At 53.6% G+C, this 69,869-nt stretch overlaps 1 protein-coding gene across 4 annotated transcripts; it reads right to left on the bottom strand.

Moving 5' to 3' along the window:
- Positions 1-14,491: 14,491 nt before the first annotated feature.
- On the bottom strand, positions 14,492-65,882 carry FOXP4 (forkhead box P4). 4 transcript variants are annotated; one of them, XM_074332902.1, is made up of 17 exons: positions 65,362-65,882; positions 48,009-48,237; positions 35,421-35,516; positions 29,233-29,355; positions 28,655-28,741; positions 26,942-27,089; positions 26,585-26,798; positions 26,222-26,326; positions 25,356-25,443; positions 24,232-24,315; positions 23,913-24,084; positions 23,757-23,833; positions 22,899-23,000; positions 19,261-19,382; positions 17,672-17,738; positions 16,926-17,095; positions 14,492-16,415 (listed from the first exon to the last, which is right to left on the bottom strand). In XM_074332902.1, exons 2-17 carry the CDS (start codon positions 48,219-48,221, stop codon positions 16,268-16,270), a joined length of 2,016 nt encoding a protein of 671 aa, XP_074189003.1. In that variant the 5' UTR covers positions 48,222-48,237; positions 65,362-65,882; the 3' UTR covers positions 14,492-16,267. The 4 variants fall into 4 exon arrangements, with proteins under 4 accessions (XP_074189003.1, XP_074189002.1, XP_074189004.1 ...); XM_074332901.1 differs by having other exon boundaries at positions 23,913-24,120; positions 26,585-26,795; XM_074332903.1 differs by having other exon boundaries at positions 26,585-26,795.
- Between the last annotated feature and the right edge of the window lie 3,987 nt (positions 65,883-69,869).

Here is a 69,869-nt window from a genome sequence, read left to right as displayed (position 1 = left end):
AAATTGTATACTTTGAACAGAATTACATTTTATTTTTAATCTTTCACATCATTACTGTCAATAAAACAATTACATGGGAATCTTGATTATAAAAACATAATTGGTGATTTTAATGAAACAAGAACAAGAAACAGAAATGTTATAGAATAAATAGATAATAATTCATGAATTATGGGTAATTTTATTGATTATTCATCCAAATATTGACAGCCCCTCATCAGAACCCACGTACATGTACAATATGAATTAAATTCAGTGATTTTTATATTTTTCTTATGTGGTTTTTCATCATAGAAAAACCATCGCTCTGTGTGCATACTCATGCATACACACACATACACAAACACATAGTTTTTGGTTATAAGGAATATATATTTGTCAGCCTAGGAAGCTGGAACTTACTTTATTTGTAATTTTGTTAGCTTTATTTGTAATTTTTAACTATCGAGATACGGAATTTGGGGCCTTCTTTGCTTTCTTGTCCTGGGACACAAACAGGCTGGGGCTGTGTCTGGTAGGTGATAGAACCAAGACCTCACCCAGGTGGTCTGACCCCAGGCCACAAGTGCTCCGCCCTGCACCACATGGCCTGTCGTAGAGAATCGGGAGAATGTTTGGGAAGAGTAAAGCACAGAGAAGTTTCTGGAAGAGGCCTATGAAGACACTAAGGAATCCCTGCGGGGAGTGGAACGTAATGTTGAGGAGGAAAGTTTGATGGGTAAGGAGGTAAGGAGTACAGGTTAGGGGTGGTGGGGGTGCTGTGGTCACTGGCTTTTCCTCTGGGGATAGCAGACTCACTGAGAGCAGGGTTATCAGGAAAGAGCTTGTAGCCTGGAGCTAGGAAGTCCCTGGGTTCTGCCCTCTCTGATGAGCTGGCTGTCTACTCAACTAACACCCTATGCCCCCCCAGGAATGGAAAGCCAATATCAATTGGCAATCATAAAAATAAATGCAGGGAAAACAAGTCAACATCCTACATTCCAGCTAGATACAGTAAGTTCTCACGTAACGCCATCGATAGGTTTTTGGAAACTGCGACTTTAAGTGAAGTGACATATAAGCAAACCAATTTTACCATAGGCTAATTGCTATAAATATGAGTAAAGTTCCTACAGCATATTTCTGGTCACGAAAACATCACCAAACTTCTAAATAAAGACCCACAACACTTCTAATATTAAACATTGAAATAAATGTGAGCTATACATATATTTAAAGAAAACTAATAAAAACAAGTAAGATGATTATTTTCCAAACTGCTTATTATTATAGTTCAGGGTACAGGTGGCCAGAGCCTGTCCTGGCAGCCCAGGGCCAAGGTGGGGACCCATCCACACCCACACTCAGCCTGGGACACACCAATTCACCTCACATGCACTTCTTTGGGACGTGGGAGGAAATCGGAGTCCCCAGAAAAAACCCACGCAGATGCGTGAAGAACATGCAAACTCCACACAGACAGTGGCCCCTGCTGGGAATTGATTTTTTTTTCTCATCAACGTTATAAAGAAGTGACCTTAGCTAAAACGATGACATTTGAGCACCTGCTGTACTGTTGCCTGCCAGATACTGCTAGATGCCAAGCCAGAGATAGCTAGTGTTAGAGAAGTGCTGGAGACAGGCTAGCACTAAGCTGACAGCTTCCCATTTGATGGTATCAAAGGATTGAAAAGAATTGAAAAAAAACATGGTGAAGTTACTTTTTGCCATGCCCGAGGTCCACCAATTGTTCCTGGGACACCAGTGATACAGCTTCCATCGTCTGAGAAACTGCTGCGGGCCGGACTCCAGGACGGTGCTAATCCGATTGGCTCAGCCAAACTCCCCCTATTCTCCATTTACCACTGATCTAACGTTATGTGGTTATGGGCTGGGTACACTGTTTCCAGAGACAGCCCCCAATAATTTCTCCCATCCCTGGGCCGTGGCGGCGCTACTCCTACCAGGACACACTGTTTTCCCTCCCCTTGATTCCGGGCTGGCCTTGGGACTTGCTTGGATCAATAGAATGTACCAGAAGTGATGCTGTGCCAGTTCCAGGCTAGGCATGAGCTGACCACTTCTGCCTGAACTCCCTCGGAACCCTGGGCTACCATGCAAGAAGCACCCCCTGCTGGAGAAAGAGATCCAGCCGGTACACACCTGCTCCTGCCACCCCAGCTGAATGCAGCCAAATGAGTGACCCAGCTGCCACCTCAAGGAGCAGAGGATACCCAGCTAAACCCCGAGAATCACGAGACATAATAAGTATCTGTTGTTTTAAGTCACTATGTTTTGGAGCGGTTTTTACACACCAATAGACAACTGAGACATGTGCCCAGCACGGCTAAGAGCCTTACACATGTTATTTATTTAATCCTCACAATATCCCTGGGGGAAGGTTATCTTTAGCTCCATTTGTCAGATGAGAAAACCCAGGTTCAGAAGGGTGACAGCACCTTGCCCATCGTCTCACAGCTACAACGTGGTGGAGCCTGGATTTGGACCTAAGTCTGTCTGACACCAAGAAGGGCAGGAGCAGGGGATGGCTGGGAGACCAGGCAAAGGCCCGTGTTCCTGTGACAGGAGGGAGGGAGAATGGGTGCTGCCCACCTCGTCCCTGGAGGATCGTCCTGGTGCCACAGCAAGAGCATGGCAGGCTAAGGAGAGCAAGTGCAAGACGGAACGGGAGACCAGGTTCTGGGTCACGGGGAAACTCCATGGGCAAAGGTCTTCACGACCAGGAGCTCTTCGAGCCAGGCAGACCATAGCTTCCCACCCTGCCTGAGAGACCTCAGATTTCACGGGGTCCCAAGGGGGTATTACCTCTGAAAAGGTCTCCTGGCTCATCCAGCTCACCAACCTGGGGACCCGGGTGGCCAGCTTCCTGCTGCTCAGTGCCCACGAGGGCTGCCCACATTGGGCACTTCCCTGGCACAGAGCTGGATCCCATGAGCTCAGGGATCACATCAGACTTCCTCTGGGGAGAACATCCGGTGTGTTCTTTCTCTTGAACTCACTGCTTCCCTCCTGCCTCTTCGTGTCAGGCTCTGGCATCCTGCCAAACATTCTTCTCAAGTCACAATCTAAACTCCAAATTCCCCCATCCCTCTGAATGCAGGATGATTTCTCTGATGGACGAGAAGGAAAGGACAAGGGGGCCATTGACGACACTCATATTTCCTCAGGCATGTGAAGCAAGGTGTCCTTGCTAAGACCACACTGGGATTCAGGGGCTGGCAAGGTACAGACCTCGGTGGGCCCCTCCATGAGTTTATTCATTCCCAGGCGGGCATTCCTTTGGGGGCTTGGGAAGAGAAAGACGTCTCTGAAGCAGTTGCCTGGGACAGAAGGAGAGATGAGAGCAATGACATGAGAACAGCAGAGGAGTCTGTGGAGGGTTGTGCTCAACCAGTCCCCCCTTCTTCTCTGGAGGCCTCTGAGAGCTGAAAGCCATATTTCTAACTCGCTGGCAATAGGGTTCCAGGTGCAAATTAGTCTCCACTGAATATCGACACACGGGTGGTAGATGGAAGGCAGCAGTGAGCGCCCATTTTAGCTGCTTTTCTCACAGGAAGATGGTGGAAATGTGCTGGTTTTCTGCAGCAGTGTTGCAGGGCCATTGTGTAGTTCCTGGTTGTTGAGAAGCTGGTGTGGTGGCAGCAGCCACTTCTTGATCCCTGGATAGCAGCCATGGGGTGTGTTCTTGAACTTTGACCTCCAGTGGGGCCTCAGAAGGAGTAGCCCCTGGGGGGTCCCGAGTGGCCACCTCCTCTTCTGGGAGACCCTATTCTCTCTGCTTGGATAGTGTCACACAATTCTGTTAGGAGCCACACCTACCTAACACCTTCTTCTGGATGGCTTATCTTGCCTCTTCTTGTTCCCTCTCCTCTCTTTTTAAACCCTCTCCCCAAAGAGTTGCTCAGCTCCCATAACTGTCACTTCTATACAGATAAGAAGGCAGTCCCTAGTGTTGCAGGAGCAATGGACAGAGAATCCAGAGGTTGACAGCATAGCCCTGGAGCTGCCACTTGCCACCTGCGCACCGGGAACATGGTTTTTTTTCTTTGTTGCCTCAGTTTTCTAACCGGTAAAATGATGGGTTTAGAATGGACGTTCCCTCCTAGCTTGAACCTACAATGATTCATTCCACAAACATGAATGGAGGGCCTGCTGCCTGGCAGGTACTGGGCTAGGTAGGTGCTGAGGCAACAAGACGAATGGGGCCTGGTCCCTGCCCTTGTAGAACTCACTTTCTAGAAGACAGGCAGATGGATAAGCACGGAAGTATAACACAGAGGGCCTGTAGTTGAAAGAATCGACAAGTTCTACCAGCCTTGTTAAGAAAAGCTGCAGTCTCCTTGCCTCCCTGCCCCAGCTTCCCAGGAACAGCCACTCTCAATATTTTAGATGATTCCTTTGAATTTCAGCATCTGAATTTTTCTGCAGAAAAGAGACTTGCGGTGCTACTTTTTTATTTTTCAGTTGTGGGTGCCACCAGTTAAGTTCTCGCCCTATAAGATGTAGATTAAATTCTCTTTCATCTGCCCTCCCCATCATAACTTTCGCCCAGCAACCCCTTCCCATCTGCTCATTCTCCCAATATGGTTACACCACCCTCTTGGGTAACCGGGGATTCCATGTCTTCATTATTATGACTAAGTATGATTTATAGCTAAATCATGTCGTATATTATTATTACTTTTCTTTCAACATTTTGTTCTCTCTGGAGTTAATTTTTATTTGCTTTTTTGTTTAGTTTTCCACATGCCTATTAGTGAGTCAACCCCCAAATCTTCCCCAATAGCATAGATCTGTCGACTGGCAAAAATAACTCTCCAAAAATCCACCAAAAGAGTGGTTTATTCGGGAAAAGAAAAAAGGAACAAAAACCACCACCGCAGTGCGTGAATGCACACCTCCAACCCAAGGCTCCAACCGGCTGCACACGTGAAGAACAGCCCCAGTTCCAAGATGGCTAGTTACCCCAGTAGTTACCACAAAGCCCAACAGGAAGTCAGGACCAGAGAGTTAACAAGGGGCCCAGCTCCACCCGTAGTCCTTCCAGCTCTATGGTTAGGCATCGTAAGATGTCAGTTCACTTTTATCAGATCTCATTGCAATATGTTCAAATTCTATGCGTTTCATCTTCTTGGAGAAATCTAGAGCCCTTGACTTCTCCCTGCAGACCTGGTTATTCCCTACTTATTCCTGGGGCAGGTCCCTAACCTCTCTCTTATGTTGATCTTCTGCTTCCTTTTCTTGTTTTGGGGAAACACATCCTCCACCCTCCCCTCCACTGTGAGAAATTGTAAATGGCACTTGCAGTCTTTGGAGAATTTTCATGTTTCGATATGTTTTCATCCTACACATAATTAATAGTTAGTCAGGGTATGGAATGTTAGGCTGCAAATAATTGTCTCTTAGAACTTCAAAGGCAAAGCTTTATTATCTTCTACAATAGTGTTGTTGAGCAACCAATGCTATTTTGAGTCATGGTCCTTTCATGTCACTTGTTTTTCACTCTAGAATTTTGTAGGAATCTTCTCTTTGTCTCCAGTGCTCTGAAACTCCAGGATGGTGTGCTTTGGGAAGGGTCTATTTTTATACACCATTTGGTCTATTCAGTTTGGACATTGATGTCCACCAATCCTGGAAAATGCTCCTACATTACTTTTCTAGGGCTTTTCTCTGTTTCTCTCTTTCTAGAGCTGCTGTTATTCCGATGCTGGTCTTTCTGAACCGGTCCTCTAATTGCATTGTCTCCTGTGTTTTTCTTTGTTGTCGTTTTGTCTGCTGTTGTTTTCGGAGGATATCTTTAACTTCCAGCCTTCCTGCTTAATTTTCATTTCTGTTACATTTTTTCATTTCTAAGACCTTATTTTGTCCTCTGAATGCTCACGTTTATAGCATCTTATTCTTATTTCACGGACGCAGTATCATGTGTCGCTGAGAATAAATGATTTCTTAAAAAGTTTCTTCTATCTGTATAGCAGTGTCGTCCACGTTGCTTTCATCTGTCTCTTGTGATCTCTGTTTTTCATATTGGATGCTCTCCTCCTCTGTCTGTTGATCCTTGGGTTTCTGTTGAAGAAACGGACTCTAAAAGCTCTGTGCCCATGGGTGGGCCTTTGCCACCCTGGCCTTTAGAAACCCTGATGTCAGAGTGTCTCACGTAATCCCCATGCAGTGCCTCTGCCTCAACTGCGTCAGGGTCCCCCAGCCCGAAGAACCTCTGTCTTACCCACTCCAGGATCCGCATCTCCCATCACCTGCAGTGGTCCAGGGAGCAGAAGTGCGCTGCCTGCACAGGGTGGGGGAGGGGATCTGGAGGGCTAACTGCTCCTTAAACTGGCTTTTAACCAGTTTGCTCTCTCTCTCTCTCTCCCTTTTTTTTTTTTTAAATATTTTTGAAGCAGTTTTAGGTTCAGCAAAACTGAACAGAAAGTACAGACTGTTCCATGTGTGCTCGGCCCCGCCTCCCCCATGAAACCTCTCCCGCTATCCACATCCCCACCAGATGAACCTAAATGGACACGTCATTGTCACCCGAAGTCCAGCGTGTCCATTAGGGTTCACCCTGGTGTTGTACATTCTATGGGTTTGGGCACATGTGTAAAGCCATGTGCCCACCATTATTGTATCATACAGAGTAGTTTCACTGCCCTAAAAACCCTGTGCTCGGCCTAGACATCTCTCCTTCCCCACAACCCCTGGCAAATACTTACTTTTTAAAATTCACCCTTACCCCACTTCTAGAAGTAACCCGGGCCAGTCAGCCATCGAGCCCTGAGCCCTGGGTGGGGACCTCCTAATGTAGGCTGGGTTGCCTCTTAGCTCCCCTCATTGCTGGCTCAGGACTGACTTTTCTGTCCATCCTCTCTCCAGCTGCCAAAACTTGTTGCTGTTGTCTTCCTCCTTGTTCTATTTGTTTCTATCAGTCTATACTTAAAAAAAAAAGTCCCTCTCCTGTAGTTTGGCAGGGCTTCAGGAGGGAGGGCACAATGGGAAATGCAGGAGCTCAACCCCCACCTTTAATTAGGAGTCACGCCAATGGGATTTTCTGTTGTTTCCTCAGATTCAACTTGACCCAGACCAATACCCTCATCTTCTACCACAAAAGAAGCTCCTTCTCCATATGTCCCGATTTCTGCCAGTAGCTTCCATGTCACCTAAGTTTAAAACCATGGGGTCCCCTTTGCACTTTTGTTTCCTTTGCCTCTCTTCTTTCCCTCTTTCTTTCCTTCCTTCCTTCCTTCTTTTTATTCTCTCTCTCTCTCTCTCTCTCTCTCTCTCTCTCTCTCTCTCTCGTCCCTCCCATTTCCCTTTCTCTTCACAGCCACCCAGATCCCCTCTCATACCCAGGCCTGAATGAATGGCTGGTTCATGGTCTTTAAGTTTTCCCCTTTCACATCTAACCTACAAAATGTCTTTAAAAACAAACAAACAAACTCAGCCATGGTCAGGTCATTCACTGCTCAAAAATATTTTGTCTAGAGTAAAAAGTCCAAAATTCTGAGTTGGCGGCAGGTTTCCACAGCCTGACTCCAATCTGCCTCCCGGGTCTCATTCTCCTGTCACTACAGCTGGGTCCTGGGAACACACTGGCTCCTTCCCGACTCTTCCCTCTGCCTCTGCACTCGGCTCAAATGCTGCCTCTGACCAGAAGCTGCCCAGGTTACCCCAGGGAAGTTGCACACATCCTCTTCTGGGTTCCCAACTGCAAATCAATGTTGTATCGTCACTTTGCGGCTTACATATCTCTCTCTTTGGGGTTCTTTGAGGGGAGGGACTGTGTCTTATCCATCTTGTATGTTCAGGGCTTAGCTTGGTGCTTTGTATGCAGTAGTCTCAATAAATCTTGGATGTATGAATAATTGACTTTATAATTTACAGGTGACCCTTGAACAACATGGGTTTGAACTGCGTGGGTCCACTTATACACGGATTTTTTTCAATAAATATACAGTCAGCCCTCCATATCCTTGGGTTTTGCATCCATGGGTTCAACCAACCACGGATGCAAAGGACTGACTGGCTGCATTGTCTGTGTCATTTTATATAAGGGACTTAGCCTCTTCTGCCCTCTCCCCAACCCCCATAAAAATACATTAAAAATATACAAAATCACCACAGCTGAGAAAGTTAATAAAATATTTTCTTGATATTCCATAGATGTGCACCCCCGCCCCACTCTGGGGTCCTTTCTCTCCCTTTGCTACTGAACTCATTGAAAGAGAAATTACACCTATGCTTCCATTTCTACTCCACATACTGACTCCTCAACTCATCACTCTCACTCTCCTTGGAAACGATTCTGCCCTAGGGGGCCAGAGACCTCCTGTTGCCAAGTCCATGGTGGGGTCTCCCAGGCCTTGAATTCTACGAACACTGCAGCCCCTGTCCCTGTGGCCTCCCTACCTCAGGACCTCCCTGTCTCCTGGTTTCCTTCCTCCTTGCCCACTGACTATCTGTGCGTTCCTTCCCAGTCACAGCTCTTGCCCCACGACCAGATGTGGGCCCGCAATGGGCTCCACCAAAGCCCATCTCTCCAGCCCCTCAGCGTGGGGCAGCTTGATGTCCTGCCCGGCTGCAAGCCCAGTCTAACATCTGACCTCTTCCTTGGCTCTGTCTTGAGCCCAAAAGAGCTAAAAGGGTGAGAATTCTTCCTGTGCCCTAAGACCCAAACCTTGGAACCATTCTTCCTTTGTTTTTAAATGAAATATTTCAGCCACACAAAAGGCACAGGGAATAATATAACGAACCCCAGTGTTCCCACCACCCCACTCAAGTGATCCCACCACCTGGTTCATGTGTTCTCACCACCTGACTCAAGTGTTCCCACCACTCAGCCCAAGTGTTCCCACCACCCTGCTCAAGAATTAACCGTTATTGATATACTCAAAGCCTCTTGAGTACCTTTCCCCACTGTACCCCCGCCTCCCCTAGAGAGGCAGCCACCATCCTGAATTTGTTATTGACCATTCCTACAAATTCTTTAAATTTGCTACATGTATATGTGCCTGGTATTTGGCATTATTATGCACGTTTTCAAGCATTATGTAAATGGCAACATTTCTATGCACCTTTCTTCCACTTAACATTTTGTTTTGCTCAAATTTATCCCGCTGATACAAGCAGCTCCTGTTTGTTCGTGTTCTCAGCAGTACAATAGTCCATTGTAAAAAGGTATGGGGTTTTTTTTGTTTGTTTTTGTTTTTTGGTATGTGCTCTCCTGTGAATAGATGTTTAGGGTGACTCCAGTTGCTGTCTTTCTGGAGCCCTGTGCTCTCAGGCAGCTATCTAGTCCCATCTTCTACTCAGTTGTTATTCAAAAAGCCTCCTGATATCATTTTTCAAAACCTCCCTATTCAGGACTTCATCACCTGTCACCTGGATGACCCCAGTAGTCATCTAACTGGCCCCACAGGCCCAGTGTGCCACCTGGCCTATTCTCTCCACAGCAACTTTCTCCCCAAACCCGATGTCGGTCTGTTGGTTACTCCTCTGCTCTAAACCCTCTCCTGGGCACACTGTGCCCACCCCCAGCCTGAATCCCCGCTCAGCTTTCAGACACCCCATCCTGGCTCCCACTTTCCCAGTGTCATCTCCCAGTACCGCGGCCTCTGGCCTTCCTATCTCTACCCCAAATGTCCTAACCAGTCCCACCCCGGCCTTCTCTCAGTTGTTGCCCCACTCGCCAAACTCTCCTGCTAAATTTTATCTTCCCCTCAAGGTTCCTCATGAGCCTTATCTTCTCCAAGGCACCTGCTTGGAAGGCCACAGCGTGTGGTATCGAACCACTGACTTGGCCCCTGCCAAGCCTGCTATGTATTTATTCAAGTACAAGACTGTCACCCTCTGGATGTGAACTCCTTAAGGACACAGGATGTATCTTTTCATCTGTATCAGCCACAGGAGCATCAGCACTCACTGGGTTATCACCAGCTGTGGGCCTGGGACGTGCTTCACAGCCACTACTCCCTTTCGTCCTCCCCTGAATCTCCTGAGTAGTCAGGGATTCTTATCACCACGTGTAGATAAGGAAACGGCACCACACTTCACTCACCCAAGGCCTAGCCCAGTGCCAGAGGATGGGAAGGTGGGTTGGCCATGACAGTGATGGGCTAGGCTTCAGCAGGCAGCCATTGGCCTCCTGCCCTGGATTCTGCCTCTCCTGCTCCCATTTAGTTTGTTTTCTGCCACGCTGACCCTCTCCAAGCTCCACCTCAGCCCCTCTAAGGCCTAGAACATCTCTCTTCACCCCTCGTCCTACCCAAATTTGCCCTCCCCAGCTCCAGCTTCTTCCAGGGAGCCATCCAGAAGCACTCCAGGTCCCCTGACCCCTATGGTAATTGGCACCCAAGACTACGTTTTATTAACAGCTATTATGTGCTGAGGGCTTAAAATGTGCCAGATATCTTTTTATATATCATTAGTCTTCTCAATAGGCCAGTGACGATCACCCTACCCCCATCTACAGACAGGGAAACTGAAGCCCAGAGAGGTCAAGAAGCTTTCCCAAGGCCACAGAGCTGGCAAATGGCAGAGGAAGGATTTGAACCCTTATTGGACTGAGCCCAACATGGCCTGAGCTGGTTCCCTGCAGTGCTTGGCACTCAGAGGCTCTCCATCAGGTTCCTAGTCAGAGAACCAGCTCTCAGAAAATAACCGTCCTGTGCTTCTCTGGTGTCCACCCACCATGCCCTTACCTGTGCTTGGCCCACACCTGAGCCCAGAAAGCAGCTTGATGTAGACATTCCGAGTTCCAGATCTGTGAGCGGGGGGCGGGCACCGAGCCCTAGCAGGGCAGAAGCCTTCTAGTCTGGGCCAGGAGCTCCCGAGGGCTCGGTGTGTGTCCGGCCCACTTCTGTACCATCCTGTTCATCTGGCCGTCTTTCAAAGGGAGCCAGCCACCCACACACACACCCCCACCCTGCCCCTGGCCCTCCCTGCCTAGGACAGAAGGCCTTTCAGACTTCGCTGCTGCCATGACCACCTTCTCAGGAGGGGCTGTTTTTCTACACTTTTGATCCTGAGGTGGAAACAGACTGCAGGTGTGGAGGGGACCTGTGCCTGTGTGATGGGATGTCACTGTGACTACCACGTGGCATGTGTCTCTGCCCTGCGTGGCTACAGGCTTATTGCAGCTTTCAAGATGGAAGGGCTCTCTTGGCATAAACACGAGTTGCGGCCCGTGAGCCCGAGCGTGTCTGCCTGTGCTCAGGTGTATGCTTGTGTGAGCCTGTGGGTGGGGGTGTGTGGTCGCTGTGAGTTCCCTTCACACAAGGCCATCTTTGTCTTCACTGCTCTGACTCCCTTTTTCATTAGAAGGCCCCTGTTTATTTTTATAGGGTGTTTCAGCCTTTTTTCTCTAGTTCCCCCATCCCTCAGTGACTATTCCAAGCCCCAACTTACCTCATTCTGCCTAGGTATGATTGGCAGCTAGGGAACTTTGAAGCTAGAGCCTAATTCCTGGCTCTGAGGCACTCTGTACCTCAGTTTCCCCAGTGAGTCTCCCCAAAAAAGGATGGTAAAAAGAGCCAAAGTAAATAGTGGCACTAGAAAGCCGAGGCTAAGCCACTGGGCCTCCCTCTTCCCTTTCCCCACTGAAAGCCAATGATTTCTCATTCTTAATGCTTTATCTGTTCATTTCGATTCTTTACCTGTAAAATGGGGATAGTATCTAAATCAGAGTTGTAAGGATTATATGAAATGTAAAGCTTCTAGACTAGTGTATGACACATAATAAAAGCTCATTACACGCAATTACCATCACAAGTCTTTATGGAGCTCTCCCTTGTGCCCCGTGTACAAGGCTCCAAAGTCATCTTCCCTCCCCATCCCTCTCCTCTCTGCCCTTCTCTTGTTTGTTTAGGTGCTTCATAAGTCACAAGTTGGAGGGGGTTGGGGAAGCCCGCCAACAGCAGGAGAAAACCCGTTTCTGCCAGTTCTTCCAGACCTGAGGTTGCAGGGCTATTGTTCACAGAAGTTGAGCCCCTCCCCCCACACCTCCACCTCGCACTCTCACTCCCCGATGGGCAAGTTTCCCCAGAGGAGCAGAGGGTCCGCTTTGTCTAAAGTGCCCTCTGCTGGCCATTGACAAAAGGCCTTGGGCGAGGGTGGAACCTAGTTAATAACAGGGGGAGGAATTTTCTGAATGTGAGGGGAAGGGGGACTTCTGCCTAATACAGAGCCCAGACTTTCTCACCCTCAAAATGTCCAGCTTGGAGTATCCTTCTTTCCCGCCCCCCCAACCTGAGAACAGGTTCTGCCCATCAGGGCAGAAATGCTAAGAACAGGACAAACTGCCAGCCACAGCTTACAATCTGCCTCAAATAGCTCCAGATACTAGTAAAAAGGAAAGAGGTTAGACAGCATGCAGAACTTCCTGACAGCAAAGCATGATTGGGGGAGTGGGGGAGTTCTTATTTAGAAGATAATAATGGTAGGGGGTGCCCCTCTTGGAATCTGTCAAGAAATTATCAAGTTCGGATATGCTTCCAGAAGGTGGTGGTCCACAGCAGTCTCATTTCTTGTATTGAAACACCCTCTTCTCTGTCAAAGCACAAGACAGATCTTCACCCCGTGTCCAAATACACTGAGTAAACATTTGCCATATCTCTGTGAGAAGAATAAAACAAAACACAATACTCTGGTTGAAGCGGGAGAAACTGCAGTTAAACTGCGGGAAGCACTGTCCCAAGTGAAGCTGAGTGTAGTCTTATCCCTTTAGAATCTCTTGTGTGGGAAGGATGCCCCTGGAGCCGTCCTGTAGAACAGACCTTCTTCTTCCAGGGTGGTGTGAGGGAACTGGGAGCCTGGGAGCCAACACCTCTGGATGCTCTAGGGCTTTCTAAGGGGTTGGTGCGTCCCAGAGGGGGAAGGTATAGGGGAAGCAGCCACAGTGCAATCGTGGGTAATTGTTTTATTGCATTGTAGAGAATACCGTAGTCCACAGATTACACGCAGCTAGTTCTATGTACAGGGCCCAGAGGCCTCCACGGAGGGCAGAGTACAATACACAGTAGTGCTCCTTTGTAGTGTTTGGTGGGCCGGCTGGCAGGCAGGGGTGGGGGATTCTGAGACCCCAGGCTGAGCGATTTTGGCCTGACCTGCCTGGGCTGGGACCCTCCGAAATGCCCTTTTTAAGGAGAGACAGGGAATTCACCCCAGGCTCTAGCCAGTATCCAGAGGATGGGGGAGGAAAGGGTGGCAGATAGGATCAGGGATGAAAGAGGGAAGAGTGAGAAGGAAAGAGAAGATGGTCGAAAGGAGTAGACTAGACAGGCCCGAGACAGAGAAATCAGTGAAGACTCAAGCTCCAGATGCTACCCCCTTCTTCTTACCCCATTTCTCCCCAAGTTTGGCTTTTGCAGTTTCAGCAGTTTGATTTGTGGGAAGGGCGACTGATTCCAGTTCTGCTGCTTTCTCAGCACCCTTCCCTCTCCCTCCCATTTACCCCTCAGTACACCTGACCCATGAATCATGTGAGTTTGAACTGCACAGGTCCAATTACTCGCGGGTGGTTTTTAATATACGGTTGGCCCTCCGTATGCATTGGTCTACACCATTTTATATAAGGGACTTGAGCATTCGCAGATTTTAGTATCCATGGGGGGTGGAGGGGGGGTCCTGAAATCAATCCCCCGTAGATACTTAGGAAGACTGGTTTTGGGCAAGTCAAAATTTATACGTGGATTTTCAATTGTGCTGGGGTCAGTACCCTAAACCCCCCATTGTTCAAGGGTCAACTGTACAGTACACACTTTCCTGGGCCTTGCTTGAGCATAGAGGCCTGGAGGCCCCTACCCTCAGAGGCGCCAGGACTCACCTTTGGTTTCAACAGCTTGGACAGACTCCTTTCCTTCTCTCCAACTATCCAGGTCCCCATGTCTGGGTTAGAATAACCCCTTTTCTGGTCCTAAGCCCCAGTACCGACAGTACACACGTGGGCATGCATGCAGCCATCAACAGTCCTACCCGAGCAGCTCCATGCCATCCCACACATGCACGTACACACACCCCTAAGGTAGGAAGGTAGCCCCCACGGAGACATAGGTGATGGGCCCAGGGCATCTGGGAGAATGTCTCCAATGGGGGTGGCCAAGGTAAAAGTGCCCTGCAGCAGGACTCCTCATCTGGGGAGGCAAGCTACTCCCTGCTGAGAACGTGCGGCAGGACCTTGTATTTCAAACCCGGGCAGGGACTGAGGCAAGTTGTGACTTCGGGAGAAAACAGAATGATGGAGCGACCTGGCCTGAAAGAAAATACCAGAGAATGCCCAGGTGATGAATGGAAGAGGGGGACAGGGAGAGCAGAGGAAAGCCCTGGTGATAAGCCTGGTGGCTGATGCTACCCCCTTCTTCTTACAAGCCCACACACTCAGCCCACTCACACTCGCATAAAGCACCCCTCCAGAGGCCCCCACTGTGCGACTTGTGCCTCCTGCTCCCCAGAGAAATCTTTCCGCATTTAATCCCTCCCCCCTCACCTAGTGACAAACGCAGGGCCCGGTGTATAGAGGACGTTTAATATTTCTGTGCTGGTCAAACGGAACACAGGTGGGGAGTACACAGGGGAGGGGGCGAGGGCCCCCTGCCTCTCGGGAGGGGTGGCTTGTGAAGGGGTGTTATGTGGGGGTTTCTTGGGAAATAGTCCAAGGATTCTTCTCAGCAAAGGGGCCTGGCCTGGTGTGTCACGAGCACCCAGCACACCCAGGCCTTGGCCTCAAGTTGGGGTCCCCCATAGGGGGTCTGTGGAGAGGCTCACTTTGTCCAGCTTCTTTGCTGGAATCCACACTCCCAGCGTGATGGGGAATTGGTCCTAGAGAGGGGTCTGGAGAGCCCCCAGGAAGCAGCCCAGGGTTGGGAGTAGGGCTCACATGCCCACTGCCTGCGGGGATGTGGGAGCTGAGCCCACTCCTCTCCCTGCCCTGTTTCCTTCTCCCAGGCTGGGCAAGAGCAAAGAGGAGGCGAGCAGGGCCCCAGCCCCTTACTGAGTCTCAGGGTCCTCAGGGTGCAGTGGAGAAGGGGTGGAGAGAGAGGGTCTTGGCCACCAACAGACACTGTAAACTTTGGTTTAAAACAATAACTTAAGTGGAGGGAGGGCTTCCAGCCTGGGGCGAGGGTAGGGAGCAGGAGCAGCGGGTGTAGGAGGCAATAAAGGAAAAAGCCAACAAAAAGTTTTGGTTTTTGCTTCCGGCATAAGAAAGGTCTTTGGTCATCCGTTTAACTGGGGGGACAGGGAAGGGAGGGTGAGGAGGACTGCAATAGGGGACCTATAGGCTGGGGGCGGGGGTCACCTGTTGGGTCACATCAGCCGCCAAATGAATCCCTCACCCGCCCCTCAAACCTGCTTTCAGCCTGGCCTTTATCCTTCTGTGACTGAGGCAGGCTGCTTCGGGCAGCCCTGGCACCACCTCTGCCCCACCTCTAGCCTCCAGGGTAGCTGGGCTCCCTTCAGTGGCTCCAGCTCCATTAGTCCGCCTGGCACAGACCTCTGTGGAGGGGGCGGGCACTGGGCCTCTTCCTGTGCTCCCTGGAGTTCAGGGCAGCCAGAGGGGCATCCAGCAAATGGGGTGGAGGCCCAGTTCAGCCTGGGTCCCATCTTAGGTCGGGAGCAGGGCTGGAGCCGGGTGGCCCGGCTCCCATGGACACCACAGGGCACACAGCTTGTGCCACCCCAGCTGTGGATTTCGGGTGGGCACAGCGGCGGGGAATCCTTTCTTCTGGGGATGGTTGGAAACTTCAGTTCCTCCACCCAGGCCAGGGCAGGGGTAGGAGTCAAGGGTGGAGAATTATTTCTTCACAGTATGGAAAAGAAGGTGGAAGGAGCACAAATTAGGGAAGTGGGGCCTCTGGCCAGAAAAACACTGCCAGAGCCAGGTGCGAGGGGCCCTGGGTTTGAGAGGGGTGGCTTAGCCCCGCCTGCGGGTCTCCATGGCGCTGAGGGGCCCTGTAGGGGAGAGCTGGTGGGGGAGGAGGGCCCTGCTGCTGCTGGTGGCCTCGGAGGAGAGCGGGGTTCAGATGTAGGGAGGGTCTGAGGAGGGGCCTGGGCCCTCGGTGTCCTCTGCTGGTCCCAGACCAGGGGTTGTGTCCCCTTGGGGGCGGAACCATCCCTGCCCCAAGCGTCTGTCAGTCTGGTCACATTGGGAGTTGATGGCCCAGCCCCCCCATCTGAGTCCTGGAAGTGCCTTGAGGTTTGGGCGGGGCTGTGGAGTGGGGGGTGTATGGGGCCTGGGTTCCAGGAGGGGTCTCACCCCTGCCCTGCCTGCCCCTAGAGGCCCTTAGGAGAGTTCCTCTCCTGGCAGCTCCTCCTCCAGGTCCCGGTCTTCCGCAGGCCCTGTGGTGCTGGGGTTGGGGGGCCCCAGGGCGGGGCCGGGCCGCCTGTCTTCCTCTGCCTCGGCTGGCTCCTCTTTCACCTGCACCTGGTGGCTGTGACAGAAGGGAACACATGGGCACCCTGGCGGCTTTTCCCTGTTCCCTTTGAACACTCATTCAGAATTCTGGGGCACAGCGGGGTGTCCACTGCTTGCTTCCCCAGGATCCCATCATCCCTAAGCCACTGGGGCCTATGTCTTAGGGAGATTGATCTCCCCCAGGGATCTCTTCAAAGGAAAGGGTGTGTTGGGATGGACAGAGATTGTCTTTGGTTGGGAAGAGAGAAGACAGAGAGGAGGGGAGATGAGAGAGAATGGAGGAAAGAGGAGGAAAAAGAGAGGAGGAGGGAAACAAAAAGAAGGGGGAGAGAAGAGAAAAAGGCAGACAGGAGTGAGAAGAGAGACAGGAAGAGAAGATGTAGGGAGAAGTGGGGAGGTAAAGGCAGGAGGGGAGGACCAATGAGAAAGAAGAGGTGTTGGGGGTGACCAGATGGGGTCCCCCTGCAGTGCGATCTCCCTCCCTGGTCTATGGGCACCACGGGGGTCCATGCTGTGTGCTGCTCACCTGTACTGGGGTGGGGAGAGGCGAGGTGGGCTGCTACTGCCGTTGCTGGGGAGAGGCTCCCCGGGGGCGCCCACGTCATCATGGCTGAGGGGCAGGAGGCTGCTGGCAGAGCCAGGGTTCAGCATGCCAGGGCTGTTGAGGAGGGGGAAGCTGCTCTCGGCCAGGGCGGCCTGGAGGACACAGAGGCAGTCCTGTCAGGGGGGCTGCACCCAGTCAGGTGCTGTCCCTTCCCCACCCCTACAGAGCCTCCTGTGCGTCCTGTGTAGGTGCTGGCCCCAGGGGCCCATTTTTCTTGCCCCCCCCCGCCCCCGCTGCCACCCCCCAGCCCAGACTCAGCCTTCTGGAAAACCACAGCCCCTCCCAAGGCCAGGGTTCTGACCCAGACCTCCTCCCTCCCAGCTTTCCTGGGAATCGGGCCCTGATTTATCCCTTCCTAGGGGACAGAGGACTCCCAGATTGACAAGCCAGGGAAGGGGACCTGTTGGTTACGCCAACCTCTCTCCTCTCTGCCCTGTCATGCCCAAGCCTAGTACTGAAAGCACAGTCGCCCTCCCCAGCTGGGGTCAGGCTGAGGGTTGGGGTTTGGGCCTCCCAGAATAGTCCTTCCCCCTCCCCCTCCTCCTAAAGATGGGCCCTCTGCAGGGCGGGTGGGGGAAGGTCTCTTGTACGTGCCAGTTGTGTGTGGAAGGGAAATAAAGCGGAAGGGAAGGGGACTGGCTGGCGGGCTCTGAGCAAGGCCGGGTCACCTGGTAGCTGGCGTTAAGTGCTCCGTAGCTGAGGCCGGAGATCATGTTCTTCACAAGGGTGGGGCTCCTGGAAGAGAGAGAAGGCAGTTTGTTCGGTTCATTCATTGACTTACTCCTCACTCATGCCTGGACCCTGACAAAGGGGCGGCTTTGTGCCAAGGGTTGTCCTGGCACATTCTCCTGAGGAGCCAGGGCAGGGCTGGTCATCATCTGCTGAGCCTTGTGTGTGCCTCATCTTATTCAATCCTCACGCTGACCTGGCACGTCAGGTACCAGCAGCCCCCTTCCCAGGTGAGGTGCTGGGGCTCTGGTTCGCGTCCAACATCTCAGAGCTGGTTAACTGGGAATAGCAGCCCCTCCCAACGTGTCTTCACATTGTGCTGCTCCAGCACTTTCTCTCCAGTCCAGATTTCCCAATATTCAGCAAGATCCGAGCTACAGCCTTGACAGTCGCGTATTTGCAAAATCCACACTTTCTTGCCATCCCAATTTTGGGACATCTAATATGCCATGTGCTCAGCCAGTCACCACGTTTCATACCTAAGGCTTTTCTGCATAGGAAGGTGTTCTGGAGTTGGGTCAGGAAAAGCAATGGTTCAAGGCTGTTCCTCTTCCACAGGGATTACGCCCAGCTTATAGAGCGTCTCAGAGAGGTTAAGAAACTGATACAAGGTCACAGAGCTGGTGAGAAGGAATTTGAACCCAGGTCTTCTGATTCCAAGTTGGTAATGAGACATGATACCAAACGTAACTGGCATGTGGGAACACTTAGAAGGGGATGGTTTTCTGTCCCTTTTCCAGGTCCAGACCCTGCCCCAGTGCCCACAAATGCCTGAGGATGGAGAGGCTCTTGTCTGGGGAGAAGGAATCTTTGACAGGAACTGGTAACCACAGAGCTATCCATCTAACTTGCCTCAGACTTCGTGCTCCCTTCCCTGAGGCCTCAGGGCCAAGAGGCACAGGCAAAGGGTGGTCTGTGTGTGAGGTGTTTGGGGCGAAGGGCACTGGTGCTGGGAGGGAAGCCCAAAGAGGAGGTTTTGACCCTCCTGCAGGTTCCTCAGTTTCCCCTGAAAATGCTGCGTGGTTAAGCAGAACACAAAAATTGGCAAGTCAGAGAACCAGCTCTGCCACAAATCTGCTCTGCCCTCCCTGCAGCCCCTGGCCCTCCGGGCCTCCTCTCCCTGTAAAATGAAGAGGTGGCACCTGGGGATCTCAGAGGTTGGTTCATCCCGTGATAAAATGGGGGAGAGCGGCCCTAGGGAAGGCAGCTCCTTCACCAATAACCACAATGGCTGGCATTTGCCCAGGTCCCAGCTCTGGCCATGGCTACTTTGGGCCTCTGTCTCCTTCTAGTGCCAGGTCCCCTTCAGCTGTTTCCCTCTGTCAGGACAGAACAAGACATAAACGTCCTTTTTCCAATCTGTCACTTCCAGGTTCCAGTCTGCCTTGTGTCCCTCCACTCCTTTTCTCCCTGCCTCACCCCCAAAGTGGGAAGGATTTGGTGCACAGGAGTGCCCTGGAGAGGCAAGGGGGTGACCCGGCCCACATCCCGGTGGGTGCACCCCACCCAGGTCTGGCCCCACACCTACCCCGTCATCTTTGGCGGTCTCCGCTTCTGATACTCCCGCTCGTCCACAGTCCACACGGCACCTTTGACGTTCTCCACACGCACGAAGCACTTGTGCAGGCTGAGGTTGTGCCGCACGGCATTCTGGAGGTGCAGTGACAAGCGGCAGACGCTCAGAGGCAGCCTGCTCGGCCCCTCCTCTGCTCAGGTGAGCACACACAGGAAAGTCCCACCTTGTCCCACTTTCCCCCACCCAGGAACCAGCAGAGGAGGGGCCGGCCCTGAGGAGACCCTGCCACGGGGAATGGAAGGCCCTTCTCCAGCCCTTGGAGTCAGGGGCTCCCAGCACCTTCATCACTGACAGCCCATTTTATTATCTGCCCTCCTTCCCCTCTTCCTGCCACATTCTGGAGAACTCTGTGTACCAACTACATGATATGTAGTTAGTAATACTTTGTTTTTCTATCATCATTAATCAGATGTGCAGCTGGTATTCAGGGCTTCTGATTGGCCTGAAGTCACACTCAGGCCTTGGGACTTCAGTGAGCCTGGGACACTTTATCTTAGGTGCTCATAGAATTCCCATCAAGCTTTGAAAAGTTTTGGGGATAATGCCGGAACTCACTGCAACCGCCCTCCATGTCTAGGAGTGTGGAAGCCATGGCTTTGAGCTGTGCCTCAGAACAGGCAGCTGAGAGCATGAGGTATACAGTAGAGGCCTAATACATACTTATTGAAATAAAGTGGGAGAAAGGAGAGCGTGGGCTTAGTAGCAGTAAGGCAGGAAGAGAAAAAAGAGGAAAAGTCACCTTGTCGCTCCCACCTCCTCCTGGCAGGATAACTGCAGGAATTGAGGCCATCTGGTTTGTAGGACATTTGGGTGAGGGTGGGGTGCGTGGCCCAATTCATGCCCCCAAGGAGCCTGAGCTAGGGCCCCAATCCCCTCCCTCCCCCCACCATGTCCCTCAGTCCTGTCCCTGCACTCGTCTCTCTAAGCTTCACCCACCCAGCTGTCCCTGTCCCTGTTACCTGTCCTCCCTCTGCCTCCCCCTTCTTGTCCCCATCTTGTCTCCTCTTTACATTTCTAAATGGGGAAGAAAGCAGGCAGGGCGGGCAGCCCGTGCCCCTAGAGATCCCCTCTCCCTCTCTCCCTTCCAACTCTTGCCACTTGCAACTGGCCCGATTTCATTACCAATTTTAATTTGCCTCTAATTAAATCCTGTGTATTTTTCCGACTCGCTTGCTAATCCACGAGGGAGGCGGGCGGCTGGAGTGGAATCTCTTGGAGCGATAATTACAAAGGGCCTAATCACGCCGGGGCTCCTGCCTCGGAATAAATTTGCCCGCATTACGGGGCTCCGATCCTCCGCTTTGCAAATGAGAATGACCCCAATTTCCGAGGATGGCCTCACCGGGGCTTTTTTCCCTCATTTCGAAGCCTGATTCGTGATGAGAGACTAATTCGTTACGCTGAAACATTAACGGCAATTTAAGGGGTCTGGCGGGGGCTTCGTAAACAAAAGGAAGGGCCCACAACACAGGCCCTGGAAGGGGATGGACAGGGGGAGGGCTAGTGAGGACCATCGGCTCGGCAGATGGCGGTTCTGTCCCCTGGATGAACAGCAGCTGGCCTGGCCCACACTGGCTCCAGACCCTTCTGCCCTCGTCTGGAGTGGACAGCATCTCAGGGTGGGGGCCAGAGGGGTGAAAGAGGAGAGAGGAAATAGTTGAGCAGAGGAGGGACTTCAATGGAAGATAAATGAGTGAAAAGCGGAGATCGGAGGGAAACAGTTCGGTGTAGACAAGGTGCATTTCCCAAGTAACATGAAAGAAGCTGCAAAACTCCTGAAGGTCAAAGGGGACCTCTAGCTGGGATGCAGTCTGCTATGGCACAGCGAGGGCACAGGCAGTGAACCCAAGTGATGGAAGCGGCAGCAAAGCACTGCTAACTGGAAAGGCCACCCACTCAGTCATCCAGCCGGCTTCCCAGTGGGACTTAGGCTACGTGAGGGGAGATGAAGGTGAAGACCCCAGAGCCAGAGACACGCCACCGAGACGACCAAGGGTGGGCAACCAGTCGAAGGAGGCATGGAAGGCCAAGGGAGTGGGGCTGGGGGTGGCTTCATGACAATCATCAAGGGGTTTAAGGGGTTAAGTCACTTAAACCAGCTCCTCCTGATCTCAAGAAAGAAGAGTAAAAATTGCAGTGAGGTGGTATAGTTAAGTGAGAACAGGAAAGGAGGGTGGGTGGTGAATGGCACTCTGCCCCCCAGGAGACTGTCTTATGGACCTGAGGCACTACAACGTCACCCCTAAAAGCAGAGGATTAATATGCAATATTAAAGTAAACATAAGATAACAATCGTAATGATCTATATAGGACTCCATTGTTTACAGGACTCTATTGTTTACAAAACCTGCTATCTAAACTGGCCTGGAGGTTGGAGACGGGACCAGGTGGCCCCAGGAAGGCCCTGCTGGCTCAGAGAGAGGGCAGGACTGTGGTTGGCAGGAAATGACATCACTCACAGCCAATCAGAGCAGCTGTCCCAGCCTCATAGCCTCTCCCCCAAGCTTTAGGAATTGGGCATGGAGATATAGAAGATCACGGAACAGTCTCTACTACTGCACTGAGCACACTCCCAGAGCAGAGAGGGCAGGGCCCCGTGCACACCTCACTGGGTCCTGGACTCTTGCGGGGAGGGGGCTTCAGTGACACTTGTTGAAACCTGGTGGGATGTGGGGGAAGTTAGCCTGTTTAACTGCAGTTTCTGCACTGGCCAGCAGGGGGACTCAAGAGCCAGGCTTCCAAGTAAGGTTCTGAGACAGGGACTCCTCAGGTGTCTAACGTTCCCCACTGGGCCCAACACTCCCTTCTCCTACCCCCACCTCCCAATTTTGATAACCACTTTCCCACTCCGCTGCAAAGACCCTAATAGTTTCACCCATCAGACAGACAGATACACACAGGTGACATACAGACCATCTTGGCTATAGAGAAACAAATGGTTTAGCAACTCAGCCCACATATCTGTGTCCCATTTTTCTAGAGTCCCTCCCTTGCCTGCCTCTGGTCCCCCAGGAAAACTCTTATGGGATGAAGGCGTTGAAATGACTAATTGGATGGAGACAATTATCTTCCTGCCGCCGATGGCAGAGTTGGGGAGAGTGTGTGACTCCCTTGTTTGGGCCCCAGTGCCTCAGTCCATCCACATGTCTGGGCCTGCACCCCCCACCCCAACCCTGGGTTTCACAATGTGTGCCTTTAGTCAAGGTATCCAGACCCTTAGGGTCTCTGGTGAACGTAACCCAAGCCTCCCTACCAGGCTCAGGCATTCCAGCTCTTGGGGGCCCTACTTCACAGGGCTGGAGTCTTTGGGCGCCCATGAAGAAGCATTCGAGAGGGTGTCTTCCCAGAAAAGAAGGCAGCATGAGGCTAGAAGGCAGGGGTCTTTAAGAGGCACTTAATGAACATCCCATGGCCCCTGCAGAGGTGGGGGTGGAGGGGCACATGGCCCAGCCTGAGCTCCGGTGGGCAGGTGGGGCCATGTCTGCAGGACCACCTCTCCGAGAGGGATAATTGTTAGGCATCCTTAGTCTCAAAGGGATGTGACGTCCAAGTGTGACTGGGGCCCGGGGCTGGTGGGAGGCATGCCTCACCTTCCAGGTGGCAGTGTTTCTCCGGAAATAGGCGAACATCCTGGTGAACCAGTTGTAGATCTCGTTCAGGGTCAGCTGCCTGTCAGGAGTTTCCAGAATGGCCTGTGGGCAAGGAAGCAGCAAAGGGACCCTCAGCTTGGACCTCACAGGGTCCCAGGCCTGTGTTCTCTCCCCCAGGATCTCTCTCTTCTGCCTGGCCCCCAGCTCACCCCGTGAGCAGAGGAGACCCCTGCACATAAGCATGTGGATAAGGACCCGTGGTGCTTGCTGGTCCCGAGAAGGGCAGGCTGGTCACAGCCCAGTCAGAGACCAAGGGGAACACAAACCTCAAGGGCTATGTGCTTGTGCAAAGAGCACACGAATTTTTCTGGAGGAAAAACAGCTCCAAGGACCCGTACCCTAGAGTAGGAATGAAAGCAGTATTCTTGGGAGAGAGCTATGTCTAGGACGTGGGGGCTGTTAGGAATTTATCCAGATTTTGGCAAAGTCCCGGTCCCCACTTATGAGATGGTGTTTGGGTGTGTGGGAGACAGAAGGAGGCCAACTAACAGTGACCATAAGTCTATTAGAAAATAGTCTCATGGGTGTGTGTGCACATGGAAATGAGAGAATGACGACACAGTGGGTATGAATAGCAAAAAGAAGTGTGTGTGCTCCCAGAGAAATGTCTGCGTGACCAGATGAAGCCTGTATGAGACCTACAGCTGAGCAGGGGCACTTCAGCGAGCAGGAGGGGACAACCGTGAGAGGGGAAGTTATGTTCCCTGTTCCAGGATCCTCCTGCAGGCTGGGACCCTGAGGCAGGGCTGCAGCCTGTGTGCCATTTCCCACCCACCTCTGGCTACCTTCCATGCTCACCTGGCGGATGAGGGAGGCGTAGGTGAAGGGGGGCCTGACGTCCGCATTCTTGTAAAACTCATGATTCTGGGCCAGCTCTGGGGGAGACAGGCAGATGAGGTATCCATTTGGATGGCCCAGCTTGGGAAAAAATAATGCCCCTCCCATGGCCCTTACCTGAGGAGATGGGGGAGCAGAACTTGTCACTGCTCCTCCGGCGGGCGGGGCCCCCGCTGTGCAGGGAGGCAGAGCCCAGGCCTGGAGGCCTTAGAGGGGTGACAGGGGCTGCAGCCGAGGTGGGCGGGTGCACCAGGCCATCTGGGAACGAGTCTGCTGCGGAGATGGTCACCTTGGAGAATGAGGAGGAGCCGGGGACCGGGTTCAGCTGTGAGCAATGGGGAGGGCACTGAGACCAGCTGGGTGGGTGGGGGTCCGGAGGGTCCAGGGAGTTGTGGAGGGGTGGTGGGAGGGCCACAAGGAGGGGAGAGGCACTCACTGGCTGGCTGAAGGGCTTGGGCTCGGAGGGCCGCATGTGCAGGTGGGCCATCATGGCCTGCAGCCGCTCGCTCTCCTTGGCGAGCTGCAGAGAGGGTGGAGAGGCTGGACGTGAGCAGGGGCTGTGCCCGGAGGCAGCCAGGTCTTCTTCCTCTTCCATATCCCAGCAGACACCCCAGAAAGGCCCTATTCCCACCACCACATGCCCTCCAGCCTTGGCATCCCAGTTCCCTCTGTCTCCTGCCCTCTGGCCCCTCACGTCAAGGTCAGGGCAGGGACTGCCTGCTCCGTGAAGCCCTCCCCACTTCTCCTTCAGGCTGTGTGTCCCAGGCTCAGCTTCGTCATGGTCAGGGGCCCTCTTTCTAACAGCACAACCTTTTCTCCCCATCAAGGGCAGAGGCTGTGGTTGAACAACACCCAAGTCCAGTGGCACTTGCGTGTAAGAAGGTCCTCAGGCACTCAATGGAGACACAGGAATAGATGAATGATTCAGTCACCCACATTCATCAATTCAAGAGATCTTTCACAACCACTGCCTCAAAGCAGGGCGCTCTGCTAGGTGCCAGAGGGCGGTGGGGAAATATCGACCAGCTGCCTGGCCGCCTCTCCTGAGGAGCCTCCTGAGTACTCTGTTACAGAGCTTAGACTCAGGAGCCAGACTGCCTAGGTTCTCCCTCCAGCTCTGCCACCTGCTAGCTGAGTGACCAGAACCAAGTTACTTCACCTCTCTGTGCCTGTTCTCTGTAAGATGGGGGATAGTAATAGTACCCACCACACAAGGTTGTTCAGAGGGCTACTTGAGTTACATATAGGTGAAGTATTTAGGACAGCACAAGTAAGTGCTCAGGGCATTAGCTATGAATATTATTTTTGTTGTTTGTATTAGCATGAGTCTCTTCTCTGGCCCTCTCAGCAGACACGACCCTGACCCTGGTTTACACCCTTCAAAGTCCAGCTGCCCTCACCTCAAAAGCATGGTAACTAGGCCCTAGAAAATACAAGATGCTGATTTTGGACCCTCTGGACCCCCACCCACCCAGCTGGTCTCAGACTCCCCACACCCCTGGGGCAGGGGCAGGGGATGCAGCCCTGGGGCACCTCCCCCTCTGCAGCCTCAGGCCGCACCTGGATCTCCAGCTGCTGCACCACCTGCATCTGGACGCGGCACTGCGCGGTGCTCCGGTCATCCAGGGCGTGCTCTGTGTTGAGGTGTCTTTAGGGGGAGGAGGGGGCGGAGAAGAGACAGTTGGGCCCAGCTTTCCTGCTGTTACCACCCTCCCACCCCATCCTCGAAGCCCACCCAAAGGCCTCGAAAGCAGACAGACCAAGAAATACAAAGGGAAAGGGGGGGGTAAAAAGAAGAAAAAAAAAAAAACCGGGGCCAAGGAGGAAGCTGCGTTCTCGTCACCCTCCTTTGATGTCTTTGCTAAAAATCCCAGCTACAGAGAGATCTAATTGCAAATGAACTAATTAAGTAAACCTCTGACGAAGCGTGAAAACAATTTGTTTGACCCTGATGCTGCAAGGGTCTGAGAGACAGCAGAGTTAATCAGTCAGTGACAGAGCCTGGCACGGCTGTGGCAGCTGGCCGCCTGCTGCCAGCCGCCTGTCTGCCTCCCGCCCTGCCTGTCCACCAGCCAGGCCTGTCACTAGGCCATCACTCTTGGGGGCTGAGTCTGGAAGGAGGAGAATGGGGGGAGTCCTCTCCCTTCCCTCACACCCCCACCCCGCTGGGCTGTGCATTCTGGGAATGGGGTGGGGAGGCTCCTGGTCTGGGGAATATATGCTGGGCAGGTGGGTAGGAGTGATGGGGAGTTGATTAGGGCAGAGAAGGAACTAGGTACCTGGGGGGCGGGAGACAGCAGGACAGCTGGTGGCTGAAGGCCCAAGAAGGGGCAAGCTAGGTGGCAGGCTGGGGGTGAGGGGCCCTGTAGAAAGGCTGCTGCTGGTAGGGAAGGCTGAGGGCAAAGGACAACGGGGGTGACACCTACTTGATAAACTGGCCCAGGTCTTCACACAGGGTCTCACAGCCAGGCCACTTGCACTCTCCGTGTCCATAGAGGGGGTGGGAGCCGGGTGTCTCCTCGTGGGAGGAGCTAGGAGAGGGCAGTGGTAGTCAGGGAAGCTGAAGACCCCAGCAGCCCTGGGTCCAGCCCAGCCCAGGTTCCTGCAGATGCCGTTTCTGTCCCTAACACAGGTTTCCCAGAGGCCTAGCACCATTTGGTGTGCCCTGGGAGAGGTAAGCTTCACCCCACCCTCCCAGCCCCCACCATGTGTGTCATCCCTAGGGGCCCAGGTGTGCCCCTGGGCAGGTCTGCAGTGCCCCCACCCCCACCCCAGCCTGGGCCCCGTACCTGTCTCTCCGAGGTGTGAGCACAGTGGGCTGTCCATTGGGCAAGGTGTGGTGGGAGAGCGGGGGTGAGACTTTGGGGGGGGCGGCAAACGAGGTAGCGGTGGTGGCCGTGCCAGTGAGGTCCAGCCCCTCCTGCTTGACGCTGTCCTCGGCAGGCTGCCCGGGAGCACCCTCACCCTTCCACAGCTGAGGCAGGTCCGTGGGACACACGGCTGCTGTGGCGGAAAGAGGCAAGAGGCTGGCAGAGTCTCAGGAACGTAGGGGGCCTCCCCAACTCACCCCTGGGGCAGGAGTGTGCCAGCCCTTGGGCACAGTGAGGGCTGTGGGGCTGGGCTGGGGGGCGGGGGTAGCTACTCACCTTGTGGGAGGGTCTGGAGGGGCCCGGAGGCTTGGCTGGGCTGCAGGCTGACCAGCCCCTGTCTCTGCAGGTTGAGCAGGTGTTGCTGCTGTAGCTGTTGCATTTGTAGAAGCTGCTGCTGGAAGGCCAGCTGCTTATTCCCCAGTGCCTGGTGGGGGCCCCGAGGGGGTGGGCAGAGAGATGTGCCATCAGCCTCAGGTGTGCCATCTGGCCCCCACCCTGCAGTCACCCCTTCCCAGGGCCTCTCAGCCCCCGGAGCTGTCGGTGCAGTGTCCGAAGCTGCAGCTTCTCTGCTCCCGGCCCAGCTTCCATAGGGCTGCATGCCTCCTCGCAGTAAACACACGCATGCACGCACGCACGCGCGCAACACACAGCCAGACCCAGACACGCAGCACGACGCCTCCCGCCTCCCTGCTCCCGCCTCCCTCCTGCTGCTGCTTAGCGCCTGCTCTAGCTCCCCGCACCGCAGCTGTGCAGGCCTGGGAGGGGGGGAGCTCTCATCACAATGATCGATGAGCCTGTCAGACTCCGGGGGCCACTCCCGCCTGGCAGGCACCCTTCCCACATGCCCGGGGTGCCCCCCTTCTGCTCTGAGGAGGGGGCCTTCTCCCCTCCAGCTCCTCTCCTCTCTTGCTTCTTAGATACAGAGAATCAAGGAGTCTGACGGGACTTTAAAAGATCAGCATCAGCGGGTCATCCCTGGCTCAGGGACAGTCACATCCATACTGCTGGGGGGCACTCACACTGTTCAGTCACTAGCTCTAGGTCGCACACATGCAAGCGTTCTCTTACTCTCTTGGTCCACCACCACCACCACCCCGCGCGCCCCCACCCACTCCAGGAGTCAGTTCTTTACACAGGCACTGACAAGTCAGCCTGTCAGCAAGTCTCTTCTGAGCCCCAGGATCCAAGCCTGTCCTGGGTGCTCGGGAGTCAGGGACGTCTCTGCCTGCCTGCCTGCTTGCCCTGGGGGTGGGGTGGGTAGGGGCTAACTAGTCAATAAACCCAGCCTAGAGATAATGCAGAGAATGCAGCAATTACCAGACCCTTGTGGGGGAGGCTGAGGAGCTGGGGAATGACTGGGAAGAGGCAACTCAGAGCTTGGTTGTGGTTTGGCAAGCAGGACTCGGGAGGCACGTGTCTGGGACAAGAGGGACAGGGTAGCAGGGCCTGGTATGGAAGCTCAGGAGACACTGTGGCCCAGATGGGGCAGGTGGTGTAGGCTGGAGAGTTCTCTGGATAGGGCAGGGCTGATGATTGTCAGGGACAGAAGTTGGGGCAGCTGGGGGGCAGAGCAAGTGGTTTGCTGAGCAACTAAAAGGTTCTCAGGACCAGAGTGGAGGACTGAGGAGCTGGGTCACTAAGAGACAAGCAGGTAGGAAGAGCGCATGAGAGCGAGGCAGCTGGTTATGAGCGGGGACCATCCAACATTCATATACATGTCTACAGGCACGTGCACAGAGACAACACAGGGCTCCATCTTCTGGCTCTCATTAACCCAACAACACAAGGCAAGGAGAGAAGGTCTGAAGGGGGATGAGAGGAGATGGAGAAATGTGAGCCCCCACCGCCACCTCCTCCATGCTCCCTGTTCCCCTCCCTCAGCCTTTTCTTGACTTTGCCACTACTCCCACAAGGCCATTCTCTCCGACCACCTTGGGACACCCCGGCTCTGACCAGGTGATGGGACGGGGCCCTGCACGAGCCCCTTACCTCTTTGGGTTGCTGCTTCCCAGCCTGCTGTTGGGTGAGGAGCTGCAAATGGAGCTGCTCTTGCTGCTTCTTGTAATATTCCTGCAGCTGGGGGTGGTGGTGGCAGGAGGCAGGGATAGGAGTGGGAGTAGGTTACCTCTGGCAGCGGACTGCTCACCCCCAAGCAACCCCAGCCCTGTGGTGACTGTGCTCTTGGATGCAGCAGTGGGGAGTCTTACTGGGCAGTGGGACGGAGGGCCCCACAGGGAGATGTGTGCTCTGAGAGGATGCCTGAACGGTCTGCACCAGGAAGGAGTGGAGAAGGGAGAGGGGAGTTACACTCTACACTTCCCAGCCCTCTTGGTAGGTCCCCTGATTAGGTTGAGATGCCAGGAGCCAGGGTGTTGTAGTACTTTGCCCTTTCCTGGGGTTCTGGAGATAGAGGTGGGGCCTCCGGGGAGTGTGAGGGGGCTGCTGCGGGAGAGGCCTGACCTCTGACCTCGCCCAGCTGCCCTGGAGGAACTAAGTAGGCTGGGAGCTGGGAGGCCAGTGCCTACCACCACCACCACCCTTCCCAGCTGCCCCAGGGCCAGACTCACCTGCTGGAGCATGAGTGCTTGCTGCTGCTGGAGCAAGGCCTGCAGCTGTGGGGGCGACAGGATCTGCTGCATCTGTTGTGGGGTAAGCATCTGCGGCGACATCATGGCCACTGACACGGGCACCTGTGGGATTCGGCCGTTAGCCTGCTGGCCTCGCCCCCACCCCAGGGAGGGCATGCACCCAAGGCCCCACCTACAATATGGCGGCGTGGCTCCAGAGTGGAGACTGCCGGGTTCAAATTCTGGCTCTGCCACCTACTAGCATGGTGTCTTTGGACAAGTGACTTGCCTCCCTGTTCTGTTTTCTTTTCTCTGACATGAAAGCAGCAACAGTGCCTACCTCTTAAGGTTGTCATGGGGACTAACGAGTTAATCCTTAGAACAGCGTCCGGCATACAGCAAGTGCTCATAAGGCTGCCTATCTTTTGGGATGCGCTCTCTCAAGTACAGGAAGATTAGACTCTAGTGGCACCAGTTGGGAGAACCCTAGCAGCATGCCCAGCACACAGCAGGCACTCACTGTGTTTGCTCTGGTGGGGTCTCCCCATCCAGGAAGGCAGCAGCTAAGCCATTCCCAACTCTTGCTCTGTCTCTTCTGAGACAGTCTGTGAGGTGGGCCTGGCCAGGAAGGCAGCCTGCAGTCATGGGGAGGATTCAACACCGTGGGCAGGAGGCCCTGGACTTTGGCCCCGTCACATACACATCACATTCTGCAGCACACCTGTCCAGATGGCATACACAGAGGCCCAGAGAGCACTGAGCGGCCATCCTTCGTGGGTATGTGTGTAGGTACAGCTAAGTGGCCAGCAGGGTGGAGAGAACCCCAGGCAGGGAGTTAGGAGGCAGGCTTCTCTTCCTAGCTCTGCACTGAACTCGCTGTGTGACCCCCAGCAAGTCACTTGCCCTCTCTGGAGTGTCAGTTTCCTCAACCATCAAAGAGAGAGAGGATTCTAAGAGATGGCTCCTTCCAGCTGGAACATGCAGGATTCTCAAAGTAGAACCGCTTTCTGTCCCCTGTCCTGGGTTTGACCTCCACAGGAGGCTCCGAGAATCTAGCTATAGGTAAAAGGTACAGGGAAAAGCAGTAACATCATTTTTTTCCCAGCCCCACCCCCCCGAAATGCCCAGGCTTGTGCAGTCATAGCCAGGGAGGCCCAAGGCACAGCACTGTCTTATCCCCTTCTGGCAGGACAGGTGCCCTGACCGGGCTACCTACCACTCCCACTACACTGAGAGCACAGACTCTTCTCTCCTCTTCTTCTCACTTCCAGGCCCTAAGATGTGCCCAGCACACAGCAGGTACTCACTACGTTTGTTCCCCTGAGCTGAAATACCTTTCCCAGTGGATCGGAGGCCCCTCTGCCAGCCCTAGGGCATGGAGGGAGGGGTGCAGGGCGGCCCAGTCAGGGAGACATGTCCTGCAGGGACTTGCCTTGTGCAGGATGTGACAGGTTAGGTCCCCAGGGGACGCATGGCCCCTGTCATCTCCCCCCAACCCCATGGGTGGGGCAGCGGAGGAGGAGTTGGTTCCTTTTGGGATCCTTGGCAGAGGCAGGCCGCAGCCTCAAGCCGCCAATTAGGGAATCCCCAGGTAAAGGAGCAGTGAATCCAGGGACACGGGAAGTTCCACTGCCCCCAGCTCTTCTCACCCAGCTAGTGGCTGAGCCCAGCCCTGGGCTTTCCCCCTTCCCCTAGCGTCTCTGTGCCCACATCCCTGGGAGGGGCAACCCCTGGTTCTTTAGCCATGGACATCCCTGGGAAGGAAGGCTCCAAGGGGCCTCTGCAGAGGAGCCGGAAGCGGCAGGGTTGGGATTCAAGGCCAGGTCTGTGTCCTCCATGGTTCCTGGCGTTTCCACGTCTCACAATGCCTGCCCCACCCTGGAGCAGGTCTTGAGAAGGGTTTCGGAGAGTGTGTGGACACTAAACCATCCAGGGAGCTGAAGAGTGGATGGGGCTGCAGATCCCAAAGGCCAACCGCCCTCTTTCCACTGTGTCGGAGGACACTCCGGAAAGCCAGGCTGCAAGGGTGTTCTGGTCCCTCTCAGAGGGACCTCGGGGACGGGGCGGGCAGTGGCACAGACCCACTCCCCCTGAAGAGAGAGCTGCCCGAGTCCTTTGTTGGGTAACCCAGGCAGGTGGGCTGCTCAACTGTCCTTTCTTTCCTCCTCCCGTGAGGATGCCCAGAGTGGGGGTACAGAGGTCAGAGCCCTGGATTTCTGACTCAGGTGACCTAAGTTCTTGTCCCCGACGTTGACCATTCTTTGAAATCACCAAGCCTTACTTTCTCTATCTGCTCACCAGGGTTTGGCACACCTGCCTGCCCCACCTCACAGGGCAAAAGGCTGTGGATTATGTGCCAGGCAGTTGGCTGGCCCTTAATGAGTATGATCTCCCTGAATCTTCACAGCAACGCTGGGAGGAGGGTATCATCACTGTTACCATTTTACAGATGAGAAAACTGAGGCCTAGAAGTTAAACAATCTTCCCTACCCTCAAAGGGACAAGGGGAGAAGAGGTAAGTGAAAGTGATTTGTACGCCATTAAATTCTTTACAAATGTGTAACAACATACTTTTAAAAACATTTTGGATTTTCCTTTTCTCCTCTTTTCTAGTCTCCTCCTTTCCCTCTCCCTTCTCCACTGTTAGGTGCTCCAAGGGCCCCAGAGGGCACTGGGTGGCCAAGGTCACTTAGAAGAAAGGCAGTGGGCCTCCCACTCTCCACACAGCGAGAGCTACACCAGAGAGGCACTCAGCCCACAGCAGGTAAGACAGAGACCAGACACCCAGATCTTTCCAGGTACTAGGAGTGAGTCACTGCAAGTGGCATGCAAGAAAGGATGTGGCATTTCCTTCCTTGGGGCTTTCCTACTTGGAGGCAGGGGAATGGAGGAGATGACCTTGGAACACCTCCCTGGCCCCACTGTTCCAGCCAAGTGGCCAAACAGCTGGCTGGAGAGGCGGCTACAGAGGTAGATCTGGATGGATTCCCTTGTGTGTACTTGTCTCTAAGGTGGCCCTGTGGGGTCAATAAAGGTCAGCAAGGTGGCTGCCACATGCTGATCTCCTGGGCTGGCTGACCCATCTACTACCCCCAACGCCCCTTGGGGTTCCGAGCACTGAGCTGGAGCTCCCCTGGTGTCCCCACTGACCCCTCACCGGGCCGGGATGTGTTGGATGGACACTGCTGACTACTCAGCTCAGCAAAGCCCGCAGCTCACCACCTGGAGCGCGGCCAGGGCAGCCACATGCTCAGTAAGGGCTCGGCAGTGTGAGCTCTGGGCTAAATGCTGACAGCTGCCTCCAGGCCCTCCCCCAGGGGCCCTGCTCGGGCCTGGACCCCTCCACCCACCATAAATACAGTGTGCTGGGCTCCATGGCCTGACTGGGAACAGCGATGGTGCCCGACATAGAGGGAGCTTGTTTGGGAGCTGAGGATTGGGATGGATATAATTTGGTGCCAGTCAAGGACCTAAACTCAACCTCTGAAGTATGGGGTCTGGGGTTCCTGGACTAGGCCAGAGCTCAGTTTAGGTTAAACTCCCTGCATATGACCAGGAGTCCTTAGACTGCTGCTGGGCTGGAGCTACTACAGCAATAATGATCGTGGTGGGACACTAAGAAGAACTTCTAGAAATGCCAAAAGAGGAAGCCTCAGGGGGGCTAAGGAGATGAGACAAAGGCTGGGCAGAGCTAAGGGGTCTGGCCTTAGCACCCCTCTGCCTAAAGCCCCAGCTACTTGTGCCGTCTTCTGTAACTATCCCCTCCCTACCTGGGGTCCAGGCCTGAGCACAAACCAGGCAACCCCTAGGCTGCAGCTGGAGACCTAACACGGTTTTAGAAACTCTTCTGAAGCTGGCTCTATGGAAGGGATGGTGAACATGGCTGCGAGGTGAGTGGGCAGGCAATCCTACCTAGAGTTGGGGAGCAGAGTAGTGTCCTGTGGGGGCCACTGGGAAAGGGGCTGCCATTGATCTCCCTTCATTACCCATTTCACTTAAGCTCCAAATCAATAAAATGCACTTTTCTACTTGCTCTCCCGTATTCCCCATCAGCCTCGAGCTCACAGAAAAAGCTGTCTCTGGCCTTGGACCCCATTTGGGGACAGAACCCCACCTCCTTGGAGATTGTGAACTTGAAGGTGGGAATAAAAGGCAAGGAAGGTACCGAGGGTTCGAAGAGAAGAAAGGTCAACAGTCAGGGCTCCAGGCTCCTGGGGAAAAGTTCAGACGTGGCCCCAAAAACCCCCACCACTCTGAGCCCAGGGCTCTGTTCCTATGGACTGCTAGTGTTCTTCACTACTGTGCCAGGCACACAGCCAGTGAGAGTGCTGGAGCTAGTTGTTTGGGTTCAAATCCTGGCTCTGCCCCTTATTAGCTGTGTGACTTTGGACAAGTTACTTCACCTCTCTGGGCCTCAGTAGCCTCATCTGCAACATGAGGCTAATAATAGTATCTACCTTATAGGACTGTGAGGATAAAATGAGATGATATTTGTAAAGCACTTAGTGTCTGCCCCATGATAAGCACTCTGTAAATATCAATTGTTAGTTTAAGAAGTACTGATTGAGTCCTTATTGAAAGAGTGAATGAACGAATTATTGGGAGGTGGAGACAAGAAGAGTGAAAGCCTGAGAAAAGAATCATTTTATCCCTTCCTCCGACCTAAACCTCTGCCTCTCATTCTAGGCCATCCAGGGACCTCATTCGTTTTAGAGGAGGGCGTCTCCTAAGGCAGATGCCATAGCCTCTCTCCCTCACGCATCACTTCAGACCTCCGACCCCTCACAGCCAGCCACAAAGTGCGTCCTGATGCCTGATCTCCGTCCCTCCAAGTCCCATCAAGCTCCTTTCTCACTCGGGGTCAAGCAGGCTCTTTCTGGGTTGGGGGCAACATTCCTGCTCCCCAGCCTACCTCTTAGGCTGGGGAAGGTTAAGAGCAGTAGCCTGAGGATCACTTTTCAGACCCAGGGAGTATGTGTGTGTGTGTGTGGGGGGGGGTCCCTCTAATTCAAAGAGCCCCAGTCCTGACACCAAGTGGGTGTGAGAACTTTCTCTTCTTCCCATTAGTGGCTTCCCAGACTTTGTCCTCCCCTCCCCCACAGAGGCCACCACCCCTCTCAGCCCAACTCCCTCCCCTTGAGGGCTGTTTCATCAGGTTTGAGACTAAAGAGACGGCTACTGTTAAGGCCCAACTAACTGATGGGCACCTTGAATTTCTTCAAAGTGCTTTCTGAACATAAGCTTGTTTTACATAAAAACTGGGTACTTCTCTGACACGCTGCACCCCATTCTGCCCTCTTCTTCACTTCCCTCAGCACCCAGCCCCCCAGACTCCAGAGCTGCATGCTCAGGATCGTGTTCAGCCTTCCTCCCTTAGATAAACTTCCTTTCAAAGCCCAGCTTAATCCTCTCCCCAATTTCAAGCCTCCCCACTGCTATGGTGGGGGGAAGCTAGGAAGTTTGGCTGCTGGGCCAAGGGGGAGGAGAGCAGGGAGGACAGCGGGCTCCGGAGCTGTGACCCACCCCGACTCAGACTCCAGATTCTCCCAAGTTCTTTGTGACACAAAAGGTAAACAGAAGGCCTGGCTTACTCCCGCCCACCCCCCACAGATCTCCCCTCCCCCAGCCAGCCAGATGGGCCAGCAGGCTGGGGGGAAGAGGGGGGGAAAGGGCAGATTGTGCAAAGGAAAACAAAAGAGACAGAGAGACATCAAGAGACAGGAAACACCAGGAGACAGAGAGAATTAGTGGGTGAGAGATAAGGGAGGGAAGCATGGTGACCTCAGCAACTGGGAGAGCCTGGGAGGGGAGTAGAGAGAGCGACAGGCGGGCTGACCACACGGGGATGGAGAAACAGAAACCTGAGAAGTGACCCTGAGGCCAAGGAAGAGGAAGCCAGCAGAGGGACAGAGACAGAGAGAGCCCAGCGTAGACTCAAACTTAGAGACAAAGAGGCCAAGCAGAGGAAGGCCTGAGGGATCAGGTGGAAATGAGAGAGAAAGTAGAAGTTTCTTCACCCCACCCCTGCAGTGAGTGCATTTCCCTCTGGACAGCTGCCCATTTTCTGGTAGTGGGGAGGGGCCAGAGCAATTCTCCCACTGGCCCTTCCCCTCCCTTGGTTTGCTAAGCCCACCCTGCGACCAGGCCCCAGCCCAGCCAGCCCCCAACCTGCCAGGTGCCCTCCTCACCTGCACCGCAGAGGCTGACTGCTTGCTGTCATTGTTCCCTGGGGAGCTCAGGCCAGAGGCCTGCTGTAGCAGGAACTGCCGGGCCACCTGGAGAGCCTGCAAGACAGGGTGAGTCAGTGGGCCTGTCCCAGCAACTGGGGGCTGCAAGGCAGAGCAGTGAGTGTGGACCCAGGATTCGGGGAGTTTGGGGCAGTATAGGGGAGGAGATCAGGGTAAGGCAGAAGGTCTTGGGGGTGAGGCTCCTGGGGTCCACTTGGGCTTGGGGGTAAGGAGAAAGGTAGGAGCTGGTAGGGTTTGGGGAGTCCGAGCCTGTAGGGACTCACTCGAGACCTGGTGAGGTTTGCTGCGCTCCATGGGGTTAGCAAATGGAAGGGTCCGTGGTGAAACAAGGGGGTGGACTCAGGGCATTAATCATAGGTACTATCTGTCAAGCATCTATGTGTCAGGCAGGAAAAACTACCCTCTTCCCTTCAAGTTCTTCTGGCTGGACAAATAATCAAATTAACACAAGACTGATGAGCAGGAGAAAAACATGTAAAACTGAGTAACACCAATACTGCCTGCATACATGGGAGAGACCCAGGAACAGAGTAACTCGCCAAAATGGAGGAAGCCATCACTTAAATACTTCCTTTAGTTAAAGACAAAAGATGACTTTGGGAGTGTCGAGTAGGTTCCCGGAGGTGACTAGGAAAAGCACAGTAAGTAAGGGGAAGGTTGTTATGCAGATTTAAGCCCAAGCCTTCTCCAAGGATAGTGAAGGCAGGCCAGGTACAGTGAGGGAAGCACCCTTACAGATGGAGAGCTCCCTCACAAACGTAAATGTCTTTTACAAAGGGTACCTTCTGCTTGGTTTTCAGAGCTTCTCCCTGGTTTGCCCTTTCTTAAAATCAAACAGCCTACAATAATCAATACCCCAAAGCAACATGTTTTCGGGTGGCAAACTGTTCCCTGTCACAGGCAAGATCTCATTTCATCCTTTCCTGGGAGGCTGGGAGGTAGGGATTAGCAGCCCCATTTCACAGCTGAGGGAACGGTCTCCAGGAGGTTAAGTAACATGTCCAAGATCACACAGCCAGGTTTCAGAGGCAGGATTTGAGCCCAGGAAGCTGGGCTCCAAGGCCATGTGCCTTACTAGATGGTGGGTCTGGGGGCCAAGGGTACCCCTCACTCGGAATCCAGAATCCGAGCACACAGCTGGGGGGCGGGGCGGGGCGGAGTCCCAGGGTCTGGGTGCTGGCTTTCTGAGTCCCGGGGGTCTAGGTGCAGGGCTCTGTGGCACTGGGGGAATGTCATCAAGTCCTGAAGGCTGTGTGTGAACTATCACTTGAGCTACACTGACCTTGGTGGTCTGGACTCGGATGTCATGGTGGCTGGGACGCGACTCTGAGCCGGGGTCACAGGAGTAAGACGTGTGTGGCATTTGAAGGAAGAGTGGGTTAGGGTTAGGGTAAGAGCAGGCTCTAGCCAGACAGGAGGCCTGGGAAGTGGGCGGATAGGCTGGGAGAGATGGCAAGGAGAGTGAGGGGTCAGGAAAGAAAGTAATTCTTCATAAACTCAGCTAAGCCCTGCATCCCCCCCCACTCCAGGGCCAGTGGAGGGCTCAGAGGCAGGAGATGTGGAGACCTGTCCCCAATCCACATTCTAGGAGCACAAAACCTGCCTGCCTCCAGGTTCCTCACAGACCTCCTTGGGAGCCAGAAGAGTTGTGTCCAGGCCTTTGAAAGGGGCTCTGGCATCAGGCAGACACGGGTTTGAATCCCAGTAGGATTACCAAGCGGTGTGACGTTGGATTAGCTGTTCCATCTCTGCGTTTCAGTCTCCTGATCTGAAAAACGGTACACTACCCATTTCTGAAATACTAGGTGAATTAAAGGACCAATGTCTGGCACTTATATGGCGTTCATGAAGTGGCTGTCCCTTCTCTTCTCATACATCTCTCAACAGTTCTCCCCTTATCTCCTTCAGCCTCTCCCAACACAGCTTCCTGCCCAGTGCACCTATTAAATGGCTCGTGCCTGCCTGTGGCTCACCTGCCTTTGTCCACACACACCTGCTTGTCCCAGATGGACTTCTAACTCTCCTATCCCACCACAAGCACCGTCAGACAACACCTTGTACGATGGAATACAGACATACTCAGACCCACTGCCCCTCAGCAAACACTCCAGAAGCATCCACTGTGTACCAATATATACACCCCCCACTTCGCAGCCCTTTCCTCACCAGCATCGAGCAGCTGAGCCTCCTGAGGCGGAAACCTAGTTTACCTTAGAATGGTATCTAAACACACCATGGTGTATCTATGGGACATGTCCCCCAGCAAACCTGAAGTTCAGCTGAACATGCTCCTCACCAGCCCCCCAGACCCTAGGCCTCCCCTACACCCCACTTTTCCCCTGGACCTCACACCCTGGAGCAGTGGCCTGGGGTTTCTTCTCTTCAAGATTCACTTCAGAAAGCAGAGTCTGACCTTTCCTGTGGAAAGGGGTGGCAGGGTGGGGAGAAGGGAGGTGGGCCAGGTGGTCATCAGAAAGGACCCCCCGTCTGTCTGCTTGCTTTTAGCGACCTCCCTCCAGGTCTAATGACATGGGTTGGACAACTATTCTTTGTCCTCCAAAGGTGGAGGAGGATAGAGGGGTCAGAGGTCAGGGGGCAAGGTGAGGAAGAGGATGGCTCAGCAGAGCTGGCCAGCACAGGCCAAAGGGGACACTGGTCAGGGTGGGGAGGTAAAGCACTTAGTTCCCTGGTGAGGAGAGGGGAGCTGAAGGGAGGGGTTTCCAGGGGAAATTGGGGAGAGCCCCATGCAGTCTCCTGGTAGTGGCAGTGGCTGGGGAGTTGGATTTACTCCCCACTGACTCTCTTACTTTATGGTCCCCTGGAGCATGAAATTACAAGATTTACAGGGAAAAAATGACATGGGTTTGCAATCTTATTCCTGTGAGACCTCCCTGTGACAAGCCCTTCACTTCCCCTCCTCCCACTCTGAGCCTCTCCTCCCCCGCCTCCTACCCTCCCCTTTAGGCCAGATGAGAGAGTCAAGTAAGATCCTAGGCTGGGCCAGTCCCCTCTTCTTACTTCCCACACTTCCCCACTCACTCTTGCTTCATGTTTACTGAGCGCTTGTTGTGTGCCAGGGACCATACATGCCAGGTGCTAGGGATAGAGAGGGAAACCGCACATGGCCCTGCCGAGGGCTCACAGCTTGGGTGCTTTCATGACAATTGCCTGTTGCAGACTGAAATGGAGGTGGGCACCAGGTACCAGAACCTAGAGAAGAGCCTCCCTACCTGTGGAAATCTGGGAAGGCCTCCCAGAGGAGGTGGCATTATTGACTGGGGTCCTGAAGGGGGAGTTCCCCAGGTGGATGAGGAGGGTAAGGGTGTTCCAGGCACAGCACCCCCAGAGGAGTGACACAGCCCAGAGAGTCCAGGGATCTTGAAACTATTCCCAGGGCAGAAAATTGAGTTGTGTGGGGGGTAGTCGTAGGGAAGGCTAGAGGAGTCCACAGGGGCTCTCAGGTCTTCAGAGTCTGAACTCCTCCAGGCACTTCATTTATTCTTTCTTTCCTTCATTCATTCATGGCCACCCATCACTCACAAGCCCTGCGCTTAGAGGAGATGGGGTGGTGACAGTAGATAACACAAGGTCATTTTGCGTAATCTGCTCACAGCCCAGCCTTGAACCCATTTAGGGTGATTTGGGTACCACCTAAAAATCACCCTGTAGGTGTCCCGGGGTGGAGATGATGGGGAGACCCTAGACTTGGGGTCCAAGCTCCCCTCCCAGGATGACCTGAACATGTCACTGAAAGCTCAGTGCACTGCAGTGCTGTTCTAGAATCCACTCCCCATCCCCATCATCTGTCCATACATCCAGACTCCCAGCCAGGGACGGCGCTCCGGGACCCGGGGGTCTCTCTGGCCCAGGATGCCTTCTTCTAGGTGGTCACCCAAGGAATCAGGTAGGTCTGAGGCTTCCTAACACCCCCCTTGAGGCACATCCAACCCCGTGAAGTACGAGGTGTCAGTGTCTACACTGGTGCTGGCACTGGACTGATGTCTCACTGGACTGCCCAGCTCCGAGGTGATGGCCCCGCACCCTGACAGATCCAGCCCCATTTGCTCTGATGACGCCAACCAGGCCATAGCCTCCTTGAAACACAGATGTCACATCTGTAAGCCCCCGCCCCAGCCACCCACACACAGCAAACACGCCCGGGAAAGTCACTTTAGTCTAGGCTGAACATAGGAGGCAGGAGCCTTTGGATAGTGCCTGGCAGTTTTCAAAGTGCTTCTATAAACATTTAGTTGAAGCTTGAGCTAAGCAGGGGAAGCGTCACTGTCTCCATTATACAGACAAGGAAACTGAGACCCAATGTCCCACGGCCTAGGAGTCCAGGCACCACTGACTGACTGCCCAGCCCCCTCCTCCCCAGAAGGGCCGCTGTGAACTCATGCACAGTCTGGTAAGGCCTGTGAATCTGCCTCCCAAGTCTTGTGTATCTTCGGTGGTCTGGGTGTGAAAGGAAGGTGAAGCTGGTTGAGGTGGGAGAAGACCAAGAAAGGAGTTTAGAAGAAAGGTGGGTTCAGTTTCCCTTCCCTAGGGGCCCACAGATACCCACATACAGCCTTGGGTGGGAAAAGGCATTTAGAATCCCACAGGGGGAGGCCACCCGGGAAAACCTGGGAGGAGGGAGGGGTAGGTAGGTAGTTCAGGGCAGACTGGAAAACTGAAAGCCCTTTGGCCTCTTAAACCTTATTTTATCCCTCCCTCCACCTCTTGGACTGAAATCCAAAGGCCCAGCTCTGTGGTTTGAAGAATAAGGTCTAATTTTCCTCTAAGGGAAGCAGTACTGGTCTGTTCAGTGCACAGACCCTGGTCAAAGAGATCCGGATCCAAATCCTGGCTCCACCATATACTGAGTGACCTTGGGTGAGTCACTTCACCTCTCTGAGCCCCCGTTTGTTCCTCTGCAAAACAGGAATAACCCTGTGCTTCACTCGCAGGGTTGTTGAGAGGAGTCTGCAGGACAATGCACATGGAGGGCTTAGCACAGTGCCTGCAGGTCCCGGATGGATATTAACTATTGTCATTTAATTCAGTACTCTTTCACCCTCCCAAGCAGCTCCCGGTTATCTGTCCTATGACACCAAGAAGCACTGGCTAACCAAACCCTCTTCCAGCCTATACCCACCCCCATTCCCCCCCCAAGCCTAAGAACTCAGTCTTGCTAATGAAGCTGAACTCTCCTCCCCCCATCACCCATTCAGAAGTCATTAGCAGGATCTCCACAATTAGGAACAAATGGCTTATAACGGATGGCACCCAGGGAGGGTGGTTGGGATGGTAGGGAATAGGAATGGAGGGGAATGAAGCTGGAGCTTTGAGGGCAACAGGGAGCTGCTATGAAAAGAACAACAAGTCTTGGGTCGGTAAGGCCTGTCATCTCCAGTGAGACCACCCCCTCATTTCTGTTTGAGAATTCAGAGGGAGAGGCAGGCATCCTCTGTATGAAAGCCAGGTGCCGGCTGTTGACCTGCCCTTCCCCAGGCTGGAGGATTCCAGGTCTGTGCTGGGTCCCAGGCTTACTGTGTGCGGGTGTGCACGCACAGTGGGGGGGGGGGTGGGGGGGACCTGGTTGGTGGTGCTCAGGGAGACAAGTTTGAAGGGCTGAGCTCTGAGAATGGAGAAGCAGCCTCACACAGACCACAGGCCTGGTGAGCCAGCACTGTTACAGGGAATCCAGTCTAGTGTTTTCCAAACTGCTGGTCAAGATCTAATGCTGGGTCATATTGTCAACTGAGTCAAAAAAATAAGAAAAAATATATATATACATACACATATATTTTAAAAATTTAGAGTTACTGGGTAAACCTAAGTATCGTTTCACGAAACTGTGTGTGCCGGGGCTCCAGGTAAAGTATATTTCTTCCCGTAGAGCTCAAGCGGAAAGGTTTATGAAGAGCTGATCTGGTTCCCTTTATAGATGAGGAAACGGAGGGCCAGGGGCAGGGATGCCCAAAGTCGCAGTGGCAGAGCAGAAGCTGAGTCCCCGGAGCTTGACATGGGACTGTGCACAGGGAAGAGGAGCCAGGAGCTGGCCAGGCAGGATGGAGGAACCCCTAAAAACTTCTGGTTTAATTGGTGAGGAGCAGCCAAAATAAATAAACTCCAAACTTCTTTGTCTTCCTCTAACTAACTTTGGCAACATTGGGATCTAAATTGTCTTGATAATTTCAACTGGGGGCTGGCTAGATTTAGGGGAAGGGGCACTAGGAGGGTGTTTGGGAGTGCTGGCCCATCCCAAGCCTGAAAAGCACTCCCAGGAAAGCCCATCACCTGTTCCCCAGGGCCACAGTATGGCTTTCTGTTCATTTATCAATAATTCAGCAAGTGTTTATGAAGCCTCACGGCATCAGCGCTGTCCTAGACATTGGGGACACAGTGACGTGCTTTAACGGGGCTCACCATCTCATGAGATGAGGCAGACACTGAAACAAAGAGACAGCACGCTGTAAGATGGTGGCGAGCATTACGCAGTGGCTGGCCGACTGGCTACATGGGTTGTGTGGCCAGAGAAGGCCTCTCTGAGGAGACGTTTAGAATGAGGAAGCAACTCTTCCAGGACAGTGTCCACGGTGGAGGAAAGAGCTGGTGCGAGAGCCCTGAGGTGGAATGGAATAAGCTTACAGGTGCATCATGAATGGCCAGTGCTGCCAATTGGCCTGAGAGGAAGTCCCAGAGGTGAGCAGGAGCCATGTCACACAGGGACAATGGTTTTTTTATTTCACTCTACAATTGAGGGAAGATTGCTGGAGGGTTTTAAGTAAGTGAATATAAGGAATTAAGGAAGTGATATAATCTCTGAGGGTAAATACCTAACTCACAGGTAGTAAACAGTAGGTGCCTAATAAGTACTTGAATTAAACATCTCTCCATCCACTCCTTCAATGCAACTCTGCTGGGGACCAGAGAGTGGAGGGAAGGGGCGCAGGGAGAAAGATCCGAGGTCAGTGGTCCCAACCGCTGAAGGTACTGACCATGGGGAGATCCAGGTTCTCCACCAGCCAGGCTTTGTCCTCCAGCAAAGAGACATAAAACAGAAACTACACAGAGAAGGGGGGCAAAGAGAGTGGGGGAGTTGAGACCATAAAACCCCCCGAAGTGATTCTACACCTTTCTCCCTTGGAAAAAAAAAAAAAGCTTTTTGGAAAAGGCTATAAATTTTTTTTACACCAACCTCGTAAAAATGACATTGGCGCATTCTCAAATTAGAACCATTAAAATGAAAACCAGCAACGCACAGATACAGACAGGCCCACGTGGGTGGGAGATGCACAGCCCGGGTGCACAGCCTGGTTTCAGGGCCATTTCAAGACCCCTTCCCTGCCAAGTGTCTTGGAAATGACTCCCCTCTGAAAGGAAAGGGCCTCTGCCCACCTCGTGATGAGAACAGACAAATGAACCCAACAGTACTGTAAAGTGAAAGGTCCTCCTGGGAGAAACTCCTTGGGTCTCTCCCTACTCTGTGGCCCCAATAAAACCCAGCAGGCTTCGCACCCAGGGTAGTACTTCCGGGGCAGCCTATTCAGCCCCTTTGGGTGTTGGGCCAAGACGAGCTTGGTGGGGGTGCTTGGAAAGGCAGGGAGCCTGGGGAGGAGCTAAAATAGTGTGTGCGGTGGAAGTGGTGGGGGTGGCTGTACACCTCCCTTGCTCTCTTACCTCCCAGACGCAGGCCACCCTATCTGCAGCGTTCTTGGGAAATGGTCTTAACAAGGTCTGGGTTCAGAGCCACTACCATCACACTAGCCTCTTCTGCAGGGGACTCTAAGTGTGGGATTTAGAGTGGGGGCTGTGGCATGCAATTCCCTTGCTCTGGATTCCCATGGGGCTTCTCAGAATAAAGGTGCTCCCCTAGAAAAAACACTAGCCACGGAGGGGTAGCTCTGGGATGCCGCCCTCCCTACTTTAACCCTTCACTTCTAAAGACTAAATCATTCAACCCCCACACCCCTTTCCTCCAGATCTCTCCTGTCCCTAAATTCCTAATCAGTAAGGGTAAGAATTCTGGCCTAAAAAGGGGGTGAGAGGGGAAAACAAAAAAAGCAGGGTTCTCAGAATTCCATATCCAAAGGGAAGGCTGGTGCTAGACTGGGCCTGCTCTTTTCCTAGTGCCAAGAAAGCAGTGGCCTGGAGACCCCTTCCCTCGCCCTGGGCCCTCTCCTCTACCTTCCCCTCCCCTCTTAGTGGAGTCCCCTCCTAGGGAAACTTCCCTTTTCGTTGGACTGAGAAGCAGACAAAGGAAATGGTAGCCTGAGTAACCCAGGAGGGGTACAAGAAAGGGGGGTAAGGCCCTCTCCCCTGACACATCCTCTCACAACCCAGCCCCACCACTCACCGGCCTCTTATTTCCAGGCACTACCCTAAGACTAAAGACAACTGTTGACAGAGTGTGTGAGGTAGGGGTGGGGGGTACGCTAATTCACCTTTGAGGCTTCCCCTTCCCACCCCATCCTGCTAAGTAGCTTGGGCAGAGGAGAGCCAGATGGGGGAGGAAAACAAAAATCTCTTCCATTCTTCTTTTGCCCCTCGCCCAACTCCCTGACACCCCCCCAATCTCTTTGGAGGGGGGTAAGTTAAAAGCCCATTAAAGTGCAGAGCCCTCCCCAACCCTTTTGAATCTCCTCACAGGATGTGAACAGGGTGGGATTTGGCCCCGGTTACCACAGCAACTGCAGTGGGAGTTCCCAGACGCTAGGCAACCCTCTCCTGACCCTTGCTGACCTGTCACCCCCACAACCAGAGGACAATAGGAGCGCGCTCTTGAGGCCCAGGATGCCTTTCAGCGCAGCGCCAGTAGCTCTGCCCACCCCCACCGGGCCGCTCAGCCCTCCAGGCCCCAAATCCAGTTCTCCTTGGCCAAAGCACCCAGTCTGGCCCCCAAGACCGCCCCAGGCTCAATATCTCCCAAAAGCTCACGAACACTTCCCCCCAGCCCTCACTGCCTCCCAACAGAGAGCCCAGAGGGTATTTATGCAGCCCCTGGGGAAACCCACACACTGGGAAAATTCTCATACAGGTAAAATCAGATTAGGATAAAACGTGAGGGCAACCTTCAAAGAAAAAAGGCTTCGGCCGGGAAATGTAGGAGGAGGGGCAATGAGGAAAGACTGCCTTGGTGAAGGAAGGGGATTGAGGGGCAGCTGGCATGTCTGCTGGGCCCAGGGTATTCTTTAACAGCAGCTGCGGAATCACCAACTCCAGCTGGCCAACAGGGTCGCTAGCGCAAAATAAGGTTCAACGTGTGTCTGCTGAATGAATACATACGCCAAGGCCTACCACACCCCCACACCTTCTTCTCAGGGTAGATTCTCCATGAGGGGCTGAGATTGGAGATTCAGTGAAAGCCCCAGGGACATAGTGAAGGTAGTGTGGCCCTGTCACTCACCAATAAGGGGGCTGGGAGGAGGGAGCAGGAAGTGGGGGCCTTGACTGCTACAACGGGGCAGCCAGCCAGGGACCCTCTCTCTATCAGAAGGGCCTGGCAGCCTTGCTATGTCACCCCCACCCCCACCCCCAGCCTCTGTTTAAACAAGCTCTGGCCTGCTGTTGCATGGAAACAGGCGCCTGCTCTTGTTCCAAAGTGACGTGGCTGCCCTCTTCAGCACTGTTTGTTTCAGCCTAAAGTCCTGTCACCGGTCTGACTTCTGACTCGCCCTGTTTATCTCTTTCTCTCCTCTGTCAACTCATTACTCCCAAAGGCCAAGCTTGCATTTCCAGGGCTTATTTACCCTGAGCAGAGGGACAGGGACCAACAGACAGATGGACAGAGGGGGAGGGGCTTGGAGACTCAAGGAGGCATAAGAGGATGGGAGCAGTGCGCAACCCCCAGCGTCCCCATCCCCCCCACACACACACACACAACCTCCTTCTGGAGTGGCTACTTAGGGCCAGTGGGCAGTGCCGCTTGTGTGTGTTTTAAGAGCCCTTTTCAGTTGGAAATGGAGTGCACTCATTCACTCACCAACAGACGTTTATTTAGCACCTATTAGGTTCCAGGCCTTGCTCCCTCCATTTCCCACAGGGGCTGGTGTGAGCGTGGCAGGAGCAAAAGGGAGGCTGCGCTGAGCCCTGAACTAGGAACTGGGAGACCGGAAGTCTAGCTGTAGCCTTTACCATGTCACCTGGTCAAGTCAGTGCCACCTCTGGCTGCTCCCTCATCTGTGAAATGGGAATCATAATATCCACCTCCCAGGCGATTAAATGACACGGCATATGTGAAAGACCCAAAGCACCAAACGGACACAAGGTATTTGTTTGTTTGTCCTTGAAGGACTTCCTGGCTGGGACTGAGAAGGAGGAGGAGACCACTGGGCCAGGCTCTTTTCTATAGTCGCTTTACCCCACAAATAGTCAGGAACATTTGTTGTTGGGAGAGCCAGAAAGTGTTATCCCTGAAGTTTGCCCTAAATCCTACTGATTTATATTGGGGGTGGAAGGATGGTCTACAGACTTGTTTCATTTTAATTAAAAACTTTGCAATTTTAATTTTGCAGGGTTCTTTTCATAGTTTGGAGCCAACAAAACCTTTTTTAAGTCTCAAGTATTTTCCTTGGCCCCGGGCACTAGGCCCATAGTGAGCCCAAATGGATAAAACAGCCCTCCGCCTGCCTCCAAAATCTCCACCCCAGTTTATTTGTGAAACAGATATAGGATTTTCCAGGACTTTGGGATATTCCCCAAAACAAACAGGAATAATTGGAACGTGGAATATAGATGGTAAGACACGGCCTGTGTGCAACGCAGAATGGAGAAACCTGATCAGGACAGACAGTTCTGCCTCTCCCCACCCCACACACCTCCCCAGTTATCCAGATATCTGTTTACTCTTCACTTTAAATAATTTTTAAAAGACACTTCCCAGTTTCAGTATTCCTCCCGCCCCATCCCCCACATTCAAAATTTTTCATTGCTCTGTTTGCATAGAGGTGTGGGAGGGGAAGTTGGCTATACAGAATGGGTGACCTTGGAGCCTTCTGGTGGGGTATGTTTTGTTATTGATAAAGGGCAGGATTTTGCCCTTTGACCTTCTGTCCCCAGTAGATGGCACAGAGGCTGTGAGTCTCTTTCCCAGAGATCTTGCTTAGGAAGGCTTGGGAGATGCCAGAAAACTCCCAAGGCCCTTCTCTCTGGGGAAAGGAGACAGGCCCTTTCCATTCAAATGTCCTCTATTCATAAGAGGAAGTAATTTTTAAAGTCTTCAGTTCTGTTCCTACCTGCATCGATCAGGCCGTGTATACAGGAGTTTCACACCCAAACCACATCTGATCCTAACAACCCTGTACTTCAGGCACCAAGCAGGCCAAGGTTCAGGAAGGCCCAGAGCTTGGCCAAGGTCACGCCACTGGCAAGGGGTAGGCTGGGACTTAACCCGGGTTTGTTCAATTCCTGCATTAGGGCTGGCTGACCAACTCAGTGCCAGGCTTCTGACTGTGCTGCATCTGACCTCTGGCTCCAGGGTGTGTGGTGGGAAAGGGGCCCCTGGGGGATAGAGTTGGGGGAAAAGCCCCAGGGTGAACCTGGGGAATAGCACGAGGGCAATGTGGGTAACACACATGGGTACACATGGGACGGTGGGGGCTGGCGGGAAGGGGCAGGCAGGACCTGACTTTTCCTCATTCCCAGTAGAACCCCTAAGGGCCAGTGCAACCAGGAGTAGTGATTCGAGGAGCAGAGAGTCAAATAAGAGAAGGAGAATCTTAAGGCCAGGGGGTGGCTGGGCCGGTTCTCCTGAACTTGTCAAGCATGATTCTCCCTGTTTCCCGGGAGGGGCCGGGACCTAGAGCTCCTGCTCTGTCATCACCCAACAAGGCTTCCCACCCTCAGGCCTCTCGATCCTCACAGAGCCTGGTCTTGAACTCTTGAACTCTGCATTTCAGGGTGGGAATGAAGGGGGGGAAAGGGAAGGTGGATGCAGACTGGAGTTCCCAGTCTGAGCCCCCAAAATGGAGGACTGCTTTTTGCCTCTGGCCTTTTCCCAGCTGCTCTGGCCCCTGGTGCCTAGAAGTTTAATCTCTTCACAGCTTGGGTGAGGGACCCAGGCAGAGATGAAGGGGCAGGGGGAATGTCTTACAATACAAATAAAGTGGAGGTACCCTCCACATGCACAGCCCCCCTGCCCAGTGAACAAACTTCTAAAGCAGGGTCTTTCTCCCCCAATCCTGTTAACTTAGCCACTGTGCAGGAGAGCCCAGGTACTTGCCCACCCAAGATACACACCCTCGGACCTGCTGCCCAGGAGTCTGTCTGTCCTGGTGGGCACTGCTGATACTGTTCTAAGCTTCATGATCTCAGGACCCCGTGTCCCACTTCTTTCTCTTGAAAGCGCCGCTGTCCCAGAGTTAAGGTGGCCACTAGAATGGGAGGTCGCAGAGGGAGTAGCTGGAGACTGGACCTTCCCAAGAATGTGAAAGTGGTGCTGCTTGGCCAGGAGAGGTGGCGCCCAGGTGGCCAGGAAGGAGTGGGAAGAGGCCTGGCGTGCCCTTCCCCGGTTCCGGGTCGCCGGGGAGGGGCGCCAGCTCCTACCTGTTGCTGCTGGAAGTGCAGCAGATCCGCCGGGCTCATCTCGCCGTTACTGTCTGCGCCCGCTGCCGTGTCCCTGCCTGCGCCGCCTCCGGCAGTGCCCGCAGCCCCGGCCCCGCCGCCGCTGCTGCCATCGGCCTGCCCGGAGAGGCTGCCCACGCCGTTCTGACCAGACGGAGCTGACCTGATTGTCTCCGAGGCGGATTCCACCATCATGTCGCTCTAGCGGGACCTGGAGGGGGAGGAGAGACACAGGGGAGGGGCTGAGGCTCGAGGCTGGAAGGGCAGGGCGGGTTCTACGGGGGTGGGGGGGCAGCAACTGATGCCCCTCAACTCACCCCACACCACCACCAACTAACACTTCCCACCCCAGTCCTGGGGCGTCTCCTCAACTTCCTGGGGGCTGCTCCTGGGTCCCCTCTTGGGGTGCAGCCTCTGCCAATGTCACCCTCCCCATAGGCCCCCCCTCCCCATTTCTAAGACTTGACTTCCAGAAGACCTCAGCTGAGGGGGGGGGAATATGGTGATGATGCCTTCGCCCCGCCCCTCAGCCCCCTCAGTTTCCTAAACTTCTGGCCTCTTCCTCCAGACCTGGGCGTGGTAAGAGGGGGGAGGGGCAGGGTCCTGCCAGACTCAAAAGCAGATGAGTTATTCAAGGGACTCACCATATCACAGCCCCCTTTACCACACAAACACCTGTATTGGCCTTTGTGTTTGTTCCCAAGTAGATAGGGAGTTCCCCCAGGGCAGGGGCCTCCTTCCAGTCTCCTTTCCCAGGGCACAGAAAGGTTCTAATCAATGTTTGTTCCACAGCAAAAAGGGCTGCAATTTGCCCAGCACCTACTGGGAGGCAGACCCAGCTTGGCAGAGCGATGCAGAGAAGGCAGCCATGGTCCCACTCCTCTGACCTTTCAATTCTAAAGCTGGCAGCCCTGGGTCGAGCCAAAAGTAGACACTCAATAATTACTGTCTCTCCAGGCACCATGATTCCTAATCACTAGAATTGCGAGAGTCATTATCATCCTGACTTGACAGATGGGAAAGCTGAGGGTCCAGGGAGTTAGGGAATTTACCCAGGCAAAGAGTCAAAGCCTTACTCCTGTGCCCTCCCTCCCACCACGACCCCAAATGCCTCTCAAGGAGTGGCAGGAACATCCCCAGAAAAATGGAACGGTATGTTTGGGATGGTCAAGGGTACTGAGGAGGAGGCCTGAGCGTCCTTCTACAGCTCATGGCGATTCCACTAGCTCAGGGGCTTGTACACACAGGCTGTGGTGCAGATGGGGAACTTGAATATGCAGAGCTGTTCTCAAAGTGTGGGGTGCCTCCAACTATCCTCAAAGCCCCTTGAGAGGAACAGGGATTTCTGTGAACAGGACACAGCTGGTACCCACCGCTGATCTTCAGCATGTCTTAACCTCCCTAAACCTCAGTTTCCTTGTCTATAGAAGTCATTAATCCCAGCCTCTTAAAGTCTTATGAGGAGTAAATAAAACAACACAAAGAAACCACCTGGAAGACTCCAATCAACCCCTTCTTCACCTGCCCTATTTGTAAAGGTGAAGACTGAGGCTCAGAGAGGTCAAAGTCTTGGCTCAGGTCACACCGAGATTAAGGGGCAGAAGTCACTGGAGCAGCTAGCAGGCCCTGTGGAAGCCAACCAGCGTGCTTTCCTCCCTCCTTGAATCCCTTTTGGACTAAGCAGCCCCCCACAACCACGTGGTCTCCCTGACTCAAAAGGTGGGTGACGGCTTTGTGAGCAGCAGATTAGAGAAACTGCTGGAAGACACTGGATTATTTCCCTGATTCCTTCCCCAAGGTGGCAGCTCCCAAGGGCATCTCCCTCCTGACCCCAAATTCTCTTTCACAGCAGAACTCTCTTCACTCACTCTACTGGGCCACATGCTCTGTTTTGTCCCTGCTAGAATCACAGCAGGTTGGACTGAGGGTATAGAGGGGTGGGAGTGGGGGGACAGAGTTGCTAAGGATCCACGGGGATGCCACCAGTTCACACATGTGCCATATCACTGCTTTTGTGGCCCCTCTCCGTGACTCTAGGTGTCTGTCCCAGTGGATCTGTGTGGCCTCCTTGTAGACTTGTATTATTAGCGCACCCCATGGTTGTGCATTTCTCTGTGTTCCCAAGGGCTTGTTCCCCCCACCCCAGCTGCCGCTTCCACTCCTGGGTTCTGAGAGGAGCTGGGCCAGGGGCAAGGGCGAGGTTGGGGGCGATGGTTCGGAAGAGATTGAGCACTCGGTCTCAGGCCTTAATGGCCATGTCAGCCGGAGGGCCAGTGGCTGCCAAATGATGGATGGGGTGGGCACCCTCCTCCACCCACCAGAGCACAGGGCTCTAGCCCCCCTTCCCCCAACCACGCAACCCATCCCTCCCAGCAGCTTACAGGACACCTTCCCCCACTCTGGCCTGGGCCCCAGCTACATGAGGGGGATGGGGAGACGGCAGGGGCCCACACTGCTCTCCCTCTCCCTCAACCCTGGCCCTGCTGAGGGTGGAGAGGAAAGCAGCTGCCCGCCCTGATTCCAAGTCTAGCTGCTCTGAGATCTGAGAACTGCTGGGCCCCAGGGGACAAAGACCAGAGCCTTAGGGGTGTGTGTGCACAGGAGAAAGGACAGAGAATCCAGCAGTTACTTTCCTGGAGTAAGGAAGAGTGCCCCTTTTCCAACACACACACACCGTAAAGTTGTAGATCACACAGCAAGTTTGGAGAAGGGGAGAAAAAGGAGGGAGGATGCAAACAGAGGTGTCCCTTTCTTTACTGTTTTTTTACTGGGGGGGTACATAGTGACACCCAGTGAACAACATAATTGCCGCAGTGTGGCGTGTAATAACAGCTATTCAAGGGCTGGCCATTCATATTAAACAGGGTGAAGCAAGCCTCTCATTTGCATGCTTGAGATTATATGCATTTGAAAAGTCATTTCCGCAGGGTGTAAGAATGGCATTAATTCCCATGTGACACGCTCTGCCCCCTCCAGGGGCCTTCACCTCCTTCCACGCTCCTGCTGGCCCACCAGCACCCACCCAATCCTGTATGGCGGGTGCTCCCAGGTCATCTCTGCACTCTTACCTCTGCCCTGGGACATCTGAGGGTGAGCCCACCAGAGACCTCACACCTCCTGCCACCTCTCAACAGGGTGTTGCAACAGCAATGGGGTGTTCTCTGCACTGTGGGCGAGCAGGCTCTGGGTGCCTGGGGCCCAGCCAGTGAGGGCTGGGGTGCTGGAGGCAGGCCTTCGTATTCAGTGCCCTGGCACTACAAGAGTGTGGGGTGTAGGGAAGGAAGTCAGTGTCCAGGAGAACCTGGACCCTGGCTAAAGGAGAAGGCAGGGCCTGGTGTCAGGCAACCTGAGCTCAGCCACAACCAGTTGTGAATCCTGTGCCTGCCTCCTTCTCTGGGCCCCAACTTCTTCACCTCTACATGGAGAGCTGGTCCTGAAGGTCTCTTCTGACTTGGAAGTTCCAGGAGTAAAATTCCCTGGTCCAGCATGTGGACGTGAAGCCACTGAGGGTCCCTCTGAGTCACAGCTGTGGTCCCTTTCCCAAAAGGCTCCATCCCAAGTAGACCTGAACTTCCTGCTCAGCTACTGGGGAGGAGCACCCTCCTCCCTGCACTCCCACCTACTGCCTCTCTACCCCTGTTTCTCCCCCAAGCACCATTTCTTCAGCAAAGAGCAGCTGAACACCAGCAGAAGGGAAGGTGAGAAGCACTGGGAATTAGTCCATCTGTTTTCAGGGCAAACTGTGGGACCTTGGGCAAGTCACAGTCCCTTGCCCAACTTACTGGATTGTTCTTTCTTCCTTTATACAACAGGTACGGGGGTGATTACAAGGTCTTTCTAGTATTTGCTAAACTGAGGCCTTCACCCCCTACCCTAGCCTTCCTAGACCCCTCTCTTACCACCTCTTGGGGGCAGTGGAGAGCAACTGAGTTGGAATTATTTTAGGCGATCTAGGATTTGTGTGGGGCTCCGATCCTGCCCTTAGGTAGGTCCTAGTCTCCTACCTCTCCAGGTTGGCCTTAGGGAGCCAAGGCACCTCAGAGGCCTGGGCCAGGCCCCGAAGCTCCTGCAGACCTCCTGCAGACGCCGCTGTCAGGAGGAAGGAAGGAAGCTGGGTCAAAGCCGCAGCCGCTTCTTCCGCTCAGGGGGAGTCTGCGGGGCCGCTGGGGGCTCCCACTTCCCCAGAGACTCCTGGCCCTTCTAAGAACCCTGGTGGGCGTTCAACAAGGGTCACATCGTAACTCGTCCAGGTCCGCCTTGTCACCTCCATGGCCGGAAGTGACGAGTTCTACCTACAGTGGGACCAAAGGGAAAACCCAGGACTAGGGTGCGTTCGCGGGAGAGAAAAAGGGATGGGGAGCCCTACACGTGGAGAAATCTTTGTGCCTTTTCCGCGGGCCCATATGGTGTAAGGAGTATTAATTACCATAGCTTTTTAATTAACAATAGCTTAATCTGAGCCTTAACATTTGCCACGACACCCTGCGCCTCGCCGCGAACCCGCGCCGCCCGCCCTGCCAACTCATCAATTAATTTTTATTGACGTTTTCTTCCCCAAACAGGCACAATACCAGGGTTTTCCAATTAACACCTCTGCGATCTCTAATTAGTGCAATTAACAGACTGATGGATGCCCGGAGTTTACCCGCGAGGGAGGGAGGGAACGGAGGAGGGAAGGGGCGGGGCAGCCCCCAGCGCGCTCTCGGGGCTCGTGTCCCGCAGGGGCGCCAGAGCCTGCGCACAGCTGGAGGGGGCTCACACTCAGCTCTTAGAGGGCCTGACCACAGGTAACCTGTACGTAGAGCAACAACGGTGGTTTGCGTTGACATAAAGAGACACCGTCTCCAGCCTTCCAGAAACCTATCATCTAGTTGTGGAGCTAGCTGAAAGCCTGAGAGAGACGAGAAGTTGGAAAACCTGGCATCTAGCCCCAGCTTTATCACCAACTTCCTGTGTGACTTGGGCCAAGTTCATTACCCCCTTTTCTCCTGTGAATAATGGGGAAAACTGGACTAGATGTAACTATTCACAATGTATACTATCAACTTCCAAAAATGATTGGGTAGCAGACCACAATAAAAGACAGACAAAGATTCTTAAAATATAAAATCATGGGGTAGTAGGAAGGGAGAATAAATGGACTAAAACCTTACTAAGCCAGAGGATCTCAAACTTGAGCGCATCAGAATCGCCTTGGCGGGCTTGTGAAAACAGACTGCTGAGCCCCCAGTTTGGAGTTTTTGATCCAGAAGGTAGGGGACGGGCCTGAGAATTGTCAGTTCTAAAAAGTTCCCAGGTGATGCTGCTGCTGCTCGTCCAAGACAGCAGAGCTCCAATGACAAGCAATGACTTCAGTTATGGGCTTCCTGGGGCCCAAACGAGATGATCCACCTCCAAGGCCACGCTTTCATTGAACGTGGGTCGTGGGTCGAGTGCCTGATTCAGCCAAGCACTGAGGAGCTACCTGCAGGAAACTGAAACGTGGTCCCTGACCTCTACAAACTTATAAAACTCGAAGAAGCCAGCGCTGAAGTGTCCTAAGTGCTTTGAGGGCAACTGGTAAAAATGGAGGTCCTGTTCCCCCTCCCTTTTTTCTGAGCAAATCTGGCATTTGTCTTTTTGAAAGTTGAGCCACTAGTAGTTTGCACCGTGAAGGAAGTCATTCTTCTCTCTCCTCCAATGGCTGACTAGAAGCATATTTCACCAACAATGACCCTTCATCCATTCATTGGTTCAACAAATATTTAAGCACAGTGTGCCAAGGCTTTGTGTATGCAGACCTGAACAGAACAGGACACAAGCCTTACTCTCCTGGAGCTTATGTTCCCATGAAGGGGGGCAGATGATAAATAAGGACACCAATAAATAGATAAGCTGAAATAAAATAAATTCTATCAAATGTGAGTACAGAGAACAAACAGGGGGCTCTAATTTTAAGGGAGAGGGACAGGGCAGGCCTTCTTTTTGAGGAAATGGCATTTGTGCTTAGAAATGAAGGGTGAGGAGGTATTGGCCAGACAAAGTGTCCACTGAATGCAGGGGAAACAGCATATGCAAAGGCCATTATTTTACAAGAGGTCACCAGTTCCAGACTTTTCCAGAGCTAAAAGTCTTTGAAATGGGCACACTTCTAGATTACAGAAAAAGACACACATACAGGTGCCACTTGGAACAGAGCATGAAGACGCTTTGTATTTCCTTCTCTTTTGCTTTCTTCATAGCTATCCTGCGACCAGATCTTACTTGTGTCAAGGGATATAAAGCAGAGGGCTTTTCAGAGCAATGAGCATTGGCATTACAAGTAAGTGAAGGATGATTCCCAATCTGTCATCCAAAGGCCCAGGGATCCCCCCTCCTCCATTAAGCTCAGGCCCCAAAGGCCCACTGGCTTCAGGCTGCCAGGTAAAGGGAGGGCTCAGGCAGCACCCACTCATTTGCCATCCTAACTGCTGACTCTTCTCTCGTCTCTTATTACCTGTATAAGAGCACTGAGCACTGAGGTCAGCAGTCTGAAACTTGGGTTCCTTATTTGTCATATGGGCTAATATCAATAAACTTTTCAGGTTGCTATGGTATCAAATAAAACACACTATGTGATGAAAGCGTTCAGAGAGGGGCGATTACTATAATTGTGGGGGCCCAGAAGCTCCTGCTACAACCCAACTTTGAGTTGGCTATGGTTTAAAAATTGATCCCAGCCCTTGGCTCAGCACTTGAGGAAAATGAAGCAGGACCCAAGGGTTAGAATGTCTCAATAGCTCCAGAATGGATCCCCAAACCAGAGCTGGGTGACCAGTCACATAATATTGGGCTCCCTGAGCAGGCCAGTGGTATCTCACCCCAAGCAGATGGGACTCCCTGAGTTCCACAAAGTCTTATCCCTCTCCATCCCCTGCCCTCCTTGTACTTTGGGACTCTCCCTCCTGTGGGTCCAGCGGGCACCCTAAGCTTCCCTCGCTTCTCCCACTGCTGCCTGACATTTCCCCCAAATGACATTCTAGGAGCTACCTGCTCCAACTCTAGGGGCCATCTAAGGCCTCTTCTTAGCCACAGAACTTCAGGGCCTGCGGAGCTTAATGCAAGTGGCAGGGTGAGGACACGCCTCTCTAAAAGGCATGTGCTGTTGATGCCAGGTTCTCTCCCAAATTTCAAATAACTGTATTTCCTAGTTATAAAAGTAAAAGACATCTTGGTAGAAAATTTTGGAAAAAAAAAAATTAGTACCCATCATTCTACCACCCAGAGAGCTAGCTTTGTGGATCCACCCCTTCCAGTCAGTCCACTTTCACTCTCTTCTGGCATACGAACATTTAAAAAGTGAAACTGGGGTCATAATCTGTACATGGTTTGAATTTTCCTATTTTTCCACTCATCACTTACTATCATAACCATTTCCACATGACATGAAATATTTTAAGCAACAGTTTTTAGTGGTCACATAGTTGCTCGAATGGGCTGCATGTTCCAGAGTTTATTTAGCCAATCCCCTAGAGGTGGACATCCAAATGGTTACCTATTTTTTCACTATGACGCTGCAATAAACACCCTTATGCAAACAGAATATGCTACATTTCTATTTGCTTAGGATATGTGTTTGGAAGACAGAAGTGCATCTTTTGAAGGCTCTTGATGCATTTATTCCCTAATTGATGTCATAAAATTTGTACCAATTTTTCCCTCCCTTCAGCAATGTGCCCGGGTCCCAGAAGACTCACAAACCCCTCAGCTTTTTAGCGATTTCCCTCGATTCTCATCTCCTTCTCCAGAAGATTCTCAGGTCTTGCATCAGGCATTCACAATCCAACACTACAGACCCTGTCAAACCTGGATGAGTTTATAAGGTACATAGGTGGGTGGTGTGCCTCTGCCTGAAATTCATACTGAGTACCGGGATCTGGGCATATAGAGGTGAATAAAACACACCCCTTGATTTTTAGGGGGCTTACAATCTGCTGGAGAAGAGAGACACCAGCAAACACAAGCATTAAAAAATTAAAAATACCCATACCTAGGCTCCACTCTGGAGCAATTAAATTGGAATCTCTGGGGAGTGGGAGCCAGGAGTGGATAATTTTAAAAGCTTTTCCAAGTATTTTAAACTTCAAGTATAGCCAGGATTGAGAACCTCTGTCTTACATAACATACACAACTTCATAAATGTTATTATGTTGAATAGACACTGGGGGGCTATGGGTGCCTAGAGGGGGTGGGGATGCTCTGGGAAGGCTTCCTGTAGGAGGTGCCTTCTGAGCTGAGTCATAAGGAAGTGAAGCTCAGGCAAACAATTTGTGAATATATTTTCTTAATACTAACCATTCCACTCACAGTCATTGGAAGTCCTTTCCCATACCGTGTGCCCTCCTCTCTTTTCCAGACAACCTGGTGCTCACTTTGACAAATGAAGAAGGAACCACGTTTTGAAGATACCCAGTGACTTGACAAGGTCACCTGGCTGTTAAGAGGCTGAACCAAACTGAAACCTGGGCTCTTCTGACTCTCAAACCAGTGCTCTTTCCCCCTCCACCCCATCCCAACCTACCTCTGAGGTGGTAAAGCCCAGAAGGTGGTCAGTCTGGAATTTCCCTGGAATCTGAACCTTCCTCACCACCACCACCCAGTTCACTTTTCACTGGCTCCAGCCGCAAAACGCTCTTACCAGGCCCGAGCAAGGTGGCCTCCCTCAACACTCCTTCCTAGCACCATGACCAAAAGGAAAAATTAACCATCAAAAAAAAAAAAGAGAACCAAAGATCCCACTCCATCTCATTAAGAAAGTAAACATAAGAGCCATCTAAGTGTCTAATTAAGCTTCTAATTAGTCCCTGCTTGTTACTAATGCAAATTAGATTACTCCGCTTAACTACAGCATGTCCACAACACCCTTGTTAATTGCGGCCTTTTGAAATTAAATTACTCCCTAATTAGCATATCAAAGCCATTGATTCGGAGCTGGGAAAGATGAGGGCAAGAGGAGGCAATGCCAAGTTTGGTTAATCAGAGATGGCTAATTAAATAGTGACGTCTTTTGTGGGGGGCCTGCTGGTCAAAGGATGGGGTTTAATCACCCATGGCCTGAGTGGCCATCTGGAGCCTGCTTCTGGTAGTGAGTGCCCTTGTCACCAGGGGGCTCCTGTGGGCACAGGAGGGGCTCCAGCCAGCCTGGGCCAGTGGTCTGGCCCTCCCTGGGGTCCTGGCTGCTCAGCCAGCCTGCCCCCTCACGGGTCCTGGCCCCTCCCTTTGTCTCTGAGATGACATCTAGGTGCGGCATTCACAGGGATCCTGAACCAACCCAGGGGACTCCAAAACACATCCACATTTAGGTATCAAGCATCAGCATCCTTCTACATTTTTCTCCCTGTTCCAAGATGAGTTGCAGACGGGTGACTTCTGCCCAGTTCTTCCCTAGTCCCAACCTGTGGTTCCATTCTTAGAAGCAAGTCTCCCCCATTCCCAACAAAAAGTTTGGGGGCAGGCTGGAGGGGCTATCCCTGGGTAGGGATGGGCTGGTTTCAGCCTGGAACAGTCCCCTAGAGACACAAAATCCTACAATTCTCTCCATGGTAAAAAGAAGGAAAAACAATTATCCACCACCATCAGTTCTTAAGCAGCTGTGTAGGAATTAGATTTAGGGCAGGGCGTCCTTAAAGGTCTTCTCTGAGCTCTTGTAGAGACCCCACACAGGACAGGTGAAATCTCCAGGATGGAGCTGCTAACCAAAATGACCTCAGGGCTAGGCCAGTCACCTAGGAGGCCAAGCAAGAAGTGGGGGGCACTCAATCACAGTCTGTCCTGACCACACAGAAATGTAGGCTCAGTGTTGACAGTGTTTCGATTTTACAAAAGAATCCAAGTGGGAATATTTATGTGAAATTCACTATTGTAATAAACTTTGTGTGGGTCAACAAAACTCATAAGGGAAGTAGTCAATTTGTGACCTCAGCCCTTATGGCCAGCATTCCTGAGAGGCAGGTTCCAGTTAGCTGTGTGACCCTGGACAAGTAACATTACCTCTCTGGGCTTGGGTCCCTCACCTGTCAAATGAGAATAATACATTTCACTACCAGAACAAGGAGGTATGTGAAACGGCACAGCACCGTTCCTCAGGTAGGGTCTGGTGACCACCTAGTTTGACTCTGTACCTGCCACAATCCCCTCCCAGGTTGGGATGTCTTCTAGAATCTTCCTCCTCCATCTTCCATGCAGGAGGCAGAGTCTGGCCTTTCAGATGTCCTTTAAAATGCTGAGGGCTTGCTTCTACAGATGCCTGACCTGGCTGCTGGGCAGCTACGTAGAAGATAGGTACCACACTCCTCTACCCTCTGCCCGGATCAGCCCTGGCAGGGGCAACAGCTACTAAATGCTTCTTCTAAAAACGATAGCACTTTCACAAAAATCCTAAAGGACTGACAGGTCCTTAGCCTGGTCTTGCAGTGTCCCACTTCCCCAGCTAGGGTGTGTGAGGGGGTGTGGGTGTGGGGGTGAGTGTGAGAGTGTGTGTGTGTGTGTGTGTGTGTGTGTGTGTGTAGGGTGAACTCTTTGGAGTCTGTCCCCAGCCCTCCCTCCTCCAGTCCTGCTCTCCAAGTTTCTCACCAGCAGCTCCTGCAGCACGCAGGGTCAGGGTCAGGGCCAAATTCCCAAAGGGCAATGTTTTGTTGATTTAAGGAGGGACCACACAGGGCCCAGGGGAGAGGAAGGAAGCCCCCCACAGCTCGGAAAGGGTGAATCCCAGGCAGTGCCCAGCCCATGGGTCTCCATCCAAACCAACTTGGCAAAGAGGCCCAGAGCAGTGGTTTTGTATTAGAAAATAAGTGAAATTAAAAGCAAAGCAGAAAAAGAGAAATGGAGAGGGGGCCAGGCTGTCCTGGTATGAGGGGGACGGCAGAACGACGGTGCACAGGGGCCAAGCGGCAGCCTGCCTCGCTGAGCTCTCTCTACCAACGAGATTCAATTAATTGATAACAAGAGGCATCAAATTAATTTCTGGAGGATGTGAGATTCTGATGAAGGGAAATCTCATTGATGGTGATCAGGCAGGAGGGGTGGGGGAGCGCCCCTTTAATCAGGCTCCATGGCCTAATTGGGAAGGAGGAGACTTTCCTGGGCAGCAGGGTCCCCTGCCCCATGCCCCTTTTGTGATGGACCGCAAAGGCAGTGGGCTCTGGATGTGGTGGAACAAAAACGTAGTGCTCTGAGACGTTTGGGTCTCTTCGACTGAAGCCCAACCCTCGGCTGCCAGAAGGAGAGGCCAGGGAGGGCACAGTTAGGAAAATCGAGGCCCAGAGAGAAGCCTGTCATGCCCAAGGTCGCAGAGGGAATGATAAAGTTGGTACTTTATCCATGATAAAGTGCTTTTGGTGAGTCTGCGACCCAGACCCAGAAGTCATCCCCATGCTCGAGGAGGGCAGAAGGCGGTGTGAGAGACCCTCCTTGTGGCTAAAAGGCAGAGGCCACGCTCTCTGAGCCACCCCTCTAGCAGCGGTCCTTGGATCCCCGGCACCCGGCAGCGGAGTCGGCCTGCGCCCCGGCATTTTCTCAGGGCTCGCGGAGGGCCGCAGACCCCCAGCACGGCAGGCTGGGGCTCATGTCTCAGAGATCCAGGAGCGTCCTGCCATTCGCACTGATGCGCTCTCGGAGGCGCAGGGAGGCACAGGGAGACGCCGGCCAGGCTAGCAACACAGCGCGAGTGCGCTCAGCCGGGGGAGGACGGGTAGCCCTAACTCTCCCGGAAATGCCCGAGTCTTACTAAAGGAGGGATTCCCCGGAGTGGACCGACTCTCCACCCTCAATACAGACGACCTTCGCAAGTCCTCCGACTCCAATCCAGTGATGTGGAAGCCTCGAGAAACTAAGGAGCATCTTGCCGCTCAGTGCTTTGCTCCCCAAGCGTTCACAGCAACCGCAACTCCCTCGGTCTCCTGCAAATGCCGACCTCCCGCCTCTCCCCAAAATTCTCCGCAGCCCCGCGGCGCCCTTTCTTTTTAGGGTGCGAATGCACATCTGTCCAAAGAACCCTTGAAGGAAAGGAAGTATACCGCTACCCTCTTTTGGACCAACTTCTTTCGGCCTGGGTCTCCTGGCAGTGTGGGCTCTGAGGCTGGGCAATCGAATCCAAGAGAGACTGCCCGGTTGAGGAAATAAGAACAGAAGCCCCCCACCCGCCAATGTCCCTTTATACAGCGTGGCCCTCCCGCGGGCTCTCCAGGGGCCAGAGCAGGTATTCTGCCTTGGCTTGGGAATGTCAGGACCAGCGTCTCCCTCCAGCAGCCAGTACCAATTCAAAAGATTAGCGCCGGGGCACTTGCTCCATTTCTGATTTTCCAAGTAGCAAGACCGCTGCCCCTTAGGAAACCTCTACACCTGGGCCCTCTCACAGCTGCTTCACACCCTAAGCTCTACAATATTTATGGAATGGACAGCAGGAGGAGTCTAGGTCTCCATTCCCTGAGCCACCCAGCCCTGAAGTCGCCATCACTGGTCTGTCCCTCCTTCACTGCGGTGGGAATTCTGGGTAACTTCTGCCCACTCACCCTGCCTACCTTGAACAAATGCCAGAGGGTCACACTCCACTTTGCTACTGTCTGAGGAAAATCCACACTCTCATTCCTCCGCCCCCCCATTTGCATGGGAGCCCAGGTGCCATCAGAAACGCCAAGTGGGAGAGAAAATACCGTTCACCCCTGTCCCATAAGACCAATGGCCCCACTCACCCTCAGATCCCAGCTTGGGGGGCTCCAGATGGGCAGAGGATGGAGCTGCAGGAGGTGGACAGAGCCCCTGGGATTTGGGGCACAGGTCACATGGCTATGGCCAGGGCTGGGGAGAAGAAAGGTACAGGACTGCAGTGGAGCGAGGGGCAGCTCAGCAAGGAAAGACCCCTTGGGGGTCCTGGAATAGGGATCCAGGGGAGGAAAGGCCCAGGCCTAGGTGGTCCCTGGAGGCACAAGAAGAAAGCGTCACCTCCATGGCACAGTGCCCTGTCCAAACAGCTTTCGTGCTGAGAGTTCTTGATGTCTAGCTCAGGTGTGCCCTGAGCCCAGGCTCCACCGGGCCCACCCAGGGCCATCTGACACGCCCCCAGCATCAAGCAAGCTACAAGGTTTGGAGTGAAAAAAGGTTCCTGCCGTGCTCTCAGCATGGCTGCACTGGCAAGAGGGAAGGTGTGCATTTCCATGGAGAACCCGGTGAGACAATGCTGAAAGAGCTGCTTCAGGCTCAAGGAAGTTCCCTTTTTGCGCCTTAGACATGATCCATCCAGGCATACGACCCAAACTGATCTAAGACTTATCTTCCACAGGCTGTGTAAGGTAGGGTTTCAAAGACTAGAAGTCTCCCGTTTGGAGAGGTGGTGCTGCCACTCGTTTTTCCTTCTCTGTTCTGGGGAAATATTGCTCCCATTTTTTTATTTGTTTCTATGAGCACCTTAGGAAGCTGGGGAGAGAGGGCACAACTGGACATTCTAGGGTCCTGGGCAGAAGAATGGCCCAACCCTGAGCTTGTCAAGGAGGGAGGGGGAAGTTGGTAGGTCCTCTCATCCCTTCCTTTCTTCCTCCACCCCCCCCAGGAGAGACTCAAGCCCTGCTGGTTATAGTGGGAGGTAGAAGCCCCACATTTCAGTCCCTGCGCTAACACTAACTAGCTGTGTAACCTCAAACAAGTTGCTTCTCTCTGTGCTCCATCTTCCCACCCCATAAAATGGAGGTTAATACTTGAACATTTCCAGTATTCAGTCCAACCTGTGGCCTGGCAGTGCTGGGACTCTAATAGTAAAAGCCACTCCTTGGTCAGCATGTGCCAGGCGCTGTGCTACGTACTTTACATCTGCTCTCCTATTCAACTCCCAGTCGGGCTCTAACTGGGTATTATTGACCTACTTTACACATAAGTAAACCGAGGTTCCAAGAGCTTAAGTTCCCCAGAGTCCCATCACTTCTGGCAAGTTCCAGAGCCTTTTCCATTCTGATCCGCATTCTGCCCTGGGGAGCCCCGAGTTCCGTCCCCTGGACTCCAGAGCTCTGGAACCCAGTCGGAGGAAGGCATTCGTCAGTGGAGCCTCGGAATCCTGTCACACATGCTACCTTTCCTGCCTTGGTCTAAGAAGCTGGGAGAGTTGTAAGATCATTAAGGGACGCTGTGCAGAGCTCCCTGGATGGAAGAAATGATTATTTTGCACACTTTGGGTTAGTAGAAAAGTACAGACATTGTGCCTACTTGGGATGGGCATGGAAGGGCTTGCATGTCAGCTGGAGACAGGAAAACCAAGGCAGTGGGGCAGCGATGGGTTAGGATGTAGAGAAGGAGGGCACAGCTTCACCAGGTATGGCTTCTTGGGGAGATGACCCTTCCCTCCCCTTGCACCTCACACCTCTCCTCTAAAACAGACACCCGGCTCCCATCCTCGTTTCCCTATATGATCATCTGCCTCTCTTACTCTGACAGTGTGAGGTCCAGAGAGCAGACTCCAGCCTTCATTGCTTGGGCACTCCAATGCCCAGCCTGGGACCTGCCCAGACAGAGTAGGGGCTCAACAAACATTTGGGGAATTACTGGATCAAAGGAAGCTCCCCCCCAGCGCCCCTGCTTTCCTCCCCCCTGAGGAAGAGGTGTGTTTGGAGTAGGGGCCCAGCAGGATATGCACATTCCTGGCAAGAAGGGACCTACCTGCCAGCAGCCAGAAAGGAAGTTTCTGGCCAAAGGAGTAGGAAAGGAGGTGGGGTGGGGTGTCTAGGTGTAAGAAGGGCACCTACACAGAAAAAAAACAGGGGCAGATCCTTTTGCAAGTTAGGTCCAAACTGCCCTGCCCCCAGCATTTCCCAGCATTGCTGTCAGGCCTTTCTCTCCCCAGGGCTCAGGGGTTCCCCAACTCCCTAACTCCTGGGAAACCTGCCCAGGACTGGGAGAAGTATAGAAAACCCCACCCAGGGGCCCAGCACTTAGTGCTAGGAGAGAAAGTTCCTGTGGTCTTCCCCAACTTAGTGCCAAGGCAAGTCAGAGGGTCCAGGAGGAGAGATACAGATCTTGGTGGGGTCTTGGGTGTGTGTGGGGGGGCAGGAACACCCACAGTGCCACTTCCTTCCCATGCCACCTTGCCCCCTGACAAGAGTGGGAGTGACACCAGATGGGACACCAAGGCACAGCCCTGCCATTAAGAGGCTCAGATCTGGGGGTGTTGGACAAACAAGCTGTCCAGGTGCTCACAGCAGTCCCCAGCCCTCCCTCCAGTCCGCCAGGTGACAGAGAGCTCCAGGACCCCAGCAAGATAGTTTCTCCAGTAAAAAAAAGAAGTCTGCAGACTTCTCCTTCCCAGCAGTGGTCCAGGTTGGGCAGGGGTCGTCTGGGTCTGAGGCAGGGGCTGTCTGAGGCAAGTGGCTCCCGTTCTCCCAGCTGGGGTCTGCCAGCTTGGCCTTTCTGCCTCCAGCCCTCCGGTCCCTGTACCCACCCACTGGCTCACCAGGAGCATCAGGGGCTTGAAATGCCCAGCATGTACAGGGTTCAGTCCCCATTCTCCAAGGAAAGTGAGTTTCTGGGTTCAAATTCCCGGTGTTGTGGTCTCGGTTACCCACTGTGTTCCGCAGTGGGAATGGTTAGACTATCCCTTGGCTACAAGCTCTATAGCCGACCCTGTCTTGCTCCTTCGTTCTGTGTGGGAGGAGGGGCACCCCGCCCAGCCTCAGGCTCCAACCCTAGCTGCCCCTCAAGCTGCGCTCCTGTGGCCCTCAATCCCATACCCAACACAGTTCACTCTAGGACAATCCAGGCGTGTCCTTTAAAACCGGGGATGAAGAGGCTGAAGTTGAAGTAAAAACCCGCATTGGCCAAAATGCTCCTGGGCTTTCTTAGGAACCGCGGGGTGGGGAGGGCAGTTTCAGACTCAGGTTTGCTCCTCCCGGGGGGCCCCCCACCTCCAACTCCTGCTCCAGGATCCGCAGTCATCCTGCCGGGAGACCCGGCGCTGGGGTGCGATACACGCGGTGATCTCTATATACTCCTTAAACCCCAGGCGCCCAGCTAGGGAAGGAAATCGGCCAGGCAGGGGTTGCAAAAGACGGGGGAGGAAGGTTACTGCAATGGGACGAACCGGGTGCTCTACGGACTCAGGGTCTCCGCGATCCCATATCCTCTTTCCCCCAAACTAGAGAATTCGGGTGGGACGCAGGTGTGTGTTCATGAGGTCGCCCCAGCTGGAGAGAAGGAATCCGCAGCCATTAGGGCCTCTGCCTCAGAATCCGCGTCCCGCGAAATCACACGGCCCTTTGATGGGGAGGCCGGGACCCCAGGTCGCTGAGGGCGCCCCGCCTTCTAGCACCACAGGCTCTACCCCGGCTCAGCCCAAGTTAGTTTGTTTGGCTTTGATGGGGAGCGCGAGGCTCGAGCGCCGCGGGGGTGACCGCGGGTCAGAGAGGTGTCTGTGGAGGGGCTGTCCGGAGGAAACACGGGAGTCCTCCATCTGGGAGGGGAAGTCCCGCTTGGTCACTCTAGGACACTCTTCCCAGGTGGCCTCCAAACCCTGCTGCTGTCCTCCCTTTCCCCTCTACACAGTGAGGCGGGGGGCTTTCCCCAAGTGGGGTGAATAAAGGTATCCGCCAGGTCAATCCCCCACTCCAGCACCTGGGCACAAAATCACAGGGACCCATTCCAGACGCTCTCAAGTCCCCAAGAAGTTTTCCGCTCTATCTCCGAGTTGAGCCGGTACGAGGGAAAGGGGTTGACTGGCCCCGGAACCTCCGACGTGCAACCCCAGCAAAACGAGTCACCCTCCTCATTCGAGGAGACGCGGTTGGTGGGACCGCGGCCCCCCCCCCAATCTGCCTCGGTGCGTCTCGGGGAGTCCTGGACAAAATGGGGTTGGGGAAACTCACTTCCCTCCCCAGCTCAGGAAAGTCTGGGCCGGGAAGTAGTCTTTGTCTGATTCGGGGAGGGCGGGGGTGTCGCGCCCCCTTACACCCCATTCCCAGCGGTCAGCCCGGGAGGGGGCGGGGCTCGGATTCTTGGGGAAGGGCGGGCCTCGGTAGCCTTTCCATTTTCCCCCCCCCCGGCCAACCTCCGGCGGCCCCCCCACCGCCGCCGCGCCGGGGCCCCCACCTGTTCCCAACGCAACTCGGGGCTGCGAGGGCCCAGGGCCGGGTGTCGCGGCTGCGCGGGGTCAGGGCGACGCAGCCGGCCCTAGCTGGAACAAAGTGCGCCGGCCTGGGCCCGGCTCCTCCCGGCGCGGCTCCCGCGGGCAGTTTGCAAACACAAAGTGAGCCAGTGAGCGGGCGAGAGAGTGCGCGAGCTCGGGAGTTGGTCTGGTCGCCGGCCCAGCCCCCACCCGCGTCCCCGGGCTCGGCCCGCCACCTACCTGTCCGGCCCGGCCGCTCCGTGCGGGCTCCGGCCCGTCAGCCCGCGCGGGGCATGGGGCTCGCTCGGGTCGCGCAGCCCGGGCCCGCCGCCGCCCGCTGGGGCTGCCCCTCCGCGCCGCCCAGCGCCGCGCAGCTCCGGGGCGTCCTCCCTCCGCGCCGCGCCGGCCGCCGCGCGCCCTAGCCCCGCCGGGGCATCGCACTTTGTGGGCAGCTCGGCTAGCTCCGGCTGTGCTCCTCCTTCCCGGTCCTCCCGCGACGCTGGTTCGCTCGCTCCGGCTCCGGGGCTCCGGGACCCCGGCGTCCCCGCCCCCGGCCCAGCCCTGGTTCCGGCCGGGGCTCCTCCCCGCCGCGCCGCCGCCGCCTGCGCCGCGCCCTCCTCGCAGGCTGGGGGGCTCCGTACGCGGGCCGCACAGTCCGGTCCGCAGGGGCGGCCGGCTCGGGACTCCGAGGGGCTGCGACTGAGCCCGGGCTGCGAGTGGCTGCGAGCCGGCGGCGCGCAGGCGGGGCGGGCGGAGGCGGGGAGGCGGGTGCAGGGGGAAGGAGGGAGCGCGCGGAGCCCGGGCGGAGGGAGGGAGCGATCGAGCGGGCGGCGGAGGGAGGGAGGGGAGACCAACTTCTAGCGCTACCATAATTCGCCTAAAGCAGGTGCAGCAACTTTCACCAGGCAAGGCGTTCGGCTAGGAGCTAGAGAAGACCACGTGGACCAAACTTTAGGGAAAGAGAAATGGGAACACGGGGAAAAGACGTGGGGGCTGAGTACCTGAAAAAGGGAGGAGGTGGAGAGATCAGATCCCAGCAATTCACCTTGGCCTCGCGAGTCCTATGGCGCGCTGTGCAAACCCCAGACCTCTAGAGTCTGGAGGTACGGCCAAGCCCTGCTCCCACACGGTTCACTGGTTCCCGGCGGGCTGCGCTCGGCGTGGGGAGTGGTTGGTGTCGGGCCCGGGCCCTTCCTTGCATCGCTCCTGCTCCCCACTGCGTGGGGGTTGGGGTGGGTTTTTGAACCGGGGAAGGGGAGGTAGGGAGGCTCCTTTTGGGCTTTGTGCGTGCACGGTCACCCCCGGAGCGCGCTGCCTCCCTCTCCGGAAGGGGAATTTCCCATGAAGTGCTCTGTGAACCCGTGAAGAAGGGGCCCAAAACCAGATCCACGCGGCCTAGCGAAGTGCAAAGTAGAGGCAATTATCCGGACAAATTAGACTGTAAACAAAACTCAACGTCTTTTGCCTGGGAGAACCGAAGGGATTGTGTTGGTGGTTTGGGTGTGTGTTTGGGTTGGGAGGGGGAAGTCCGGATGAGGAAGATCCCGGAGGGGTGGGGGTACTTTGCTAGTAGCAGATGTCCCGCTCAGAGACCCGTGGCAATCTGAGTAAGTCCTCCCTTCCACTCTCCATCCCCCTTCCCCAAACATCTCCCATCTGGCCCTGGGTGTTGCGGTGGGGAGAGGTGAGGGATGCCTTAGGGATGACCAAAGAATGCCCTTGACCATGGGAGGACCCTACTGTGGGGGTGGGGGCATAAAAACAGTGACTCTTGAAGCTCTCCGGACCCAAATCACCTGAAACAGGTGAAGAGGGGCAGACACTTGCTGCTCCTGTGGAATGTGAGCTGGGAGTGCTTCAGGGATTGGTGCCCAGGGAGTGTCAGTGCTGTGGCCTGGTGAGAGAGGATTTCTTGTTACTCTAGGCCTTTCCAATGGGGCTTGGAAGAAAAGGGTCTCAATTGAGGAGGCTCCCTCTTGGGTTGTTCTCCATCACTTATTCCACTTCTTTTCTGTGAGTACAAATAGCCAGAAGTAGTTGTAACGTTAGTGATACCTGTCCAGGTCCAGAGCCTATGTATTTGCCCTCCTGGGTGGGCGTCACAGGCATATTTGGGTCTGGCTGGAGCTTTTCAGGTATCTAGGTGTTAAATTGTTGGGGGTGAGGGGGTAGGACTCTTAAGTGCCATTTATCTGGATACCATTCTTGGAAAGTGACCTTTCCACTGTAGCAATAGCAGTAGCAATAAAGAATAAAATAATAGCAGCTAACGTTGGAGTCATAGCACATGCCAGGCATAAGATTCATTTCTCTGCACAGTAACCCTGTAAGGTAGATAGTACTATTATCTCCATTTTATGGAGGCCGAAACTGAGGCACAGAAAGATGAAGACACGTTTTTAGACTTACACGGCTGGCTGGTAAGTGATGAAGCAGGATTGCAACCAGAGACACTTCAGTGAGGACGGGGGAAGGGCTTGTGGAGATCTTTAGCCTGCTTGTGGGTTCCCGAAGAGGGAGTACAGTTTGGGGGGAAGGAAGCCCTTGGTCTCGTGGTCTGATTTATTTTCTGTGGAGAGCCAGCCGCGGTAGGAGTGAGGGTGTGTGGACAGGCTAGGCCCAGGCCTGGAGTTGGCAGGTCCTTGTGTAAGCCCACCTGGGCCATGTTCTCCTTCCTGTCCTTCTTGCAGAGGCTTGGGGTGGGGTGAGAACTACAGGCTTTTGATTAAAAAGATGGGATTCTGTGGTGGTGGAATGAGGTGACTGCCAACGGGCTTCTCCAGCTCTTTTATGGCTGGCTGTCATAGCCACTGAGTCCTTTTCTAACGCCTGCCTGCAGTAACCCACTGAATCTCACACGTAGGCCTACTTGCCCAAAGGAATTTCCTGGGAAACGCTTTGGCTCTCATTTCTCTCATTACTCCTCATCTCTAGGCTAGCTCACTTCCCAGCACCCTGTGAGTCACCGTGGCTGGGGGTGGGGAACCCAAGGGAGGCAAAAGACCCTATCTTGTCTTCACCTAAAGGGTGAAGAAAACAAGGCCTCACCAAAGAAAGTTATAGAATAAACATCCTGAAATCAAAGCAGCTCGTCCAAAGGCCTTCCTTCTGAGGCAGGAGCTCTGTGAGCAGGTTCAAAAGAATAGCCCGTGGCTCCTGAGGCAGAGTGACAGGGAATTAGCAGGAGGGTCCCCTTTTTGTCCTTGTTCCTTCAAAGGGTCCAGGGCCAGTGGGCTTTGGCTGTGGCAGGAACCAGAGCCATGGCCTGGCCCTACTAGAAGGCCATGGTTAAGAGCACAGAGGCTGGAGTGAAGCGGCCTAGGGTTGAACTTCAGCCTCTGCCACTTACCAGCTGTGTGAACTGGGCAAGTTACATGATGTCTGAGCCTCAGTTTCCTCATCCACAAAACGGAAGATGCATCCTAGGGTGGTTGGGAGGATAGCATGAAAAAGCATTGGCAAAGTCTTGCTCCATGACCTGGTCATCGAGTGCTTTCTATAAATGTTCATTTTCTCTTTTGTGAGCTCGTTTCCTCACTTGAAAAAATGAGGACTATCGACCTCACAAAACTTCGAATCATGCGTAAACTGCAGTTAATACTTTTATTAAATGCCTCCCGTGTTCCAGTCACTTGATTCATGTGCTATTCAGCATGGTAGCTTTTCTCATTTTGTAGGTGGGGAACTCAAGACTCAGAGAAGGTAAGCAACTCACCCTCTGTCACACAGCAAGGAGGTGGTACAGCAAGGACTTGCTCCCAGGTCTTCTTGCTCAGAAGCAGATGCTCTAACCCAAGGTTAGCTGCCTCCCTGCTGTGGAAAGGAAGCAGGCTAATGGGTGAGCTTGTTCTGAGTGCCAGGCCTCGCACTTGGGGCTGTGTATGTTCAGAAACATTAATCTCCGTATTCCTACAGTCCCAACACATCTATGCCCAAATATTTTGTTTCCATTCATCTGACTGCTTGCATCTTACTTTTTTCTCTCAAAACCTTTTTTTCAGTTATTAAAGAATAAAACTTTATCAGCATAATATAGCAGCCCCACTCCTAAGTATATACCAATAAAAAAACATACACGTATGTATTCACCAAAAGACATAATACTTATGTATTCAAATACATGGTATTCAAATACATGAGCTAGGACTTGGCAATGAAAATGAACAAACCATTGCCACACATAGCAACATGGAGAAATCTCACAACCAGAGTGTTGAGCACAAAAGCCAGACGCCAGAGAACACACACAGTATGATTCCACAGTATGATTCCATTTATCTGGAATTCAAAAATTGGTCAAACCAATTGATGGTGTTAGAACTCAGAAGAGTGGCTACTCTAAGTGGGGGAGAGACTGGGAAGGGCACGAGGGGCTTCCTGGGGATCTGGAAATACTCGTGTTTTTGGAATTTTGTCACATGGGTGTTTCACTTTGTGAGAACTAATTGGGCTGTATGTGCATTTATGATTTGTGCACCTTTCTTTATGCTTAAAAATTAAAAAGCTTAAAAATGGTTGCTGGTCTTGTGGAGGTCCTTCCATATCCCTCCCTCTCATTCTCCATCTTTCCGTTCCAGATGTAGGCAGTTTCTCAAAGTTGGTAGGTAGCCTTCCCACGTAAGTTTTATGTTCTTAATCATTTAGCATTGCTTGGGCATCTTGAAATTTTAAATGAAAGGTATCCTTTTGCTCCTTGCTTTTCCTTTTTGTTGGTGGTGGTTTTTTTACTCAACTTCATGTTGCTGAGG

The sequence above is a fragment of the Rhinolophus sinicus genome, linkage group LG05, assembly GCF_036562045.2.
Source record: "Rhinolophus sinicus isolate RSC01 linkage group LG05, ASM3656204v1, whole genome shotgun sequence".
NCBI classification, from domain to species: domain Eukaryota; kingdom Metazoa; phylum Chordata; class Mammalia; order Chiroptera; family Rhinolophidae; genus Rhinolophus; species Rhinolophus sinicus.
Note: the sequence above shows the minus strand (reverse complement) of the source record. Positions and strands in the feature narration are given on the sequence as shown.

Bases quoted from the DNA above. Each gene is read 5' to 3' on its own strand.
- FOXP4 (XM_074332900.1), bottom strand. From the start codon at position 48,221: ATGATGGTGGAATCCGCCTCGGAGACAATCAGGTCAGCTCCGTCTGGT. The intron at 17,739-19,260 runs GTAGGTGTGGGG...TCTCTCTTCCAG, and splicing joins AGACCGCCAAAGATGACGGG to GAGCCCCACCCTTGTGAAGA. The intron at 16,416-16,925 runs GTGAGCAGCACA...CTTCTGTCACAG, and splicing joins CTCTCCCCACCCCAGTACAG to CCACCAGGTGCAGGTGAAAG.